This window comes from Emydura macquarii, unplaced genomic scaffold (genome assembly GCF_026122565.2).
Source record: "Emydura macquarii macquarii isolate MOO-44397 ecotype Brisbane River unplaced genomic scaffold, CSIRO-AGI_Emac_v2 contig_1768, whole genome shotgun sequence".
Classification (NCBI taxonomy): domain Eukaryota; kingdom Metazoa; phylum Chordata; order Testudines; family Chelidae; genus Emydura; species Emydura macquarii.
The window spans coordinates 1,171,473-1,243,561 of NW_027131905.1; the positions used below are offsets into that span (position 1 = coordinate 1,171,473).

A 72,089-nucleotide genomic window follows, 5' to 3' on the forward strand; every position below is an offset into this window, starting at 1 on the left:
CAATAGAGCACGAGAAGTTTGTGAACAAGGGTTTTCACTGGTTAGCCATGAATCTTTCATATTTTTCAAATAGCAAAAATGGAGTCTTTGGCAATGTAAGGTACATTTTGTTTATTCCCATCAATTTGGCCAAGTAAAAGCTCCAATGCTAGGGCCCCACAGGAAAACAATGCAACTGTCAATCTCAAGAGTCAACTATGGAAGTGTGAGGCAAAGTTTTCCAGAGGCCTAGCTCCACTTCTGGAGGAGCAGAGAATGACGACACACCTCACTGTCTTGAGAACTAAGTGCAAGACTGGTGGATTTTCAAAAGCTTCTATGGCTGAGATCCACAAAGGTATTTAGACTCGTAATTTCCATTGAAATCAATGGACTATGTGACTATCCACGTGTCACCTACACACAGTGCTATGGGCCTTTTGTCAATGCAACTTGATGCTGTCTGGGTACAATACAGTGGCACAAGTGGCTGAGTGTGAACGAGCACTAACTAAACTGTTTTGTTGGTGGCATGAGCCCGGCAGACCTTTTACCAGTACAAATTTCTAGCACAGATAAGGCCTAAGACGCACAAATCCTACTGAAAGCCAATGGGATTTAAGCTCCTATGTCACTTAAGCTCTTTTAACAACCCCCAACCTCGCTTTTTTAGCCTTAGCATCAGCAACACAAGCAACTAAGGAAAAAGAAATAGAAGTAGGGGCAAGGAGAAAGCTTCTTTCTTGCGCACATGGAAAAGGGGGAGGGCATTTCCATTAACCTCCCAAAGATGAAGAAGAGGACAGTCCATTTGTGGCATCCTGTCTTGCATTAGTTCATGTTTGTGATGTGCTCAGACACGCTGGTGATGGGCTTCTGATGAGAACACAGAGAGATGGTTCCCAATAGGCAATGCCCACTGGAAGATGGTTTAAATCAAGCTGGAGCGTTGCGTGCTGAGACTGGGCTGTCTCTGGTAGTTGCTGTCCCATATTAAAAATGTGTGGCAGCAATTTGCTCCACTCTATGCAGATCTTATACAGCCCTAGGGATGCAGGCAGATTGCCAATGTAGTTGTTAGCGGGCCAAAGACAAGGCAACTAGAACTGATAATATTAATCTTACCCCAGGCTCTATTAATCTTAGCTGGATTGTAACATGCAAGAACAGTATTCAAGCGTGTGCAGAAAGTTATACATTAACGATCTTTGTATTTCGAGGATGCAGTTTCTTTCAAATGATGTGGGCCCAGAAGAAAACACCCCCTGGTTAGCCGTGTAACACCTCCATTGTAAAAATTATATTGATGAGCAAAAGTATTGGAAGGCAGAGAAAGACAGTTAATGATCTTTTCATTTCCTTTATTTCACAAGCTTTGAATTCAGAAATAGAACCACAACTAGTAGATCTGATAACGGTATAATAAGTAAAAATGCATGTGATTACAAAGGAAAAACTTTGTACAAAAAACTTTAAAAATCCAACAGTAATTTGAATTATTCTTAGGTACCAAAACACTCATGCAAAAGGAGAGCCCAATTGCCCAGCTGGAGAAATCTCTGAATGGGATGGCAATGGCATTGCTGTATAGAAATTATGGCTCTGTCTACAGTGAAAACAATTAAGACACATACTTGGAATGTACTTAGTGGATAATGGGAGTTGTTACAGAGGCCATTTTGTCATTATGCATTTGGAAGTTGTTTCTTTGTATCTGAGAGAAGTGCTTCCTGGGTTTAGAATAAATTAAAGATATTAACAGAAGCCAGTTATGCTATTCTATTGCATACTTTAAAAATGTCCATATTCTTCCTCCGTACATGTTATAGGGGCATTGATCAAGGATGGGGCACTGATCTTGGCATTGTGTCAATGGTTGGCAATGTGTTCTAAACAGACTCACTCACAGACTGCAACTTGCATAAATAACTTAGTAACATGCATTTACTACTCTAGCACAGCTAAAGGGTGCAAAGGAACCATTGTTTAGTACAAGACAAAGCTAAAACCTGTAGTCACTAACGGGGCAATGGAAGCACCATGCTTTAAGGTGACTATGGCAAGAAAGCACAATTGTGAGGCAAGTAGTTCCAAGCAAACACACCACACTATTATCACCTCTTCCTATACAAAAAATGAAAAAGAAAAAAGAAAAAGAAAAAAAAAGACAATTCATTTTTTCTCCCATTAGTACCGAATAAAACTGTGGGTTCAATAACACAGACATCAAAGGGAACGGACATTATTCCCATGATCCTTCATTCTTGCTTTTCTGCCCATCATCTCAGTTCAGCCAAGACTTGTAATATTAGAACGACCACCAGGGGGCGCAACAATGCGGTGTCCAGTGCGTCGAGGGTTGTTGTCATCTACCTGAGCACCTGTAAAACAGCAATCCAGCCCGCAAGGCAGGAGAGTTAATAAAATGGGAACAGAGACTAGTGGTGTACCAAGGGTCTCCAGCGCCGGGGGGCCAATACTTACATTTGCACCCCTCCTCCTCCCCTGTAGGGGCGGCAGGGAGTGGGGAATGAGCCCGCAGACCTCCCCCCCACAGGGCGCTGCTGCTGACAGGGGGGCACAAATGTAAGTATGAGGGGTCGCCTGGTGGCGGGGGTGTGAGGGGCTTTGCCCTGGAGTCCTGTCTTTGGCTGCCTTGCCCCTGCATGGCCAGGATCCCCATGACTCCCTCCTTGCGCCCAGCAGGGGGCGGAGGGGCCGGGAGGACAGGAGGCGGAGGGGCTCGGTCAGCGTGACCGCCAGGGATGTCAGTGGGGGGTGGCTCCGAGGAGGAGGGCCCGGCCGGCGCCCTCCCCAGCCTGTCGTCTGGGGGCATGATACCCCCCACTCCTCCTGGGTATGCCACTGACAGAGACGTCTGAGGAAAAAAACAGTGAATTTTCACCTGACTGGCTCTGTCCAGCATTCAATATTTTTGCCACTTTGTTTTGACCATTCGTCTCTAGAACCTGTTTTTGCATCACTTCTAAATAAGGAACCAAGCAGGTGCTGACTAAGGCCCCATTCCTGCAAAGGGATCATCTTGACTAGAGTTCCACTGACTTCCACACGGGAGTGAACGCCTTGTGAGTGGATTCTTTCTGAGAGATCAGAACAGGTTGCTATTCTAGATAATAATTTGTCTCTGGTCATATGCATTGACCTGTTATACAAATGTGGGGAAGTATTTTCAAAAGTGCCTAAGGGCCAGACTTTTAAAGATATTTTGGCGCTTTACTCCCTTTGAACCAATGGGAGGTAGATGCCTAAATACCTTTAACAATCTGGTTCTTTGTGATTTAGAATCACAAGGCCTGCTGAGATGCTTTTGAAAATCCCACCCACAAAGTATCACTATTAGGGGCCAAATTTTGTAAGTGCGCAAGCAAAAGTGTTCTGTATATTTGTACATGCTCAGTCTCACAAGTACCCCAGTATATGTGTGCATCAAATTTTACAAACTACCAAAAACACATGAAAAATTTGATCATTTTCCTTGAGTTCTCGCTGATTCTTCTCTTTGAAAGGATTCCTAAAGGCAGGATTTTTCAGGGATAGAAGCATTGCTCTTATTTCTCAATGGAAAAGATTGCAATTGCCTGTCCATTATAATTTCTTAAAGACATAAGAACCACTGATGCACCAATTCTACTGCTGACTTTTGGATGGTACAGTTACATCACATCAGCAATTGACTTCTGAGGAGAATAACCCTAGAAATGGTATTTCCAGTCTGCTTATTATGTCAGTGGTGCTTTGGCCTGAATGGTGAGAGGCATAGGGTGTTTTAGAATTATGATTAGTACTCACGGTTTTTCTCATATTCATAATCAGTTGTGTGGGTTTACCTGATAAACTGAAATTAGACTGGTGGAGGTTTCTGATTGGTGGAGGCTGGTTTTTGGCAGGGGAGGACTTAGCTGAAGGTGCAGGAGTTGCATATTTTGGCGTAGCTGGAATTTCATACACTGGCCCATCATACATTCCTCTGGACACCCCTTGCAATCCTGTTACCTAAAATCAGAGAACAGAACAACTCAAACACTCAATGCACTGATATTGCCACCTGACAATGTTCTCAGTCACACATACAGTACATAGTGTGTATGGAGCTGTATCATACACAGTCCCCAGTTAAAAATGCATGTCAGTGTTTTTGTCTGAGGTTACAGGGCTATTTTATATTTCAAAGAAGATTATTATAAAAACCTATTATATATGTTAGTTTTATCCAAAGCCATGTTTCTAACATTGTTTCCAAAGAAATAAGAGAGTCTATTTCAAACGTCATATGGTGGAACAGCTGGATTTAATGCAGGAGATCTGGAATTTGTACTCTCCCCAACTACAGACTGGCACAAGTATGCCTAGCAAAGTGTATGGGTGCCACATGGTCAATGAACAGAAAGTGCGTTATCCTTTATTGGAACAAGAACACAGTATCACTAGAAAAATGGACAGTATTTTCTACAGCCTTAAAATTCACCTCTGCTGTGACACCTACAGAAAAATTGACAATGGCCAGGACAGCTGGTGGTGTGAGACCAGTGCATAATTTACTAATCATCATGATTATTTCATTGTTCTCTTTTCTTCCACACAATCCAGCTCTATTGTTTCACCCTCCTGTTGTCTTTCATCATTATAATGGGTTGAAAAACGGTGACAATGTTTTGTCGATATTTTTGGTAAAAAAAAAAATTTTAAAACTTTCAACCAGTTCTACACATGAGTAAATCATAAGGTAGATTGTCAGCTCTTTGGAACAGGCCCTGCCTTTTATTGCTTGTCTGTACAGCATCTAGCACAATGGGACCCTGGTCTCCGTTCATGGCCTTTAGCCACTAGCACTGTAATGCATGAAAGAGAAAGGCTGGAAAGTTTTGTGTGTTATATGCAAAAACAACTCAGCTAAATCTAATTCGCTCACAACCGTTATGAAAAGCTGATAAAATGCTAAATACAGTGAATGTTTCCAATTTACTAGGTACATTGGAAACAGAAATCCTTTATGTGCTTATCCAACATGCCAAGCTTTGTAACAATGTAAAATGACTGCCTGTCCTGATCCCAACCCCCCAAAAAAGTTGTGGTCCCTTGTTGTTAGCTAAAATTGCCTTGTATTATCTTTCTGTTTCCTTCAGAAGACTGTACATCATAGACATACAGCCACAGACCAGATTGCCTGCTGGTGTAAGTCAGTGTAGTTCTGCTGAAGTCAAAGCACTTACTGGGGTTTCCAAACTTTTTTTGCTGGGACCCGCTTAAAAAATATTTCAGGCTATGATGACCACTCTCTCCCCAGAAATGACGACCTCCCCCCATGCCATGCCACCCTTACTTCTGTGCTGCTGCTGGCGGCAGTGCTGCCTTCAGAGCTGGGCACCCATCCAGCAGCCACTGCTCTCCGGCCACCCAGCTCTGAAGGGCACAGGCTGACAGCCGGAGCCCCAGCATGCATGGGGGGCTGACAGCTCAGGAGCCCCCCATAATAACCTCACGACCCCCTGAGGGGTCCTCACCCCAGTTTGAGAACCCCTGAGCTACATCAATGTACACCAGCTGAGGATGTGGCCCATATTCTTTTGGCAGCATTTCCAGTCCCACGTGGATTCATTTCATGTAGGACAACAATGATGAAAAATCTTTGCTCATGCAGTTCTGAGAGAGCCCAGAATGAGAGCAGAAGATCAGTAGAGTATTAAATAACAGGCCAGGTCTGAATGAACCTACCTTATTCCTGATTTTGATGCGCTGGTAAAGGTATTCAGGGAAAGGTTTGCGAGGAATGAAGCGGCCCATTCCCTTATTTACATGCAGATTTCCATCTTCAAACACAATCTTTCCTTGGCTTATGACTACCAGGGGAGCACCATGGCATTCCATTCCTTCAAAGATATTGTATTCAACAGCCTGAGGATCAAACAACATACAATGAAAACTTCATCCAAGCTCAATCTCAAGTCTGTTTTTCTTTGATAAAGTACAATACACATTTATGGCCTGACTTTTATCCAGCTTCCACTAATGCACCTGCAAAATGTGCAAGCACACTTGTTCGTTTGCATGAAAAAAACTGCATTTCCACCCATAAAAGGTTTATCTGGATACTTTCCATTGTTGGAGGTTAGATGAAAATGTGGCCCTTGCGCATGATCAAAGGCTTCAAAATACACTTACTCCGCTGGGGCAGAAACCAAAACAAATCTTTGGAGTAAAAAAATAATATACAGGCCTGCTGGCTCCCAAACACAGCACAGTTAGGGTTGATCTACACTGCCGTCAGGAGGTGTGATTGCAACAGGTGTAGGCACCACCACGATATCTTTGATCCACATATTGCAACATGAGCCAGCTAGCTTGCTAAAATTAGCAGTGTAGCTTCACTGACATGAGTGGCAGCATGTCACCAGTGTATATAGCTAGAGTCCCAGGAGTGACTGTACTCAGCTAGCCTGTACTGCTATGGCTACACTGCTATGTATATATAGCAAGTTAGCTTAATCAAAACTAGCTCAGGTATTCCAACACGTGCTGTCCCAGTTGGAGTGCAGACATATCCTTAGAGGCACTGACCCAGGAAAAACACTGAAGAAAGTGCTTAACTACAAGCATGAGACATAAGCACATGCTTACAGATAAGCATGTGCTTGAGTGCTTTGCTGAATCAGAGCCTGAATGACTTAGATCTCTTCCCTGAACTACGCCATTCTTGCTAGAAATAATGCTGGAGCAAAAAGGTGTACATTTTCAAAAGTGCCCAGTGATTTCATGTGTCCACCTGAAATATCTTAAAGGGGCCTGATTTTCAGAGGGTGGGGTGCTTAGAACATCTGAAAAATCTGCCCCTTTTAAAGTCAGGCAAACACAAATTGAGGCACACACACTCACTAGTCATTTTTGAGCATTTTGTCCTTTTTTTAAATAAAACGTATTATTGGATATCCAGTAAACTCTCATAAACATTTAATGAAAATCAGACATTTATGGAACTGTGACCCAGGATGGTGATGAATGTGATGTAAAATACCTACTAGATAGATATGCAGTGTAGTTTTAGCTGTTTCGGTCCCAGGATATTAGAGAGACAAGGTGGGTGAGGTAAAAGATATTATTTCACCCTATGTCCTCTACTAGATAGATTATATTAGTTTAGATACAATAAATTAAACATGAACCTTATTCTCCATTATCCTGCCCTTTGTGAAGTCATTACACAAGGATCAAAGTGTTTGGAAGAATACACAGATAGTAATTTATGCAAATTGGGACACAGTATCAAAGAAATATACTATAAAGTTTCATAATTAAACAAAATCAAAAAACTCCAAACCCAGCCATAATCTAGAACCCAAACTATAGAAATACTGGATTAGGCAGAATATTTCAGAACATTTTTCGTTCTGCTCAGGCAGTAGGTGATAATTAATGCTTCAGAAGTAGGCAAAAAAAGAAAAGAAGAGTTGGTTAGGGGTCAGATTTGTAAAGGTATTTAATCACCTAAAGATGCAAGGAGGCACCTAGTGGGATTTTCTAAAGCAATAGGATTTAGGCATCTAACCTGCTTAGGTGCTATTGAAAATCCTACTACATGTCTACCTGCATCTTTAGGAATCAAAAATACCTTTAAAAATCTGATGCTGGCTCCAAGGTTGGTGTAAATTGGCATGGTTTCACTGACGTCAGTGGAGCAATGCTGATTAACAGCTGTTGGGGAACTGGCCCATTCATTTGGCCAATCACACAATATTATACATGCATGAAAAATTCCTTCCTGACCGTAGCAGTACATTTCTTATTCCCTGAAACAAAAGATGTTATGACTTTCATCTTAATATGAACAATCACACTTTTGAACGCAGAACATTAAATTATCCAGCTCTTATGTATTTGGCACATTGGGAGTTCATGTGAGTCAGAATATTGGTGGTTCCAAAGCAGTTGGGTTTATAATGACAAGATGCATTTTTTCTCTTACCGATTTATGGCTTTTGGCTGTAATAGTCTTCACTTTATCAGGATCCCAGATAACAACATCGGCATCTGAGCCCACAGCAATTCGGCCTTTCCTTGGATACAGATTAAAGATTTTGGCAGCATTGGTGCTGGTAACAGCAACAAACTGGTTCTCATCCATTTTGCCTGTGGCCTACAAGCAATTTGACATGAGAAAATTATGCTTCCAAAATGGAGATAGAATATTGATAACATCAGCATATAAGGGCATGTGTGTAGATAGACTGGACAGAGGAAATAAAGGATGGTGTTGCATGGTCCAAAGTTTTTATCAGCATGAGTTTGTGAGGGCTGTGTTATTCAGGAGCAGCAAACAGGTGAGTGAGTTATTCAGGTCATTCCCAAAGAAAAGCCACTAAACCCTTAATCCAGACCACACCATCATGTATGCTCTATATGCCACATGTTTGATAAAAGGCTCATCTCGGTTCTGCTAAGGCCCCTTTCCACCCCTCTCGCATGCCAAGGTACCGTAATATGGGTGTAAATGATTGGTATCTGCTTTAAGGCACTTTTATACTGCCAGAGAAGCATAAAGCAGCATCAATACACCTGAAAAATCAGGCCCTCTTATTCCTATCCCCTGTCTGTAAGTCCAGGTTGCTTTAGTAGCACAAGTCCAGCTGTACAGGCCTTAGAGGGAGACTAAAAATCATCTATGATCAAATTATAGAAATATCTAATAATGACATGCAGTAGCTTTGCTGTAAAGAACAATTGTGTGATTTTACAGTCCAATATCTTCTCAGGCTAGAAACGAGAGCAATGAAAACCAAACCATTCTCCCAGTTGGATGGTATAACAACACCCATTTCTAGCCCTAATATAACATGAGACACCAAGCCCATAACTGAACGTTGCCCCACCTGCATCTCAGCCAAATGTAGTTTTGCTGCTGACATTCCATGTTTTGTGGGAGAAAAGAAGGAAAAATGTCTCTGGTTGATTGGTTGGTTTTTGCTTTTAAACAGCAGCTATTTGAAGCTGCTTCAATGTTTGGAATCCTACCAGTAGTCCCTGGCAAATTGGATTAGTAAACAGAGTCCAGGTGAAGTGGTCAGAAGTTCATTATAAATTCAATCATACATCTTTACAGTTTGTAACACACTTATTAGCTTCACCTGTGTGTATGTGTGGGGGAATGCATTATATATTAGGATCCATGGAACATCCAACCAATTGCTAACTTATGCCAACATCGTGCAGTAAAATATTCCAGTATAAAAATCACACAAAAAGTCCTCATTTAAATGGCTTTCTAATAGAACCTCAAGCTTTGGTTCCCAGCCCTTTGTAATTTCTCAATAATGATGTGAAATTTTCCCAAATTAAAATAATCTATTTGCCAAGTTTATACAAATTCTATTTCAAAAACGTTAAACAGCTTTGACTATTATGTCAGCTCCAAACACTCAATCTGACACAATACCAAAACAATGATGAATAGTCAACTAAGCCTCGGGACTCATAAAACATGATGCTTTTCCATTGTAAAAGAGAAATAAAATACAAAGCTTGTAACTGCATTCCTACTGACTGAGTCTTTAAAAATAAATAATAATCTTGTGGTAGCTCATTCTGCAGGAGTTCTCAGAATACGGGGAAACCACCTGACATAGCTTTCTTTATCCAGCTAACAGCCAATTTTTCCGTCTATAAAAATAAGCAGTTACTCACGACAGACTTGTCCCAGACAACAGTCATTCTTTCCTCAATTCCATTCACTCCTTCAGGAATCATAGTGAAGTTATCTTTTCCGATGGCTTTCTGGGCTGTGCTGTAGGGACAGTGCCCACTTCCCGTCACCTGCAGGTCCCCGCTAGGAAGAGTTAACACATGGAATGTTTATGTTATAGGATACGCAGACTCACTTGGCATCAGGCTGGGTGTGAATTTGTTTTTTCCAAATCTAGACATGAAAGGTACATACTCTAAACCATGCAGGCTGCTAACAGCCCCAACGTGCCATTCTGGTGGCTAAGGGTCACTGAAGAGCGGGGGTGCACTGGCCAGACCTCTTCCTTAAGAACACCCCCTGCACTCAGCTTTACACCATCCAGGCATGATAAGGTAATCAATTATTGACCAGATCCGCTGGGATTTGCTCTGCTTTTCACCAGGAGACTGGCACAAAGCCCACTTAACAGGGCTGAGCAGATGATTTTATTATTAGCATTAGCGAAGGTTATCAAAACCCTGTATTAAATACTCTACTTCAAAGATAAATTCATAACCATGTCAAACAAAAGTAGTATGATGGACAGCACATGGCCTTATTTTTTTTTGGTCTACACATTTTTCATGGAATTCGTACAAGAAAAACTCTCTCCTTGTACCCTGTGACACAGAACAGGGAGTGAACAGGTAAGCCTGCACTCTGATCATGGCACCAATTAGTTCCCCCAGAGAAAACTGACTGAGAAGGAAGAAAGTGAGATAGATTCTTCATTGTCCACACAGAGCAGGCCTCAGCTTTGAAGGTCTCAGCCACACACAATAAAGTGCACTGCCGTTTCTCTGCCTCAGAAGGTTGAGCTGATCATGCTAGGATTTGCTAGTCCCTTCCCATTTTAGCGGTATAAATTGCAGGTTTGAAACATCTAGAGTCCTTGGATTCAGAGATTAAAATCCCAGAAGGCTTACAAATAACCAAGTTAATGGAGAAAAAGGTCCTTTATCTGTCACACTAGTACAGTTTGCTGAGGTGCCAACCCTATTCACCTGTGGGGAACTTTCTGCCTCCTCTTCTGATCATTCCCTATCCACAAGAAAATGAATGAAGCAACATCATGGGCCTTTGATTAGACGATAAACCTCTTGGATAATAGTGAAATAAGAGAGATTAGACTAAAAGTATTTTTTATATTAATGAGTTTCTTGCATTAACGCAAATTACTAAACACACCAGTGACATCACAGGATTTGCTTTCCATTTTATCTTGTCCTTGTTCTGTCTCTAAATTCATCATCTTACTATATGCAAGTTTAATTTGCCATAGTGGATTCTTGAATTTTCTACACGTTAATAAATACAACTGTAGGGACAAGAAACCCTCCTCCAGCCCATTCCGAGTTTACTTTACAATGCAGTCCTTTTTTTACAACACTATTAATTCATTGCACCAGAAATAGTCTGGGACTTTCTCTCTTTTCTAGGCTTGGTTTTAGTTGCCTTTCCCAGTGGTTTATTCCATGTCTCCATCTTTTGTGTGAAGTTGTTCTGCTGAGCATGACAATGCTTAGAGCGACACTTAGGCCCAATCCAACAAAAAATATACCCGTATGCCAGGGCTGGCCAAACTGTGGCTCGTGAGCTGCATGAGGCTCTTTTATAGTTAAAGTGCAGCTGGCAGAGCCCCTTATGCCCCTGCCCCATTCTCCACCTACCAAACTGGGGTGGGAAGCGTGGAGCTTCCGTCCTGCAGCAGGGTGGTAGGGCTAAAGGATTCTGCCCAGAGGGGTGGGAGGTGTTAGGGAGAGTCAGTAAATTTGGATACCCCTGGCATATGCTTAACTGTAAGCACATGAACAGTCCCACTGCCTGAGTTCTTTAAGCAGTAAAATGGGTTTAAACATTAGAACTGATCAGAAAAATTCAGGGTCTTGCCAAGGAAAATTTTGAGTTTTTGGTGAAAAATCAAAAATTAAAATATTTACATTCTGAAATGTAACTCTGGCGGCTCATAGACCTTATCATTCAGATGCCTTATGCTCCCTCCCATTCCTCTTCACAGACCAGATTGCCTGGTCATATTACCTCTCCCATAGAGCACCACCATCTCATTTTTTGGTGAGGGGATACAGTGTATCATGGGAGATGGAGGCTGGATAGGGAGCCTCGCCCATACATAAGGGTGGGAGCGTGAGGTATCTGAACTACGCCTCCCATGAGGCACCGCAGTGGCATTTTGGATTTCAAGCACTCAGTTTTTCAACAAAAAAATTAAATTTTCTGTGGAAAGCAGACATTTTTGGTTAAAAATCTTTTGTTTAGTCTAAAATCCAATTTTCTGTCAAAACAATTTCCACAGAAAATTTCCAACCAGCCATAATAAGCATGGTTACCTTATGTTGTGAGGCTTGTTTAATGCTTGTAAAGTGCTGTGAGATCTACTGATGAAAAGTGCTATAGAAGACATTATTATTAATCATCATCATATTCGTCCTTGGATAAAAAACCATATATAAATGCACTGCAAAGTATTAATGTACAGGATTTTTTTTTAAGCTTCAATGTACTGTTTTAAACTGTTACAACTGAAAGCAGGCTAAGCTGCTGTAATTTAAGATCTCTCTAAGCCGGGGTATGGGAGGGGGGAGAGGGAAGCATTTTTGCATGTTTGGAGCATAATGAAAATTTCCCTGATTTCCCAGTTTTCCTGTCTGATTTTGATATTAAAAGATGGCTTTATGTGGGTTACAATTCTAAAAATCCTATTATCATTTTAGATATGCCAGTTTGACCCACATATTATTAGTATGTTGGAAACCTCTTCTGGAGAACACACAGCTGTGTCTGCTGCAGTAAAAAGAATGATTTTTTATGGACTGCCGCATTATCAGGCTAAAAGTCTGATGCTGTTCTCACTGAACTCAACAGCAAAACTACTAATGATGTCAATGGGGCAAGATCAGGCCAGAAAATATCTTTTCTTATTTCATTTTAAGAAACAGAAAGATCAAATAAAGAAGGTAATCTGAGCTGCTCCCAAGACCAGCACTAGCCAGAAGTGAACCAATTTCTTTATAATTGTACCAAAAATGCATTTGACTTAGGGCCAAATTCTGCTTTCATTAACATCCGAGTAAGTCCAGCACCAACGGAGTGACTCTGGATTTACATAGGTGTCAATCAGCAGAAGTCATCCCCTAGTGTGCATACACAGATGCATGCACATAGTCTCTTGTGTGCATGTACCTACACACGTCTCCCTGTGCTTTTATATCACCCAGGTACCTAACCTGTCAACCTGCCACAGGGAAACCTCATTTCTGGAAGAAATACGATCTGCAAGCAAATGATCATAATTAATCCTAAAAATGTATTTCATCCAAGGTCTGGGTATTTCTGGAAGCAGGAATCTGCACAGTAAGGGATATAGTGCCCTCCCCTGGTGTAAACTAGTGGCTTGGACATCAAACTGAATTACTCACTCTACTGTGAGCACTCTGTCCCGCTCAGACTCAAACGGAGGTCCCTTCTCTCCCCAAAGCAGCAGCTCCACCGCTTAAGCCAAAGAAGAATCTCAATTAGCTAGAAGCAGTACACGCTTTCCAGAGGTGATACACAATTCCAGGTGGCCAGTAACCAAGTGGCTGGTAACTTGTTGAACATGTTCAGAGCTACCTGAACCTTTGTGGGCAGACGGATGACATATTACCCCTTCTTGCCCTTGGAATGACAAACCTCCTCTGGAAGGTGCTCAGCAAAACAACTCAGCTCTCACCCTCTCCTCCCCCAACCCCCTCAGGATACCCATCTCTTTGCTATTCCTACCCCCTCCCAACTCTCTGATGATAACCCTCCTCTCTCTCTAGCCTTCCTCTGGTCCTTTTGCAGACAGCCAACACACCCCCACCTCCCACCAGAGGGCTGAAACCTCCTATTATCAGTCTGTTTCTTCCTAAATGCAAACTGGAATCCCTAAATGAAGCTGTTCTGGCATCCATTCCAGTTCCTTCCTCCCCTCAGCTGCCCTCCCAACGTGCACCACTTACTTCTGCTGGTTTCCAGCCTGAGGAAACAGTCTGGGACCAGTGGATATGGGGGAGATGGGGTACAATAAGCAGCAAGCCAGAATGGGGCCTAAGGTATGTAGACACTGCATCTGAGAGGTGTGATTCCCAGCATCGTGGACTGACTCACACTAGCTTAGCTCAAAGTAGCGTGCTAAAAACAGCAGTGTGTACATGGCAGCACTGGTGGTGGCTCGGGCTAATCACCCGTTGTCAGGTGGGTGTTGGACCCAGGCAGCTAGCTCAAGCCACCGCCTGTGCCACAACCTCTACATCGCTATTCTTAGCCTGCCCGCTCAAGCTGAGTTAGCACAAGTCTGTCTCCCTGTGCAGAGAATTACACCTCCCATGTGCAGTGAAGGCATAGCTATCTTTCAAATGCAACGTTACATTAGAAATGGCTACACTCCCTCCTTGAAATGGCTACCCTCCCTACTTCTCCCTGCCAGGAGTCCTCTGGTGAAAGAAGCGGGTCAGCCAAGGGAAAGTCCATAAGTCTCCACTCTCTCAAGCACAGAAACACCATCTAGAGGCTGGGATGATGGGCACACAGGACACCAGGGTTACATTTACTTTGGTGGAAGTTGTCAGAACTATGGGGGTTGACTTTTCAAACCTGAAAGCTTTTTAATAACAAATAACTCTCACTGCTGAATAAATCCTGATACCCATTTCTTCAGTTAAAATTGCAAACAATATATCAGTCTTCACATCAAGTCCTTTTTGTTCTGTCACCTTCACAATACATCAGTGGACTCACAGCTATACAATATACATCCGTACAATACTAATTCTCCCATATGCCCATAGCATTAAACAGGCAGGCTCTTTTTAGTTATGCTTCTGTTGCTGTATGTGCATTATGCATAATCCTCCAGACTATAAAGCAGGGCAGAGAACTGTGCCTCAGCAAACTGATTTCAGGTCTTGTTCTCACTACCCTGATTATTTCAATCTTGGGTTGGCCTTTAATTTACATTGTCAGTTTACTATAGCTTTTTTTATTGATAATTCTGAATCTGACCCTGCTCCCACTGAAGTTAATGGGAATTTTACCATTAACATTAATGATAGCAAGATTGGATCCTTAAGGACTAATTCTATTGTAACCTAACATCTCTTGTCTATCACAGTTTTATGCAGTAGAAACTTGGTTCAAAGCCCTTTGAAATCAGAAGAAATACACCCATTGACTTCAGTGGGCTCTGGAACAGTCCCTAGATGTTGCATTTCAAATGGCTTTTGCACTCATTTGACTGGCTGTTTATAAACAATTAAAGGTTATACCATGCTAAGAGTGAGTTCAAGTGATCTGGTGTGGTGGGATCAGGGCTCAAAGGTGGTGAGGTCACAAAGGCTGCAGCCTTGGCCCAGTTTTTGCTCCAATAATGTGTCCCGTCTGTCCCCAAGCTGGCAGTGATCGGCTCTCCAAAAACTAGAGGACCTTGGGAGAAGTAAGAATAGACAGCAATTGGTTAAAATCCACTTTCTTGCCAACGCATTATGATGCTTTCTACACACAGCCATGCATAATTTACATGTTGCTACACAGACAGCATAACTCCTAAGAAATTAAACAGCCCTGGCTTTGTCCGTATTATAAAAATTTAATCAGGCAGCTTGCCAAACCCCACATGCTTTTGATCAGAATATTTACAAAATTCTCTAAACTGGGAGGAGAGGGGCTCAAAGTTGTCTTTAATTTGAATAATCTTATCACAGCCATCTTTTCTCTCCTTTTAAGTGAAGCCCTGGAGACTGAAGTTCTTTACGTAGGCACAGAACATGGGCAGTACATCAAGCGAAAAAGCAGGCTTTCACACCAGTGTACATCAAGCCTGATCGGAAAGGGACACATTAAAGATCAAGAGGAGACGTTGCTCTCGGTCCTTGGCCTCTTTGCATTGCCCATTGGCATAGGTGCCAGAGGTCCACAGTGCACAGTCAAGCTAATTGCTGCTCCTGCTGCCTGTCATTGGTGATTCCCAAGGTAACTCATACTCCATAGCACTATAGAGCAGCACAACTGCGCTTCCCGCGCACTTCTGTGTCTCTGCGGCCTGCCTCTCACCTGCCCAGCTGTAAGTGAGAGGTGCTGGAAGTGTGGGAGGCAGAGAGAGAAAAATGGACCCAGTAGATGAACCGGTGAAGAGAAAAAATGAGAGAAAAGAGAAAAGCAGAGACAATTGAAAAAAAGGAGTATGCATTAAGAGGAGAGACAGGGAGAGGAGTGAGCAATACAGTAGGGCTTGCCGCTGGTGGGTGTTAAAAATGCAAAGGTGCTGAGCATGGAAGAATCAGCTCAACACTGCAGGCGGCAAAACCTCTCCCTATAAGGTCCAGTGCATGCGTTCCATTTTCCCCCAGCCACTGCTAGGTCATGAAGCTTTGTAGCGCTGAGTCTATAGCAGTCACTGACAGCAAGTGCTACAGAGAGATACATTCTGGCAGCTTCCCCAAAAAAGGCTGAGTGTTTGTGCTCAGCCATGCAAGGGCCGAGATCTTGGTGAGAATGAATAGCTAGCAGCTTGAGCTAAGGGTAAGAGGTAGCATGTGAGAAGAGAGGATTAAGATGCACGTTTCAGTTAGGTGGAGGAAGGAGCAGGTTACAGAAAGTAGGCGGGAGAGTGTCAAGGTTGAATAGAGTAGTGTGGTCTCACTTCCATTTTCTCAAAAACAGATTGTTGGCATAACAGCAGTCATTTGAGTCAGTGGACGCTGTTCTCTGCATTCAGCAATTTGATTAGTTGCTACAGCTTCCATTGGGTAAACTGATACATGACGCAAGCCCCCTTTGGGGAGGAAGTACTGAGCTCCATACCTCTCTTCCTAGCCAGGGCAATGATATCAGCTGCACTCTTACTCATCACCTTGGTGATATACACCGGACAGTTGATTCGACTGGCGATGGTGATGGCACGGAAAACAGCTTCTGCTTCAAGCTGAAACGGACAAGAAACCAGGCAGAAAAATGTAAGTTGAAGAGTAGAAGGAAGTGAAAGTGCAATCTGGGACTGAGACAGATTTCTCTCTTTTTAACAATAGTTTTTTTTCTAGAGGGCTGGTTCTGGTTGGCTCGTATATGGCTGTGCAGTGTTGAATGAGAGGGAGAAAAAGGTCACAGACACCCTTGTACCCCCTGTATAAGGGCCAAGCACAATTCTAGCCTGTGCCCTCTCTACTCTTCCAGAGGCACATGGTGCCCATGGGGGCAGAGCAGTGGTGAGAAGACAGGAACACAGCTCTACGCCTACCCCCATGCATTAGCTATCCAGCACAGTTGGCCAGGGGAGGGGGTAAGCTGTTCACCCTAGGATGATGTAGTACCAAGTCTCCCTGTGCTATCCCAGGGCAATGCAACTCTGTACCACATTGCCTCTTGCTAACGGCACCATCAAGCCTTAAAATAATAACAAAGAAATGTTATAAAGGACTTTGCTACTAGAACCAAAGCTTCACTACCTCCCCTATTAACTCTTTCAAACCCACATTTCTACGTGAAGCCCCATGGCCTTCCCCCTACAAACACAAAGGAAAAAAAAGGAGGAAAACAGTGTCATAATTCATAGAAATTCTCAATGCCCTCAGACAATGCTAGTTTAGGCCCGATCTTTGCACAAGGGTAAGATGACAATGAATGTAAGTATTTCTAAGGAACAGCATCAGCAATTTAGGCTGAATTTAGCCCATAATCCATAGGCTTTCAAACATCCTCCAGTAAATCTCCTCTGTTCCTGAGCGTCAATGCAATTCCCCACAAGCAGGTATCTGGGACATGCATACAAATCATTTGTGTTCAGCTGGAGCTGCAGTGTCTTTCCAGTGCCACTAGAGGACTTTCTTCACTGCTATTAGTCCAATTATTGGCCCAAATCTTCTCTGTACAGCTATGTTCCCACTGTCAGAAGTGTTACTAAACTCCAGAAAACTGGAGTGACCAAAACATTAGCCACAAGACTACTGATAATTCTCTTCAAATTCTTTATCAGACAAGTCTGTAAAGAAAGCATGTCCAAAAACACGACCTAAATCTTTACAGTTTAAAGTATTCCTTTTAACAATCTTCTCCAAAAGTTAAAATGTTCACTCCAGAAATTATTGTTTTTCACTTTATGTTCTCCTAGGAGTCATTATTACAAACATATACACCTAATGACAAGCCAGAGTATAGGATTCATATACTAATATGGGAATGGTTCATCACCAGGCAAGCCGGAGGAAGAAGTGGAGAGGTTTTATACCTCAGTGAAATGCTAATACTTGTGTGGTAAGAAATACTTCAGCTTACTTTTTGGCAAATATCCAACTAGCATTTTCCCCAGGCCTTCACTCCCATTCACAGGAAAAGACTCATTAATTTTAAAAAATCCACACCCCTCAGGGACATAGCTATGCCAACCAGTGTAGACAGAGCTAGATCGACAAAAGAATGCTTCTGCTGACCTAGTTACCGTCGTGTAGGGTGGTGATGTTCCTAAACCCATGGAAAAAACCCTTCCATTACACAGGCTCTAGCTACACTGTGTGGTTATGCCAACATAGCTACAGCACCATCTTTATGCTGCTATAAACCCCATAGGGTAGACATTGCCTTAGAAAAATCCTTTTTCAGTGACCTATGCAGATCTGTGCATGGACTGATTTTATTATGGGAGAAAAGTACATAAATCAAGCTGCCCCACAGAAACCTTCCAGTCTCATGAATTCACAATGTTACCGCATGGAGATGTTAGTCATTATTTACCGGTAGTAGGAAAAAAAACATTATTTATTATGAATGCTTTTGGCTGAAATGTCTTGATCAGTTGATGTACAATATGTCCTATGAATATTATGCAGACTTTGTTACTAATTTTTAGCATGATGTCTCATGCTTAGAGAATGGCATTATCAGAATAGACTGTGAAATGCAGATGGTTTGCTGTGTCTCACCTCTCCCCGCATCATCCATCCATCATCTTATTTATTTATTTATTTATTTATTAATGTATAGGAAACCTACTTCCCATGGTATGGAGATACCAGAAGACATTTGCAAGAAATACAAACTGAGTTAAGCCTCTTACCTCCTCAGGTCTGCTTAGGGCATGTCCCTCAGGTCCTGTGATTCCCATCTCCAGGATACGTTTTTGTTCCTGCAATATAACAGACAAATGCTGACCACCTCTAGAACAAGATACATTTATATTAAGCATACTTTAGCGCATTGAGAGACACATTTTCATACAGCCTCCATTTTTTGTATATGCAACTGATAGTGCCTGCAAAAAGGGAAGCAAGGACTGAAAGACTAGCCATAAATATACTGGTTCAGATTCTACACTGTCAAATACCCCTGCAACCTGCCCCATTCAGTGGAAGATTTGTGGCTGCAAGTCAGTGTAGAATTTGGTCCATTGTGACTGCATCATGTGAAAAATGCTATTGTCGTTCTCTAAAAATGAGTCGTATCAGAGAAGAACACTCAATGTCCTGAAAAACAGTGTCTGAAAATATTGTACTTACTAAGGACAACCCTGTACTGTAATTCCTCCTTTGCTTATGTAATATTTTTCCTTCTCTTTCTCAATCATATGTAGCATCACTGTGTTCTCAACTTTTTTGACAATACCTATTTACTCTGCTGATTCTTCATCAGACCCTTTCAGGCCTCATTTACCTGATCTAAATTTTCTGCAATTCTTTTACAATTGGTCTTGAAGATGCATAACTAAATCCTCTCTAACCCCATTAAAAATGTACCCTTTTGTGTTCTATTACTACCTAATGTTTTGATGTGATCTTAAGAATGGGCATTCCAAGTATTCCTTGCTCAGTCAGCTGAATGTTGTCCCAAAGCTTCTTATCAAAGGACATGTAGGCAAATTCCTTATGATCTCATATAAAGATCATGAAAAGGTTGTTTTTTGGAATAAAAACTTCCTGATCAAAAAATGTGATGGATTAATACTTCTGGTCTGAGGCCTGGTATAGGATCTGCAGACACAACAGAAGCTTCCTCACACAGAGCTATTAATGCCCCACAAATCCTGACCCGTCTCACCCTTAGGTCTCTATTGACAGAGTAGGACAAATGTAATGATTCTGTGATATAGACAAATGTCCTCTAGAGACCAAGATGAAATTACCTAACACATTTTCATATGTAACCTAATGAATATTTGATCCCAGGTCTCTTGGGGGGAAGGGGAGGTGAAAAGCTAACGCACTACCAACCTACTCCAAAAAGAATAATTTAGATTACACACATAGATTTGTGTCTTCACTATACTGGTAACAAACAGACCATCTATCATGACCATGTAGATTAATCCACTTTACTAACCAGCCTGTATACATAAGACATTTGGATTAGAAAATCAAAATATTTTGCATATACATTTTAAATTAATTTTAATAAAATACACCTGTCACCTGTGCATGCAGACTGCTGCGGACAATTAAAATAGAATAATAAAATATTACCAATACATAATATGAAAGAAGCAGGATGACAAAGAATGGCATCACTTAAAAATAGGCTAGTCATATCCAGAAGATGGTAGAATAAAGCAGATAGAATGACAAAATTATCCAGTGTAAGGATTCAATAGTGTTAATAAACTAGGACATGTAGTTGATAAGATAACATCTGGGTTTAGATACTGGCTAGTCAGTCAGGCAGCCCCCACAATTCTTTCCATCACCCTCATCCAAACAGAGTCTGTCTTTTCTTCTGCACTGAAGTTTCAGGGACAGACAGTTTTTACAGGACAAAGCATGACTCAATAAGTATCTTGCTACAGAATATAACTCAGTATTTTTTTACTCTCAGTATTTACTCTCTTCTTTTCCTAATCTTTTGTCTATCTTCATGTTTTATGGTTGTGTATTAGAGATAATCAAAAAATTTAGTGGAACACTTTTCTGTCAGAACTCATTTTCATTGAAATGTTTCATGGAAATGTGTTGATTCTGACACATTGTTTTCAGAATGTTTTGTTTCAGTCGTGCCGTGCTGATTCACATTATTTTGACTTTGACATTATACTAAAATACTGAGTTTATTATACTTATATCTATTATAATTTAATATAATATAAAAGTCAAAACCAAATGTTTCCAGCATTTGAATAATTTTTTTCTGATTTTTCATTTTGCAGGTTCATTTAAGTCTTTTGTTCCAAATCGGAATGATTTTTTCCCCTGGAGATGTTGGAATTTCCCATAGAACAGCAATTCCAGTTCCCGACCAGCTCTATTATCTATTGTAAGCCCCATCCTGTAATTGAATCCATGCACGCAAATCCCTGAGCCCACGTGAAGCGACACTGAAGTCTATGGGACCCCACACAAGCACAGGGCTCCACTGATGCCTATCCCGTTGTAGGATCAGGGCCTTACATTGTTAATTCTTCAGGGATGGGCCATTATTTTTAATCACTGTAATGTGTCATGCAATGTTATGACCATATATACATTTTTTTAAAATAAAATAATAATCTCTCACCACAACCTCCTCATTTTGAGTCTATGGATGAACTCCTGGAAATCAATGGGAGTGCTGTCATTGACTTCACTGTGGCCAGGATTTCACCCTCCGTCTGCTGTCCTACAGGTACCCCGTGCTACGGGGGCAGCTGTACACCATTAGACCATGATTTCCTGGAGGGTCACCCTCTAGTGTCTCAGAGGAAATTTTAAAGGGAGACAGCATTTGAATTTTCTTAACTTGCCTAATTTCCAGCCTCGGAGAGAGCTTCCTTTAAAGAACCTGGCCTAATTTATTTTTAATCAGTTTTGAAAAAGTGTTATAGGGTTGGGTGTTTTGTTTTATTCCCTTTGTAGATGTTTATAAGGGTCTTTTCGGCAAAGACGAGTGGCCAGGCCTGAGAGCAACACCACCGAATGAGCTTGGGCCCACATCCCTACTCCGCTTGCACGCCCTGACTTCTTCAGCAGCAGCAATACTGGCGTAAAGCCTCCCAGCTCCTCAACCACTCCCCAGCATCTTTACAGAGGTCTTCTTGCTGCCTGTTCAGCCAACTGCCTCTGCTTGCAGCCTCACATCCCTTCCCCCCAACCCCCAGGTCCCATTCAGGGAGCTGTCAGGAGTATCACCTTACAGCCTGCATGCTGTATCATTACACACATGGAATTCTACACTGATATTCCTATAGCCCAATGGCTTATCGCTACAAGAAATCAGATTCAACAAGGAGGCTTTACTAGGTAGTCTCTGTTTTCCCAACAGTCCTTTATCTTATTGTTGTACTAGCAGACAAGTTTCCCTTCTCTCCTGTCACATGAAACATATTCACTCTCTAAGGGAAACAGAAGAAGAAATTTGACTTACTCACCTGAGCTATCAGATCTCCATTTTCAGCATGGACCATGATTACGGCTCCAAGCCCTTTCAGAAAGGTAAAGGCTTCATAAAGCTGGAAGCGGTACAAATAGGGTGATGTTACTGAATAAGAGTCATCATATTTTACTTAGTTCACAAACATTTCTGCTCATATTTTAAATCATATTTTTATGCTGGCCCTTGCACAAATGTTCAGCCCCAGCCAGCCCCAACTGCAGTCCCTGCTAGGGCCTCTGTGGCTTCCATGTCCCTGCTCTCCACACCAGCCAGTCACAGAGCACGTGCCCATGGAGTGGTGCAGCAGCTGCACTCCCGAGGACTTATGTACCTCCCCTAGACATAATGTCTCCCTGAAGCCCTTCTAAGGCAAGGCAGCTATGCACCACCTCCAACACAGACGTGTGCCTAGTGAGGATTCTTTGGTCCCTAGTTTGAGTACAGGCAGCAAACGGAATAAATAGATATAAAAAAAGCTTCCATAAATGAACAAGGAATAGTCAATTAAAGTGCATCCTTATGGAATAGCAGTACCTCTTTAAGATATGGATGCTTTTAGTATAACTACAGTACCCTATATTCCCTGAAGTATACACTTCATGCACCTTTTTGTAAGGATGGGCACAATTTCAATCTCATGAATGTCTTTTGTTTACAGCTAAAGAGCTCTCCTGTTTTCTCTCATGGCCTTCTACGTTAGTTGCTTTCCAGCATTCAAAAATAATCCCTACAAAAGGCAAATAATGGATTCTATTCCTTATACATGGGCTTTTCAAAAGTACCTAAGGGAGTTTAGGGATTGCCACTGAAAGTCAATGGGACTTGTGCGCCTAACTTCTTCAAGCACTTTTGAAAATCCCACCTTACAATTTCTGTATTTGGTCTCACGAAGTAATACTGGGAGCCCAGTTTTCAAATTTGGGCACCCAAAGTTAAGATATTCAGTCTTCAGCTGAGTCACTCAAACAACTACTAAATGGGCTTGGGGCATCTAAGCACTGATCTGAGCATCCAAATGTGGAAACAGGCACTCTGCTTTAGCCATTCAAGTTTGACTACTGGATCCCTTCCCCCCTTCTCCACCTTTTCTTAATGTATTTTGCTGTAATTAATTCCATCAAGAAGTGGGACTTGGCATACACTACTTCTCAAGAGGATGCTGTTACATTTAAAATTTCAGTGGAAACCACATATATTGGAGGTGTAACAACAGTCATTTAAGAGAACTAGAAACTTGGCTCTGAGAATAAGTGGGAATGAAGCATTTGCTCAACTAAATAAGCAAACATTATTATTACTAACAGATGCCATTGTCCAGTTACAATGATCTGATGTCTGTGAACTAGAAAGCCTAAGAGCTTGGGGTCTATAACAAGTGCTATACAAACAAGCTCATTGTAACCTCCAACTCCAACAACTGAACTCCACCTTTCCCAAATGCTTTAGCAGTCTGCAGTGAGTGAGAAACACATGGGATTTCAAAAGCTATGTCACTTTTAATACTGCCACTAATGCATCATCTCTTTTTTCCCCATGACTCAGATTGACTCTTCCAAAGCCAACAAGCGAGGATATCAATCCAGGGCAAAATCCTGAGGGAAGTCTGCTACTCCCACTGAGCCTGATACCATGAAACACTAGCAACTTCTTTGCAAGGTGCTGAGTGCCATCTGCTCTCAAGGGCCACAATGGAAGATACAAATGCTCAGCCCCCCTCAGGCTTTGGCCTCCAGAGAGAGAAATTTCATATGCATGCATTCCCTCAAGTTCAGTTCGAAAAGCAGTATGAATGTCTCAAGTAACTGTAAACTTTCCAGTGGGATTCAAACTTCTGAACTCATCAGCTAAAAGGAGTGTACATATCTCAACAACAATAAGCATGCTGAAGAATACCTGGCTGTCAGACATTTGGTAGAGATCTTTATAGGCCATGTAGACTTGGAAAGAATTAACACCTGTTCCAAGACAAAGCACAAGGGAGTTGCAATGTTAAGTAGATTCTTAAAATATTTTTGAACATCTGTTTTGGAGAGAAAGACTGCTCAGGAAAACTGACATGGGATGTTCTCCTTGATTAAGTGATGACCCCTTTTACTGGGACCCAGCGTACTGTTACTGCCCACCTCCCATTCCAGACTAGATCTGGAGCAAGCCAACCACCATTGCAATTGAGAGTGTACACAACTGAATGGTAAGCAAATGATGCTGGCTGGTACAACCAAGGTCTAAGTCTAGTAAACTTGTAAAATTGCCCCAAGATGTTGACAGCCACTGTGGGAACACTTTGGATTTCTTGCAAAACGATCTGCTGGTTCTTGATTCTGCTGCCCAAAGCGTCCTGCATATCTGCAGGATAGATGGTGTGTTGTGCTTGACATTTAGGTTTGAAGTTAGCTATGAAACACCAAGGCAATATCATTTTCTACACAGATGAAAGGAGAACTGGTCTCTGCCATGTTGATAACACAGCACTATGAAAGAGGTATCCTCTATCCTTTAGAAGTTAAGTAGGTACTGTCATAGTTGTGCATTATTGGCCAAATATTGGTCTCCTTCAAGTCAATGGGTGTTTTGCTGTTTATTTCGGTGCAGCATATATTTGCCCACAGAGATTAGACATATATTTTTCCTCAGTCCTACATTATATGGGAGATTTTCCCACCCATCTTTTGCATTTCATATGTTGAAATCTTATAAACACCAGCTCTCTTCTCCCTATTATTTAGCCTACTCTCAACATCCTCTTCATCATGATACTGATAGTGGTCATAAAGTATCAGATCACTAGGGTATGAAGATTTATTCTGTTTTAATCTAAGACAAGTACGCTATATCCAGAAATACTTGTAATGACAGCAACTGTGCTTCTAAAGGTAAAGTGAGAGAGGGGCTACCACAGCTGTCCATGTTCCTCATGTTGCCTACATTAAATGAATTAGGTTTCCTGATTAAGATATAAAGCCCTGCGGAGTCTAGACAGGCTCAGACATACTCTTCAGACAGAGAGTTTGGTTGTTCATGATCAGGGAAAGAATTTGCTTATTCATAACTTCAAACACTAAAATACTCCAGGATATACTTTACATGAAGAATGAAACCTTGAAATGATCAGCAGCATTATGTCATCATGCTCAGCCAAGGGAGCTTAGAAAGAACCTCCAAGAGAAAGTTTGTTTTCACTTGCTGTTTTCCATATTGAACAAGTTCCATGTGGACATTTGGGACCTGACTCTGTGAGGTGCTGAGCAGCAGTGAGCTCTCTCAGCTCTAACAGAAGTCAATGGTAGTTGAGGGCAATCAACCCCTGACAGAATTAGACTCTTGGTGCTCTGTTGGAAAGACAACGTGATTCTTCCTTCTCAGGCTCTGAAATACAAGTCTAGATATTGTTAATAATGACTCAACCCATTCCCTATTACACAGTTTCAACCTACTCAATATTTTTCTACTTTAGAAGCTTTAAGCTTAACTGTATCTTCATTGTGGCCAATAATTTCAGCCTCAGGACTACAGCTCTCTCTTACCCTGTCATCACTGTCATCACTTTGTAATTCAGCACACATGTTCCTGGTAAAGTCTTTGGCTAAAGTGCTGTTTTTTCTCAACAAACCTAGACAATTTCTCAAATGTCAGCAGGGCCCTTCATCCAGCTTTATGCACATTTGACCATTCTTACACAAAGCAATGAAAGAAACATGTCATTGCTGGCCGAAGTCGTGCCAAAACTAACTCTTGTGAAGGCAAGTGTCTGGATTTCCTCATATGCATTTCTTTATGCTCAAAAAGATACATTAAGCCTGCCAGGGCCAAACTAATAGCCATTTCTTATCCATGGGAACCCAGATACAGCTAATTAACTTAATTATAATCCTAAGTGAGCATTCTCTGGATAGACAGACTGAAAGATATACTTCCAACCAAGTAATGCAAATTCGCTGTTGCTACTTTCCTTTTTGTCTCTTAGGGCCATAGCCTGACTCCATTGATATCAGTATGTGTTTTTATCCCCTTGAAGTCAATATTCCCCCTGAAGTCAATACAATACTGTTTTCACAGCTGAAAAGGGATATGGTTGAAGTGCACTTTTCATTTAATGGATTTCCCATATACCGATGCTCAGATACCAAGGTGCAGATAGGTAATGTGGCACCCATTTGTCTATATAGCCATACAGGGCCAGAGATCCTCCCTCAACTGGTATACATTGACTTAGTCAATGGAACTACATAGATTTAGCTGAAGATATGGCCCATTACCATAAACATGACTATATAAACAAATACTTTTTTAAAATGTGCCTAATGCCTTCTCTCATGTCAGTGAGACCCAGTAAGGTCCCATCCCACATGTTATGAAAGTACCATTTAAGTCATGCCTATGAGATCCTGACGATGGCAAAATAAGATAGTTAAAGAAACAGGTAGAGCTATCTGTGGATCCTCTTGGCCAGTAGAGCACTTTCCTATGTGATTTATTTACATCATATGTGAGAGCCAAATAGACTCATGGGTTATGTAGATTGGCTGCTGAAATAGTTGCAAGTCAAAGGAAGTTGTCTATGCCTTTATGAACAGTTGCTCCTGCAAAATTTTCAACCTCTCTAAAGCCAATACCTCTTTGAATGAGCACTCTATTGATTTAGAACTGATTAACTGTCCAATTATGTTATAGGACAGGGCAATCTCATCAGCAGCTCTGAAAGCTCCCTGGTTGTTCCTACCAAGAGTATACTGGACAAACTCCAAGCTGAAATGTGGTAACTGAGCATTGCTTCTTAACTAACCTGGGATCACTTAAGTCAATCAGTGTAAGATAAATAATAGGGTCCAGATTCTCAGTTGATGCCAATGGAGCAATGAAGATTTACATCAAGACAATTTATACCAACTGAGAATCTAGCCTAGATGTTTCCAATTTTCAGCAGATATTATACATTAATTTTTAAAGCTTCTGCTGTGTTGAAAAAAGTATCCTGTTTTATTTGTGCTTTATTAGGCTCCCTTACCTCCATGTCTCCTACCACACTTGAGTAATTCACACTGACTGCTCTGAGACATACTACAGCAGCAATGAGAACAAAGGTGACCTCTCAATGCTATATACCTCGCAAACAATCCACTTGGGACCACATTATACATTCTGCTTTCTGGACCAATGAATAGATTCTCCCTTCTTCTGAACAGTGAATGCCAGGTCATATTTGTATTGAAAACTCAAATTTCTATACTGGGAGCAAACTATTAACCCAGTTGTTTGCACCAGGCTCTTAATGCAAACCCTCAGGCACATTCTGGAGTGCTAAGCCATCTGTGAGCCAGCTCTGGAAAATTACAGCTAACCTTTGATACAAGCTGCAGTACCCTTGCTTGATAGTAAATCCAGTTGAAACTAGATTCGAATCCACATTATCAAAGATGATTGCAGGGGCATAGGAGTGATTTGGCACTGTCAACAAGGGCAGATGCTGTCAGCCTGTAAAATCACCCTTATAAAAAAGCATTGTAGAATTAGCTACTATTTGCCCAAATTGTACATAATCCTGAAGATTAAAGACCTTAAAGGTCGATAGAACATTTTGTGGCCTAAAATCTGGTTCTTCAGGAGATGCACTGTTATAGTAGTGCTGCTCAGAATGAATGCTCCTATATTACTCCATCTGTGTGGTTTCTCATTAAATAACTGTCTACACAATAAGCAAGTTCTGCTTTGTTTGCATAGTTATACAGTACAGTTCTATTTAAATAGAGTTTCTCAGACATGGTCCATCACAACACTCTACAAAGGACACCGCATGTATGCATTTGGCTTTCTTACACACGAGTCATCATATGTAGTCCAGATTACAGTTTTAGAAATAAATGCTTAATTAGTACCCGTGAACTCTGAGTGCACACGATCATATGGGTAATAAACTACGTAAGTGTGTGTATTGTGGGCCAAACTTAGACCAAGAATTTGTTTTTAAAGCATCTAAAGTTAGGCTCCTAAATAAATGACCTGATTTTCCTACGTATTGAGCATCCACTACCTTCCATAACCTTCAGTGGAAGCTGCTGAGTGGTCAGCAGTTCTGAAAATCAGGCCACTACTTTAGATGCCTAAATGTGGATTTAGGATCTTAACTTTAGGCTCCACGTTTTGAAAATCTTGGCCTTCATTTTGAAAATGTAGCCCTATATTTTCAAATCTCATGTTAAAGCAGGTGAATTGCCACGTGACATTGTTGTTCAAGAATGTATAGCCTATGATGACTGCCCGAGCATTCAAGGTTGGTCTCCTAATTTTGTTATCTTAATATAAGGCCTGCCTTGGACTTTGCGTAGTTATTTCCATCTGTCACATGCTACCAATTTTATCAGATAACATTTTACCCATGATGATCTGAATTCTCCTCACCTATACTGGCATAACTCTACTGCCTCTAATGGACTTATTCCTGACTAATAGCACTGCACAGAGGGTCAGGTCCACTTTACACAGCAGTAGATGAAGACAAAGATTCACAGCAGTGGGGATTCCTGGCCAAGGTATCTAATACGTATTTGTCTCTTTTGTGGAAAATAACGGGACTATCTGGAGTACTTCAGAAGTGAGCATCTGCATATCACTCAGAGAAAATGAAAACATTTCATTTTCATAAACTAACCTTTATCTTGCACCAGAATATCCAGCTCTTCTCGGATCCCATCATACCAATTAGCGATATCCACATGGAGAGAGTAATCACAACAGGATTTGGTGTCAGCTGCCTCGTGCCACTTTTCAAATGAGGTCAATAAACTCGCCCCGGGTTCAGGGAGCACGTGATCAACTGAAATAAAGATGAAATACCTGCTACACAAAGTGCACATATTTCATGTTCTGCAGTTTCAGTGACTATCCATATTGTACCTACAACAAGACAGGATTCTTTATTGGCACTTTGTCTACACAGTGTAAATTCCAGGATGTTGGACAGATACAGAAATCAATGAAGAGCTCTTCAGACTAGAATAGAAGACTAGAACCCAGGACTCTAATAGGGCAGACTCAAGTCTTAACCACTCAGTCATACTGGCTTTCAGACAGAGTGCGCTAATGACTGGGACTAATCATGTGTGTAGAATTATTCATGTTTGCAGGATTGGGTTCTAGTTGAATAATGAAAACACATCAAGGTGTGCTTTATCTTGAAATATGCAAACCTCGTGGTGTATTACTGAATTTACAGAACTGAATCTTTTGCTAGGTATTTTTCAATTTTGAAAAGGGAAAAGCCCTTTAAGAAACTTCATATTATTAATATGGAATAGAAATCCTCAAATTAAACTGTCCTAGAAGCTACATTAAATAGCATCTATAAGTAAATAACTTCCAAAGGAAAAGTACAACTATTTAACTATCGTCCAGAAAGAAATCTGTTTTAAACTCCTCACTGATGCAAATGTACTGAATATAGCTGGGAGGTCCCGCCTCATGTTCTTGATGCATTTGAACTTTCCATTGAAAACATCTGCATAAATGTGTACAATTGAGAGAGACAGTTAGGAGAATGCTGTTCTGCCACCTTTACAGGAATATACTATACAGTATTATCCACTTGCTTAAAAGTGAATCTGCTTTTCCAATCCAGAGGGACTAGAAATAAAAGCCTATTTACAATCTCTAAACTATTTAACAACCAGGAACCCCCTACCAAGAACATCCTGTTTTGAAGACATAGCCATAATCAGGCTTCATATGTCCCTGATCCGATATCTGATTTCTTAAACCACTATTTTATTTTGCAAATTTTTACCAGTGTCTGATATTATACTGTAAGCACAATAACAGTTTATGAGAATTGTTGCCTTGCATTGTTACTGCACTGTAAAAATTGATCAAAAAACAACGTATAATAGTATAGTAAATATCATGCTTGTTATGTGAGAGAAATCCAGGACACACTTATAGACCTGGCTTGACATAAATAACTCACCAGTCATGCCACTAAGAAATAAGGCAAGATGAATGGAAGGCTAAATTGTAAATAGGGGCTTGACAAGAAGTATGCTAGAGTCAGGATACCTGTACTAACTAACACAAGCAGCAACATCCTGATGCCAGGGACAATGGGCAAGATAAATCTCCAAGGTAAATATCAGGTTCCACATGAACAGCACATGGACAGAGCATATTGTACAGGGATTGGTTCCTGCAAAATAACCAAGCCAGTCCAAAAATGTGTGATATAATGCATAGCAAATGTAATGTGTAAATCTATGTAAAGGAAGAGGTTTTCTGTGTAATATTGGATGTGCGGTATGCCCTATACTCACCTCCTATGCTTGCGCCTAATCCACTCAACATAGCTTTGCTGTTTGCCAAATAAAGGGACCTGAGTGACGAAATCTGGATTGAATTGAATGTTTTAGATCTCAGAGAACCGGATGAAGTGTTCTCTCATAACTGGACAAGGTGCTCTGGATAAGCCAAGTGGAAAAGATCTCAGAGGAAATCCCAACAACACTACCCTATGCGCTGCTCCTTTTTGGAAGAGTAACCTCATTCTCATGTTGATCCTAGTAAAGTTGTCTACAGTAATCAGTGGAGTTCCAACCCCCAAGACCCAGAAATTGATCTGATCTCAAATGAGTCCTGAGAACAGCTATATAGAATATTTACAGCTAAACTCAGTGAGCGTCATGTGAATTGAAAACAGCAGGTTCTGCAGAGTCCCAAAACAGTTAGATTTGAGGGGGTGAGAGTATTTTAGTACTTACTGATCATGGTGGTACCGCCTGCTAGAGCAGCTTTTGTGCCTTGATAGAAGTCATCAACAGCAGTCATTCCTTGGTAGGGCTTTTGTAGATAAGTGTTGACATCGATTCCCCCAGGGATAACCATACGTCCATTAGCCTCAATGGTCTTCACTCCACCAGGGACAATCAAATTCTCTCCTATTTGCCTAAACAGCAGAAAAAGCAGAAGGAAATTCCCAGACAAAAGCTAAATTAAGATGGAATTAAGGTAGAGAGTGCACATCAGTATTTTTATATTATTATTTGTTCATATTACCATTCAAGGTAATCTCTATTACAGGGATGTTGCAATTACCTCAAAACCAAGCATTAAATACCCAGGAAATTTAGGTTAAACGTAAAAGAAATTCAATTCATGTTAAGGTATGAAAATGTACTGCGTTGGCACTCAAACAATCTTACCTTTGCCTAGTCACAGTTTCTGCAAACTTCCCATATAGTTAAAACTCATTGAAATCTTGTGCATAGGCTACATTTGAATATATATGAATTAAAGGTCATTTCCACCACCCCTGTAATTCTTAATAATTGAAGGCTTCTGCTTCAGTAGAAGTCTCAACTCTGTCTTACAGTAACACAATGCAAAAACCATGCAGTCATGTTAGATTTCATAAATTATTATTCTCTCATGGGGTCACTACAGCACAAAGTTAAGGTTCTATGGGTACCATAACACTGTATTTCCACACCTCAGCTTGCTTGGATTTGTTTTTTGGTTAATATTAACTGTGAACTTCCTGGGTTTATAATGATTTGTTTTAGGATAATTATCACATACCTATAATGTAGTTTGCCCTAAATTACTGATATATACTGTCAGTTCTAAGTCCCTTTTAACACAGTTTTTCTGTAGGATAAGGTAATATTTAAATGCATATATATATGTACACACCCCAGACAATGTGAAGTTATTTTGCCCAATCTTGAAGTGCGATAGCCACCCACGAAGTGAAACATGGCAACTGTTTAACAGCCTGTAGCAACAATTCAGGATGGGAAATGAATATAACTATTAATTATATCCAGTGGAAACCACTAGTAATTATTCAAACTGGAATTTGGCCAAATAACCAGAGTTAAAAAAATAACCACAGGAGATCAAGAGCTCATTTTTACATCTCATTTAAAGGACCCCACATCCAATAGCACAGTGTCCCATACTACAGTGGGGCACAGGGCTCAGTTCTAGTCTAGAGGGAAGAGCACCAGTTTTGGAATTAGCCACACTGCTTCCTGCAATGCCTGCAATTTTGCTGGAGGTCTCCATTCCAAGTACTAACTAAGCTTAGCTAGTGAGATCTGATGCTAGCACAGCTTGAGCTTGAGATATAGCTGCATGTGTAATGCCCAACAGTCATCCCAATGTTGCATTACACTGGGAGGCATGTTGTAACATGTCTACAGCTATGATAAATATTAATATAGCTAATTATAGGGTGGCAAATGGGTAGGGAATAGTACTGGTGCTATTGGAATTAGTATATGAATGCAAGCAGACCAGCACAACAAGTTTACAAAAAAGATTTAAGATGCTTCAGTGTTCTTCAAATTCGAATTGCAAAGAACTATCACAAGATACCCAACAAATGAAAATAGAGGGTAGATCATCAGCTCGGTTAAATCAACATTTCCCCATTGTCTTCAGTGGAACTAAGTCATTTACACCAGATGATCATTTGTCCCTAACATTATAATCAGAGCTACATTGCTTTCCCTGTGCAGTATTTATTTGGCAAGGACATCTGAGAATGGGAAAAAAACTAAGATCCGTTTCCTTTAAATGCTCCAAGGTTCAGACAAACCAGTCTTTCAGAGACAAAAGACTCACTGGCACCCCAGCCTGTCATTAAAGAGTGATCACCAGCTTAAGCAGCGATTCTTCAGCACTGGGAAGGTGTAAACAAGAAATTTACACTTCATCTCAGAGATGGCTCGAACCTCCCATACACAAGAGACTGTTTGTTTGCACCCTCAAAGAGGGGAGAGAGGTAAAAGTGGCCCCCACCTCACCACTCCTCGTCCCATCTCTTTGCTCATGACATCAACGAATACCTGAAGGACTCTGACTTGGAGAAGGGTCATCCAGCCTGTGAACTATTACAACTTGTGGTGGGAGAAAGATACTTGCTTTAAATCCTATTAGTTTGCTAACGTTTAGGAATTTGCGTGCATTTTTGTCCCTTCATTTCTTTTATAACAAATTCTGACTTTATGCCTTATCACATGTAACCACCTAAAATCTATCTTTCTGTAGTTAATAAACTTATCCTATTGTTTTTGGATTAGAATGTGTGGGGAAACTCCACTTGAGTCAACAAGCCTGGTGCACAATCATTTTCCTTTGTTGAAATGATGGACTTACTATGAGCGTGTACTGTCCAGGAGGGTACTGTACAGTACAAGATGCACATTTCTGGGGTCAACACTGGGACTAAAAACACACGGGTGTCGCCCTGTATGTAACTCATGAGCGGCTGGGAAAGCATTCATGTATTCAGCTGGGGGTGATTTTACATGCTAGTGGCTGTGTATGAGCAGGACCAGGAGTGGTGGCAGTTTAAAACAAAGCAGTGTAAAAGGAACCCCAGGCTGTAGAACTGAGGGGACACAGCTGTTCACCAGTCCAGATTGTACCCTCAGGAATGTCACATCTGCCCATCTCTAAATAAGTGCACAGACTGTTTGTTTGCACCCTCAAAGAAGGGAGAGGGCACAGACTTTGGCAGCAGCAACTAAGAATGGACCCATTGTAAGTGCACAGAACTCCAGGAATCCTCTACCTCTGACACTAGCAAAGATGAAAAGCAGATTTTTATAATAAATAAAATATTCCTCTACAACAAACAACATTAATAGGCATCCACATGGGTGTGCAGGATGTAGGAGTCAAGCACACTATCATGATTAATATGCATGCAAAAATGTTCAGTATTTTAAAAACCAACTTTATAAGCCCATCTTCCAGGTATATGTCTGCATAGAAGGAGTGGTCATCATTGATAATTCTTCCACCTTTAATGAGCAGTCGATCACTCTGTGGAGAAAAAAGAACATTTATGAAGTAAATAAAAATGGAATCAAGTCAGATGCACAAGCCCAACCTTTATACAATGGACCCATTAACATCAGAAGTACCAGAAGCACTCAGTTTATACATTCCATCTATCATGATGTAATCATGCCACCTGACACACACATGTTTTCTGAGTTTTGTGTCTGAGTTTTAGCCTCATCACTCCCATCAAAGTAACATGGTCAAGATGAAAACCACGAAAGTTGTTTTTTTAAATCCTACCTATGTCACTAATAGCATCTCATATTATTAATAATGACAAATGGGATAACAGAGCCTTCCACCTTATCACAGAAATATAGGGCTGGAAGGGACCTCAAGAAGCCACCAAGTCCAGCCCCCTGTGCTGAAGCAGGACCAAGTGAACCTAGACCACACCTGACAGGTGTTTGTCCAACCTGATCTAAAAAACCTCCAGTGATGGGGATTCCACTACCCCAGGGGTGGCCAACCAGCGAAAGACAAAGAGCCGCAGTTACCTTGCCCTCAGGCAGCGCATCAATTTCACTTCCCCTCTCTCTACCCGCCACAGGTCGCACTGATCCCTCAATTTCCAAAGCAGCTCGTCAATTTCACTCCCCCTCTTCTCCCGAGCCCCGCACTTGTATGAGCAAAGAGCCGCATGCAACTCGCGAGCTGCAGGTTGGCCACCCCTGCACTACCCCTTATAAATAAAACTTTTTTCCTAAAATCTACCCTAAATCTCCCTTGCTACAGATTAAACCCATTACTTCTTGTCCTACCTTCAGTGGACATGGAGAACAATTGATCACAGTCCTTTTTATAACAACACCAAACATATTTGAAGACTGTTATCTGGTCTCCCCTCAGTCTTCTTTTCTCAAGACTAAACATATCCATTTTTTTAACCTTTAACCTCATAAGTCAGGTTTTCTAAAACATTTGATCATTTTTGTTGCTCTCCTCTGGACTCTCTCCAATTTGTCCACATCTTTTCTAAAGCGTAGCACCCAGAATTAAACAGAGTAGTCCAGCGCAGGCCTCTCCAGTGCCAAGCAAAGTGGGACAATTAGTTCCCGAGTCGTACATACAAGACTCCTGTTAATACTCCTCAGAATGATATTAGCCTTTTTTGCAACCGCATCAGATTGTTGACTTAATCTGTGATCCATTATAATCTTTAGCTCATTTCAGCCCTACTATCACCTAGCCAGTTATTTCCCATTTTGTAGTTGTGCATTTAATTTTTCCTTCCTAGATGAAGTACTTTGCACTTTCCTTTATTGAATTTCATCTTGTTGAATTCAGACCAATTTGTCAAGGTTGTTTTGAACTCTAATCCTGTCCTCTCAAGTGCTTTCAAGCCTTCCCAGTTTGGTGTCTTCTGCAAGTTTTATAAGTATATTCTCCACTCCACTACCCAAGTTATTAATGAAAATATTGAATTTTACTGGACCCAGGACTGACCCTAGTGGAACCTCACTAGATACACCCTCCCAGTCTGACAGTGAATCATAGAAAACTACTCTTTGAGTATGGTCTTTCAACCAGGTATTCATCCACTTTATAGTAATTTAATCTAGACCACATATCCCTGGTTTGCTTATGAGAATGTATTGTGGGACTGTGTCAAAAACCTTACTAAAATCAAGTCATATCACATCTACTGCTTTCCCCCATCCATAAGACCAGTAACCCTGTCAAAGAAGAAAATTAAACTGATTTGGCATGATCTGTTCTTGACAAATCCATGCTGACTATCCCTTATAATCCTATTATCCTCTAGGTGCTTAGAAATGGATTGTTTAATAATTCGATCCAGTACTGAAGTTAGGCTGACAGTCTATAATTCCTCCCAGTCCTTCTTGTTCTCCTTTTTAAAGTTAGGTACTATGTTTTCCCTTCTTCAGTCGTCTGGCACCTCACCCATCCTCCATGAATTCTAAAAGATCATTGCTAATGGTTCCGAGATTGCTTCAGCTAGTTCCTTAAATACCTTAGGATGAATTTCATCAGGGCCTGCGGACATGAATACATAGAACTATCTAAATAATCTTTAATCTGTTCTTTCCCTATTTTGGCTTACATTCCTTCCCCCTTGTTGTTAATACTAAATGTGTTGAGTATCTGGTCACCACTAACCTTTTTAGTGAACACTGAAGCAAAATAGGCCTTAAACGCTCAGCCTTCATGATGTCATCAGTTATTAGCTCTCCTTTCCTGCTAAGTAAAAGACCTAAACTTTCCTTCCTCTTTCTCTTGCTCCTAATGTATTTAAACAACTCTTCTGATTGTATTTTATGTCCCTTGTTAGGTATAATTCATTTTGCGCCTGATCTTGTCCCTATATGCTCGTGCTATTCTTTTGTTCTTATCTTTAGCAATTTGTCCATGTTTCCACATTTTGTAGGATTCCTCTTTGATTTTCAGATCATTAAAGAACTCCTGATGGCGCTATATGGGCCTCTTACTATTCTTCCTACCTTTCCTATGCATTGCTGTTGTCTCCTTGAAAATCTGCCAGCTCTCTTGAACTCCTTTTTCCTTTAAATTTTCTTCCAATGGGACCTTACCTATCAGTTCTCAGAGTTTGTTAAAGTCTGCTTTTTTGAAGTTCAATGTAATCATGCAAATTGTCTTCAATTTGCAGATTCACTACCAATTCTTCCCTGTAGGTCAGAATCAAGTCTAAAATGGCTGCCGCCCCTCCTCCCCTGCTTACTTCCTCCACTTTCTGAAAACAGAAGTTCAATACATTCCAAGAATGTATAGGAAATTTTGTTTTGTCACATTTCTTTACCAACAGATGTCTTCTCTAGCCTTGATGTCACTCATTGAAGTACACCCAGATGAACAGTGGACTGAAATTTGTTACCCTTTGATGGATATCAATGTGTAATGAGTTTGGTAATCAGAGTCTAGTTTCTAGAGGACAGATGTCCACAAATGCCAAAACCATCACATGTGGCAGTAATTTTCAGTCTTGGGCCAGATCACACTACAACCCCTTTATACCACTACCATACTGTATAGGAGCCATAAAGGGAAAAGAATCGCCCCCCGGACAATTCCCTCAACACAAGAGCAGCATAGGCCTAGCATATATGGCTCTACAATGCCCCTTTTCTATTCCCAAGGGCAGGGCTGGAGTTGGAAAGACAAGAGAGGTAATAGTCAGGGAGTCTATACTCCAGCAATTCTTGGTCCCAGAGCACCCTTTGGCTGCAGTGAGGAAGCTGCCTTGACTAACAGCAGCCCGGTAAGATTAACTGTGCTGGTTCTCCAGAGAACCCAAGAATCTGCACCTTTCCCCTGCCCCCTCCCAGATCTATAGCTTCTGTGCCGTTCTTCACAAGAAACAACATGGAATCCGGTCTCTGGTTGACTGTCTCAGCAGATAGGTCAAGGACTCAATGGGCATGGAGACTGAACTGCCTTCTGACCCCTGCAGTTGATCCCTCCAGATTCATTTCAGAGCACATTAGGCAGGCAGTCCAGGGAATTCTGCACTGCTGCTGCCTGCTTAGTATCCATGCACTGTCACATGGCATTGCAGCAAGGTGAGTGCTAGGAGAGCTTCAGCCAGCCCAAACACAGCTGTGTAGTGTTTGCGCTTGAGAACCAGCATGTGAAAGTGACTAGTTTACCAGTAAACAGATTGGTTGACTGACTTGGATTACCTTCACTGCCCAACCTGAGTGTCCTGCATAAAAGGGGAAAAGTGAATTAGATTCTGTCTACACTTACCTCCGAGATTTGGTGGCAGTCAACGGGAGTTACGCAAGCTACACAAAAAACTTGCGTAACTCCCGTTGACTTCTCTGCTTCTCTTCTGCACGCTGTCTTCACTGCACTGCGCTGACGGGAACCGCGTTCCCATCGACGCAGCACTACACCACTTGTGAACATGGTCTTAGTACGTCATTTTCTGGATCAACTGAGCAGGTCTTCACTGACCGCTCAGTCGATCCAGAGAAATCGATTTTGCCACCGTCAGTGTAGCCGTAGCCTTAGTTTTCTGAGGAAGTTAGTTCTTTGAAGCGTATGCATGTCTTCAGATGTGAATCCAGTGTTCAGTAAGGGCCCTAACAGGAATGTGCCAGGGAATTCATAGGGAGAGAGGATTCCCATGAAAAACCATGGGACAATCAGGGTCCTTGCTCCACAATCCCCTGCAGTCTAAAAGAGTCTCACAAAGGGCAGAGCCTCCTCACAATGTGGCCTACACAGCTGGTCAGTAGCAGGGAGGGGGAGCATGCTGAGTGTGTCCCAATGTACTCCACCATCCCCAATCCCACCCAGAATTTCAAGGCACACAGGGAAAGAGAGGGAGCAAGCATCACACGATCTCTCTTGGGATGTATTTCATGCTCCATTCTCTGCAGTCAGCCATCTCTGCAGATTGGTATGAACAGGGGTGCTGGAACAATTTGTATAGTGGAGATGCTGAGAGCCATGGAACCAACCTGTAAACCCCGTATACAATGGAAACCACTTCAAGCCAGGGGGTGCATCAGCACCCTCTACATCCCTCGTTCCAGCACTTATGGGTATGAGATGAGGAGAGGGAAGGGGTGAGTTCTGACCTTAATGAGCATTAGAGTTACACAACTGAACATTGCTTTTGTAAAAACTAATTCAACGTGTTTGCACTTCCCTTGGTCTCGGCTGCAAAAGTAAATAGGTTTTAGTCAGGTTTCTGGTTCTGATGAACTAGCATCACACATCAGTGTTTGAATTTTGAACACTGCAGGCGAGCATGTAAATATACAAAGCATTTACATAATCATTTAAAAAAATCATTAATAGGGTCAAACATAAACCTTATAAAAATCCTAAACTATTTGCTAGTGTCCATTTAAAGTTGATGAAAGCTGAATTGCTAAAAGCCCATGTCAGGCTTTGTGGGTAAATGCTTAGAAACAGTAATTTTCATCTGAGGGTGGAGGAATTCATATACATTTGTAGTAGCCTAAATCTTAAGTGGAGCAGTGTTTATTATAGGAATAATAAGAGTCAGTCAGCATTTTGCACTGCAAGTTTTCAGTGTTAGAACTGAACAAATAATGTCAAATAATATATATATTTTCTGTGAAGAATTGTGCAAATGTTCAAAGAATTTGCTTGGGCCCTGTTGACAGTGCTTATGCATTCTCATTTCTGTGAACATTCAATTAATCAATTTACGCTTGTGAAAATGTTTGCAGAAAGCAAATTTCAAAATTTGCACAGAGGAATATTCACAGAACCCAACGTTTAAATTCATGTACTCAAGAAGTCATGCTGGAAATCCTAGCACACCTCACTCAGCCAGGAAACGGAATATACTCATATGACTTGTCCAGTCAATCACAACTGAGCAACACTGCTCAGATTTCAACCACTCATGGATTAATACATATTGAATTTGGAAAGATAGTAGTCAAATAATTGTGGACAGTGAATAACTGTGAGGAAGTCATAACCTGTTTCTTCCTTAAACAGAAAAAGAGGCTACATTAATTGAATAAAGTATTCACTGTAAATTATGTGCTTGGTTCCATTTAGTAATAAGGGGCCTGGTGATTCTTCTGTTGCAGCTTTTCAAAAAGATAAATAAGGGTTCCCACTTTGCCCTGAATCACTCTCCTGGATCCTGAATTTGCAAAGATTAAGCACAAGATTATTCACAATCCTAAAGTTATTCCTATGCTTTAGTCCCCAATTTAGAAAATAGTTAAGCACATACTTGTGTTCCCATCTGTAAAAATAAGGATTATACTTACCTTGGTTGTAAAGTGCTTTTAGATCTCCTGAGCTAGTTGTTATTAGAGCATAACATAAGAGCTAGTTGTTATTATGTCAACCCCTATTCAGCAAAGCATTTAATTATGAGCTTAATTTTAAGCAAATACCTAAAATTCAGCATCGATATCAGTGGGGGTTATTTCAGTAGCAGGGCCCATATATTTTTCTGTATTACTTTCTAGGAAAGATGCCTCTGATAATCTAACCATTCTGAAGAAAGAAGTTTACAATACAATAGATGAGGACAGATCATGTACACAAAAGGTTGGAGACTTTCCATGTGATAAAGTATCCAGAGGACTCTGGGGTAAAATCAAGGGGTGGAACTACAATGAAATATGATCCCCATGAGACCAGTCTCAGATGCTAGTAACCTTTGGCAATGAAAATGTGGAGAGGAATGCAAGTCCCCATCCTAAAATTTGCCTTGCTGATCACAGCAATTTTTCAGACTCTCTTTTGTCAGTAGTATTTGCAGGATTTTTGAATCGGTGGCTTGAAAAGTAATGATTTATTTTGACGCATGCTGGTGGTTGTACCTCCTTCTCATGGTGATTTACTACTGTGCCTGCTGACCTGGACAGACCACCATCTTGTGAGCTCTTTCTCAGCTCATTCAATGTCCTTTTTAAACATTAATATTGTTCTACTACCAAGAGACAGCATCTCATTTATCTGTGGGGGGAATTTTACCAATATTTGAAAACACCCCGTCTGCTGCAGCTAATTGGTCAGCAAAGCTTTGCATGTGTCAAGATGTTTTATATTTGATATCTGTTTTAATTTTTACACATTTTTATTTAAAAACAGGCCAAGGTTAACAATACAAACAACAAATGCAATGAGCAGGGCTCTTATTAACAGACAGAAAAGAGGCAAAAGTAGAACTCAGAAGGAGCAGGCAAGGACAATAAGAATTATTTTGTTTAAGCAAATGCTATATAATATAGTAATTTGCAACAAAAAACTATACAAGCCCCAATTTTGCAAAACACGACCATTTGCGGTCACACTTTATATTAAGATTTCATCTATCGCTTATACAGGGTTAATAAATATGTAATAGATATTATAGGTATGTCCCAGAGTTGGTTATAAGTGACGCTTGGTAGAAAGAGGTCATTCCATTTTGCAGAGAATTTTGATACTTTGGAATGTGGTTTCATTCTAATTCAGAAAGAACCCCCCTCCCTGCCCTCCCCCCCCAAAAAAAAAGAAAAGAAAAAGTTGATATTCCTGTGAAAGGAAATGCTGCTCTGACTCCTGGGCAATCCACCAGTTGGACTGCCCTAGAACCACAGACCCTGGAAGTCCTGGGGTCCCTGACTCTGAGGCATTCTGCATTCTCTCTGGAAGCCCAGGGAGCTGGAGTCCAGGCTAGCAAGCAGGCAAGGTGGCAGGAGAGCAGGCAGGATTGATGGAACCCTGCCTGGTTTCCATTGGAATTTCGTCAGAATCGAACTGTCTCTGCAAACAAATCAGCCAATTCTGTCAAAACAGATTGCGGAATTTTTCCAGCTAGCCGTAGTCATAAGCACATCTGTAGAAGGTGTTATAAGATCGTTACAGAGTCCCACAGGTCAATGGGTTGCTTATAACCATGGATTATAACAATCTGTAATAATTTATCATTTATTAAAATGTCTATTAATTTTGTTAACCCTTTATAAACTATTTATGAATGGAACCCTCATGTAAACCAAGGGTTCTCAAACTGGGGGCCAGGACCACTCAAGGGGTCGTGAGGCTTTTATGGGGGGATTGTGAGCTGTCAGTCCCCACCATTGCTGTGGCGTCGGCTGTCAGCCCCGTGCATGGCTGACAGCCAAAGCTCTTCAGAGCTGGGTGGCCAGAGAGCAGCAGCTGCTGGCTGAGGGCTCTGAAGGCAGTGCCGCCCCCAGCAGCAGTGCAGAAGTAAGGGAGGCATGGCATGGAGGGGGGTATCACTTTTTTGGGGGGGTCATCACAGCCTGAAATATTTTCAGAGGGGGCCTCAGAAAAAAAAGTTTGAGATCCCCTAAACTGTGACCAATGTACAAAATTGCCATCCCTATTCAGCAAAGGCCTTAAGCACATGCTTAAAATGAAACACATGCTAAAACGATTTGCTGTACCAAGGCCAGAGAAAGCAATGAACAATTCATGTCCCTTTGATCATCCTGACTACTTCCCTTATATGTCATATCTTGCTCCCTCTCCTTTTCCTTCCATGCTGTATCCTGCTCTCCCCTCCCTTCATCTGCCTTTGTCCTTTCTACTGTAAACTGTTCCCAGCAGGGAAGAGTTGTACAACGCCTTTGTACAATGGGACCTCAATGACGGAGGATGTGGAGAAGGCTGAGGTACTCAATGCCTTTTTTGCCTCTGTCTTCACAGACAAGATCAGCTCCCAGACTGCTGTACTGGGTGGCACAGAATGGGAAGGAGGCAAACATCCCGCAGTGCTGAAGGAACAGGTTCAAGACTATTTAGAAGGATTGGACATTCACAAGTCCATGGGGCCGGATGCAATGCACCCGAGGGTGCTGAGGGAGTTGGCTGAGGTGATTTCAGAGCCATTGGCTATTATCTTTGAAAGCTCGTGGCAACGGGGAGGTCCCTGAGGACTGGAAAAAAGCAAATATAGTGCCCATCTTCAAAAAAGGGAGGAAAGAGGATCCGGGGAACTACAGACCGGTCAGCCTCACCTCAATCCCTGGAAAGATCATGGAGCAGGTCCTTAAGGAATCCATTTTAAGGCACTTGGAAGAGAGGAAGGTGATCAGGAACAGTCAACACGGATTCACCAAGGGAAAGTCATGCCTGACCAACCTGATTGCTTTCTATGATGAGGTGACTGGCTCTGTGGATGTGGGGAAGGCGGTGGATGTGATATACCTTGACTTTAGCAAAGCTTTTGATACGGTTTCTCACAGTATTCTTATCAGCAAGTTAAAGAAGTATGGGTTGGATGAATGGACTATAAAATGGATAGTGAACTGGCTAGAGCATAGGGCTCAACGAGTAGTGATCAATGGCTCCATGTCTAGCTGGCAACCGGTCACAAGCGGAGTTCCCCAGGGGTCGGTCCTGGGGCCGGTTTTGTTCAACATCTTTATTAATGATCTGGAGGATGGGGTAGATTGCACCCTCAGCAAGTTTGCGGACGACACTAAGCTGGGGGGAGTGGTAGATACCCTGCAAGGTAGGGATAGGATACAGAGTGACCTAAACAAACTGGAGGATTGGGCCAAAAGAAATCTAATGAGGTTCAACAAGGACAAGTGCAGAGTCCTCCACTTAGGAAGAAAGAATCCCATGCACAGCTATAGACTGGGGACCGACGAGCTGGGCAGCAGCTCTGCAGAAAAGGACCTGGGGGTAACAGTGGATAAAAAGCTGGATATGAGTCAGCAGTGTGCCCTGGTTGGCAAGAAGGCCAATGGCATATTGGGCTGCATTAGGAGGGGCATTGCTAGCAGGTCACGGGAAGTGATTATTCCCCTCTATTCGGCATTGGTGAGGCCGCATTTAGAATATTGTGTCCAGTTTTGGGCCCCCCAATACAAAAAGGATGTGGACAAGTTGGAGAGAGTCCAGCGGAGGGCAACAAAAATGATTAGGGGGCTGGAGCACAGGACTTATGAGAAGAGGCTGAGGGAACTGGGCTTGTTTAGTCTGCAAAAGAGAAGAGTGAGGGGGATTTGATAGCGGCCTTTAACTACCTGAAAGGGGGTTCTAGGGAGGATGGGGCTAGGCTGTTCTCGGTGGTGGCAGATGACAGAACAAGGAGCAACGGTCTCAAGTTGCAGGGAGGGAGGTCTAGGTTGGACATTAGGAAAAAGTTTTTTACTAGGAGGGTGGTGAAGCACTGGAATGGGTTACCTAGGGAGGTGGTGGAATCTCCATCCTTAGAGGTTTTTAAGCTGCGGCTTGACAAAGCCCTGGTTGGGATGATATAGCAGAGGTTAGTCCTGCTTTGAGCAGGGGGTTGGACTAGATGACCTCCTGAGGTCCCTTCCAACTCTAATATTCTATGATTCTATGATTCTATGATTCAATCTTGATTGGGGCCTGCAGGCGCTACCACAATAGAAATAATAAAGACATTCATTTCTAGGCTCAGGAGGAGACAACAATGTAAAATATTCAAAGACTGGGTTACCTGACCCCTGACTCATGAACCACAGGGAGCTCTTTAGAATCCAGGGTATGTCAGAGCCCTGCTCAGCCTCAATTTTAGGCAAACTAAGTCAAATGCCGCTCCACACACACGAGGCAGCCTGGAGAACATTAGTGGGAGGCTGGGTGGGAGCAGTTGAGAGCTACCTCGCACATGCTGGGATGGCAAAAGCAAGGTGCAGGCATCCACCCCTCCTTCCAAGCTGCCAGATATGAGGGGGAAGATCTGCCAGCATCTGGAAGGAGCAAGATGAAGAGGAGATATTACTGTCAAGGGAGAAGTCCAAAATGACAAACAAAGCAAAGTGCTGACCTGAGATTGTACCATCTAGAGCTAAATCCTCTCTCAGTTACGTCAGAGATGTGGAATAGCTCCACTGAAATCAGTGCTGAATTACTCTGCATTGACACTGGTGGAATCAAGGGAAGAATTTGGCCCTTAGTATTTCTACTTCACCCATCACAGCAATGTCAGTGATCGGACAGTCACAACAGTGCAACACTGTCATCCCCTGACACAATAGCATGGTGCAAACCTGACAATAGCACATCGTGCAGTGCTTATCCTGTGACTCCCTGCATCTCCATTTTATGAGTGCGTGACTCTCACACAGCACTTATATACTAGGAACAGCCATCTACTTTTATATGCTTTGCAGCATTTTCCTGGTGATATTTGCTAATCACAGCCTAGCTTCCCCTGCTTTAATCTGTCAGTAAAGCCACAGAGCTTAGTCTGTGACATCACAGCAATTATCATAGCAACAGCAGGAGATGTCACAAAGTCAGCCTCATTCGCTGCAGAATCATGCTGGAGGAGGGGCTGTCTGCTCAGAGAAAGCAGGCTGCTATCCAGATACTACTATTGTCTGCACGGTATCAGAAAGAACATAAGTATCTGTAAACTGGAGACTGATGCTTTTTGTACTAAGGTCCTTTTTTACAAGTGTGACACAATCTATACACAGATCTTTTTAAGTATGGAAATTTATTTCCATGTACTTACAAATGACAAAATGCCTGGTAGAGATAAGAGATAGGTCTGAACCCACCTCTGATGTTCAGAATATAAACCCAGCTCCAATCCTAAATTTTGGAAATGGCCCCCTATAGTTTTAATGGGATAATCCAAAAATCTCTGGATTATTACATCACCTAGGGTGACCAGATGTCCCGATTTTATAGAGACAGTCCCAATATTTGGGGCTTTTTCTTCTAGAGGTGTCTATTACCTTCTCCCCCCTCCTCCCCCCTCCGTCCCCATCCCAATTTTTCACACTTGCTATCTGGTCACCCTAACACCACCAAGCTTCCGGTTATTGGACAATCAGATTCAAATTTCATGGCATAGGTGTACACATGAAAATCAAAAGCCATCTGTCTTTGCATCCACCTTTTCTGCTCTAAGCTAGAGGTAAATTCCTTTTTTTAAAAAATACACACAACAAAATATGAACAAATATTTTACACCAAAGCTTCTTAGTCTGCTACTGAAATTACTGAGGAATTGAAGTACCATCCCCCACCATGAAATATTCTAATGGGTTATCATGGCTAATTAATGCCAATGAAAATAATGCAGCAATACGTCATAGTGAACTGACACACAATGTCTACTATACTCATTCCCATAATATCACAACTGCACATATTTTCTCTCAATATAAAACCCCACCCATATCCCTACAAAATGCAGAGAGTTTTAAAAAAGTGAAAATCTGCCTGAGTCATTCTATGCATAAGAGTCAGTGAGACAGTGAAATGTTTGCTTTAGTGTCTGCACAGAAAGTACCTAGTAAATCAGGTTGTACTTTTTGTACCTTTGTTCCATGTGTGGAAATCTCATTGAAGTGTTATGTCTCCAGAGCCAAGTAAACCAATCATCCCTTTTTAATTAACTACAATTACTTTAACTGGATGAGAACAATAACATTAAACCAAATCAAACTAGCATAGTAAATAGGTCCAGAACCACTTCATTCTTGGATTCAATCTCTAGCTCCTGCTCCAGCTGCAACCACTGTTAACTGATCAAGTCTTTTGAAATTTCCCAGGCCACAGTATTCCAGGCCCCAAAGGTGGCCATACCCAGAGCCAGATTAATCTCTTATGCAATTCTACTGACATTAGTGGAATTAGACCAAAAATGACCTTGAGTCCAAGTCATCACAATTCTTAAAGTTCCATGACTGATATTGTGGGTTTTACACCCAAATCTCAGGTAACGTATGGCCCTTAATATGACTATGTATCTTGTCCTGAACAGTAATCAGAAACTGTTTTTTCTGTGTTCCAAATCCACTTGTATTTCCAATTCACCATCTATCAATGTGTGTGATTTGAGAGAGGTGTAATAAAATTGAGAAGTATTACGAAGCAACATTCTTCAAACACATGCCTCTTTGCTCCTTCAACATTTCAGAAACTAAGCCTTTATCTTAATATTATTCAGCCAGATATCTCTGAGCATTACAGAAGACATGGCTGCTCCATTTTAGAGGGAAGATACGTAGGCTGATGTTTGTGATTTCCTTCACTAACAGAGTATGAAGAAAAAAAACTTCTTGGATTAATATTTGCTAGGGGGTAGATTTTCAAAGGCAAACTCCCATTGGTTTTCAATAGAGTTAGATGCCCCACACCTCTTTGTGTCTTTGAAAAATCTCCCCCTGGAAAGTTATTTCGCTAATAGACAATATACAGAAGAGCTTTTCTTTGTGTACATGATGAGTGTTAACATGGACATGTTATGTTATGATTAAGCATGTTATGTTATGATTATTGGTTTTAGCAAGGCACTTATGAAGATAATTTCAAAATAATTTAGCAGCAAAGGAAGAAAGGCATCCTTCTTCCCAAGCATATGTGTTGTGTCCTTCTCAAAAGGATCAAAGAAAGCCTGTAAATGGGATTCCACAAAGGATTCTCTATTTCTAATCTTCAAAATATCTCAGTTTTTAAACAGCTTTCTTCTCTCTTTGGAATTTTCATGTCCACGTTACACTGTAATATTAATCTCCATAGGAAGTAATATTTTAACTAGTGTGAACACTGAATTAGCTAAGGACCTAGCTTGTAACATTTATAATCTTGAAGCATCATTTCTGCTAGCACCCTAATGGACTCACCTGCCCACAAGCTTTTAAGCCTATTCTTTTAACAAATGTATTAATTTACTCAGGAGAGATTTCGTCAAATGTAGCAATGCCATAGCTTGGTGCGCAGCTAAGTTGTTCATTCATGTTTATTCACTTAAACAATCTGATATTCCTTTTGTTTCCCCTTTGGGCACCTAGCTTTTTATTCATCTAGCAAATCTCATTCCTTTATCATGCAGTCTGAAAGGGTTACAATGTAAATACAAAACCTGTGTAGATTTCTTCACAATAAATACCATCTTTCCATTGCTTTAACAATATCAGTAATGAAGGGACCTTGCATTTCTTACTCTGGCAAAACAATATGCATTAGAGTCAATGGAAGTGTCACCTGAATATGGACTGGATGATGCAGCACTAAATGTGTTCCATTGGGTGTCATTATATTTGCCTTCTGAGTTATAATTTCCATTATGGAAATAAGGCAAAGAGAATTGAAATTTCCAAATCTCAACAGGTTAGTCCCGGAAATGTCTAGGCCCAGAGGGAAAAAAATAACAGCAATCCAGCACAGCTAGTTCATGTAAGCCATGGAATCAAAGATCAGCTTTACTAATGCTCCTTTTTTAAAGTATGCATCAGGCCAGAAGGACAAATTTGGTCCTGGTGTGGAGCTGCACCAAGTCTGAATTTGACTCACAATATGATGGGTGTTCAATGGCCATTCTGGCAAAGAAGTTAGATGCAAAGGAAAACAAACTCCCCAAAACCTAAGATTAGAAAACGTCTGGCTATTATATTAGGAATGTCTTAATTACACTGCTTTTTCAGTAGTCTATTGTTTTAGGGCTCATCTGTGGCTTTGGGACAGCTTTGCATTCGGGACAACATGGAGCAATATTGCGCTGGGTGGAACATGCTCACTGCTACCCGCCCCACCACAACTGAGAAGAAGAATATTTTACTTATGTTTCGGGCCTGATCCAGCTCCCATCAAATTCAATGGAGAGGCCTCTGTTAACTGGCTGTAAATTCCACTATGAACTGGACATCTATTAACACTCTAGTTAACATTTTGTAACGGTAGTCAAAAGACCAGCCAAAAGAAAAACCCAAACATTTAATAAATGTCTCCATCTCAGTTGATAACATCCCCATCCTCACAACTAATACACCTTGATACCATAGGATCATTTTGTTATTCTTCTTGGCTGTCTCCTCCCAAATCCAAACTATCTAGGCATTTATACTAAACTAACCCACGTGGCATCTGGGTATCTTACAAAGTCATTTGCTAACATCCCCTCTCTCTAGTTTTACTCTGGGCATTTAGAGGGAGTGGGAAAGTTTCTACATGCCTGAAGAGTGCCAAGCACGACAGAAACACACAAAATAAAATAATAAACATCAAATAGTAATAGAGGTTTCAATGCTTCACAGCATTATGGCAGTGCCCCAGATTCCCCAACATTATTTGGGGCTTCATCCTGCACAGAAAAGGTGTAGACTGTGATGTGTACAAGCACCCGGTCAAAAGTGATGGGCTGGAGCATGTACGCAGGAGAACGCAATCCTATTTAATGAGAGTGCAGCTGCACAGCCAACAAATGATTCTGGCCTATTACACAAGAAAAATCTAAGACGGGAACATGTAGTTAATTTATTTGTATGCTGAGGATCATGGTTAAGCAAATTTCTACTTGGACTCCTGGCCTACTCCCTGCCCCTTCTTTACACTCAAGAACAAGGTGGTGAGAGCCCACTAAGGGCTTGGGTCTTATTTCCACTCAGTGCAGAGGAAGTGCTTATGCTTATTTGCACCAACTCATATCTTCAGCTTACACCTGCACAGAAACACAACCACACTGCACTTCAGTGGAATTTAGGAGCCTAAGAACAATTCTGGATTGGGGGTGGGGGAAGAGGGGTGTCAGAGTCCCTGCCCAAAAGTGCTTGCAGTTCAACAGCTGGATTATGCTACCCTTACACTGGGTAGCACCAGACCTCACCAGTAATTTCACTGATATGAAGCTACAAGTGGGGGAGATGAATAATAGGGAAGGGACAGAGAGAGGAAGGATAAAGGTGACACCAAGATGCTCAGGCAAGTGCACAACATTGTGATTCAGTTCAGAGTTTTAAAATATGTATAAAAAATTAGGAAGGAATAAAAAGAGATTTAAGACAATGAGTATTTTCACACATTAATTGTGGGCATCACAGAAGAGGTGAATTTTCAGGAGGGATTAAAATGAGAAGAGGGTGTTAGCTTGGCAGATTAGACTAGACTGTTGTTCCATACAAAGGGGGAAGCATGAAAGAAAAGCATGGAGAGGTTTCTGGGAGAAATGGATGAATAGGGCATCAAAGCTGGTATTGCTGGCAGTGCACAGGAGTCAGGGAGCGATGCAATAAGAGTCAAAGTCAAACAAGTAGGGAACAAAATTATTTCCCTTGTCAACTCACAATAAGTGTTCTATAGGTAGCAACAATTGTGCTATTTTCTCATCATCATTTTGAGTCACTGCCATGATTGGTGAGACTGAGAATATTGCTTGGTTCTTCCACAAGGATACATGTATGGGGTGGAACTAGACATGCTAGGGGTGCAACAGCACCCCCTGGCTTGAAGTGGTTTCCGTCATGTACAGGTTTTACAGTTTTGTTCAATGGCTTTCAGCACCCTCACTATATAAATTGTTCCAACGCCACTGTACGTGTAGAATACACATTTAGAGCCTGATGTTTAAGTTCTTACCCATGTAAGATTCCCTCTGACATCAATGGAAGTTTTGCCCAAGTAATGATTGTAATATGGCCTTTGGTGATGCACTTAAATTATGTACTGGGGACAACAAAGAAGCATTTCCCAAAGCCATTTTGGAATCTTTGACAGCTGACTAAACATGGCCCACTCAATCCCCCACCAGAAGTTGGCACAGTATAGGATGCTAAGGCCTGACTCTGCTTTGCTTGCACACCCAAAATTCCTCCTGACTTCTGTGGGAGTTTGGGACACAAGATTAGTACGTTGGACAGCAGTATTGAAAATCCACTGCAAAGCCTTCAGTATGCAAGATTAAGGACCAAACTGTACCCCTCCAATAGCAAAACTGTAATTGATTCAATGAGAACAGAGCTGGTGGCAGGTCCAAAAGATCAGAAAAAAAAAGTTAGAAATGCCATCAAGGGTGGTTTTGGTTAATTTTCTGTTTGATAATTTTTATAATTTGAGTTCATTCATTACATTTAATAAAAGCTCTGGATGCTTGAAGCTGCAAAGTGCTTCTTTACCAATGTTTCCCTTCTACTAATGCGCTAGGTAGAGTTTGTCTTATGGGCTGTGTTATTGTTATTGATTATTTTAAAGACACAGGCACAGACACCTCCTGTTAGATTGTAGACGCTTCTGGGGCAGGCAATGTGTACACAATATACAGGGTCAAGTCTATTGTCTAATTTGCTTTTTTTGAGGGGAGGAGCAAGGGACAGAAATTTTTTTAATGTGCATGTAGTTCAAGTTCTGGGCCTATCAACTTTGGCTATGTTCTTTGTTGCCTTTAATTTGCTCACAAAAACAGCACTGATACTAATGAATATGTATAAGGAGAGAATTAGGCACATTCCATTTCTGAATCTATCTTTCCTTGTTCTTAATTATGTTGTCCTAAGTTATAATACGCTGTAAATTTAGAAGCAAACTCTCATACAGTTTTCCTAGTTTCTTTCTTTACTCAAAATTGGACAGTGCACTATTGTTGCTGGGCTTCCGTTTACATGTCATTTGTATTACAGTAGCACCTTAAGGCCCCCAACCAAGATCAGCTCCCTGTTGTGCTAAGCAATGTACACACATAGCAGAGACACTCCCTGCCTGCAACAGTTTTCAGTGGAGGCAGAAAAAGGGTGGAGGGAAAACAGAGGCAAAGTCAGCTGCCTGAAGTTCCACAGGAGGTTTGTGCCAGCCAGAAACAGAAGCTAGGTCTCTGGACTTCCAGTCCAATGCCCTAGCCACTAGCTCATGCTGCTTCTCAGTAATTCTGACACACCAGTACCCAGCTGAGCATTGAAGGAGTGACACGTCCCTTTAAATGTTGAAACTTTCAATCATCTGTGGATATTTCATTGAATGGAATTTTTAAAAATAACTTTAAAAATACTAAGCCCTTGTAAGCAATGAAGCACTTGCAAGTGGCTGAAATAATGTGTAGCAAAGGTATTTCGTCTGCTCCTGAGGGTCCTGTTGTGAGCACTGTGAGATTTCTCAAACGTTCCTGCAGCCAGAGAGTTGCTTAACAAGTTTACACACCTACTTGTCAACCTCTTCTTTCTCAAGTAAGATCTTGCATTAGGAGTTGGGCAGTTTCCGAGATACCTGAACTCTGCTCAGCCCCCAAGAAAAGCCCCCAAAGAAGTGGAGCCTCGTCTGAGGGCACCTCGACTTCTGCCTTTTCTCTCTTCCCAGGGGATGCTGCAGCACGGAACCATCTCACACACACCACTGCATCCTACATGGCATCACCCCGCCTGTTTTGTGTCTGTACGTGACGTTTCCGATCTGACTCTGGCATTTGGAGGGCGTGGGTCTGGTAAAAAGAATCAAAATGGTCGAACACAACAAGGAGGTCACCCCCCCCCCCTACAGTTTATGTGGAGATCTGTCTATTCTTTATCCTCAGCCGCGGTTCATCACTGTGTCGCTGAGAGAAACGATCTGCACGATCAAAGCACCCCGGATCCCCTTTGCACCAAAACCATCCTGCACACGGATGCACACGGCCAGCTGAAGGTCCCCGAGAATTGCGATTAACTCTTTGACTCCTGATCTCTGCTAATGTTGTTCTGGGGGAGCTGTTAACAGCACGCTGAGGTGTTGGCTCTGGCATCATGGCGCTCTTTGATTTTCCACGGGTTTTTTTGTTGTTTTTTTTTTAATGCACTATTGGATTTTTGCCCTTTCGATCCCGCTTCCTCCATCGGGTTTTGTTTGTTTTTGCTGTGCAGGCAGTATGTGATTACCTATGGGCGTGCGCCGGGGGTGCGGGGGGGTTCAGAGACATTGTGCCTGCTGCCCGGGTCCCCTCCCTCTTTTGTTCTGCTTCACATCAGTGGCGGACTCCCCGCGAGTCTAGCACCTTAGCCGTGTCAGCGCCACGCCCGCGACCCCGTTAGACATCTTTGAATGCACTGCCATCCTCCCGCCACCGCCCGGCAGGGATCTGGGGGAAGAAAAGCAGCCACCGATCCGCTGATCTCAGCGAGACAGACCTGCCGCCGCCCCCAGACCCACTGCGATTCCTTCCAACCCAGCCATCACACAGACCGAGCGCAGGGCGGGGGGGGGGGAGGAAACTCCCCTTTCCCCATCCCCGCCGCTCAGTGCGGGGGCCGGGGGAGTCCCTCATTCGATTCGGATTCCCATCCGTGTGAACCCTGCTTGCAATGCTGTGATGTGCCCTCGCCCTGAAATCAACCAGCCGCCATAACCGAGCAGGTCTCTCCTCTCCCCCCCGATCCGGCAGAGCTCCGTGGGCCCCCCCGCCTCCGCCCAGGCTCTCTGTGCTCCCGGGCAAGCCCCTCACCCCACGCCCGGGCTGGCTCCGGGCTCCGCTTACCGTTATGTGGGGGATGCTCTTCTTGCCCTGGTAAGACATGCTGTCTCCGCTGAGCCCTGCGCGCACAACGCACCCCGGGAACAGCACAATACCCAGACCCGGGCGGGAGGGGCGCTAGTCAATGGAGGCACCGCTTCCTGCCCGGGAGGAGGGCGGCCTCGGCAGATGTAGCCCCCGTTTTTCGGCTGCACTAAGACAGGGGCGCGTCTCCCCGCGGGAGTTGGCCAGCGCTCGGCGCAGAGGCTGCAGAGCGGCGCAGGATTCGCTCAGCGCAACCCAGGAAGCGTTTCCTTTCCCTTCTGTCTCTTCCCCCTTCCCCCCCCCCCCCCCCCCAACCCATCAATCCATCCGTGGCCTCCAATACCGGGGCTGGGAAACGCCGTTTCTCCCCCCCCCCCTCCCCTTCTCCTCCCAGCAAACGAGAGAGCACCGGGCCGATTTCCTTGCTCTCCCCGAGACCTGAGCACCCTTCCTCCGGCTGGATTTCTACCAGGGCTGCCGGTGATAAAGCACGGACGCGCCGGCTGTCACAGCGTGTGAGTTTCCCCCTCCCTGTCTACACAGATATCAGGCGGTGCTTCTGTGAAGAGACCCCCACGGGAAGCCCACCGCGGCGCAGATGGGCCAGAACAGGTGGGATTCACACGTGGTTCTCCCTGGTTGCAGAGAATTCAGCAAATTGCTGGTTGAAGCCTCCCTCCTGTCGCCCTGTCTTACCTACACTGTTCCCCTAATGGCTGCTGGAGGCTCGGAAAGAGACCGCCTTAGGGGAAGTGGACAAATTCAGAGGCTGAGACACTGACCCAAAGTTGAATTCCTTCCGGAAGCCCTTGCAGAAAATGAGTTCTGCATCTAGGCCAGGATTAAATGGCAGAGTCATTTTTAAAGTCAGGACACATCCCTGACACTTTATCGCTTTTCCACTGAAATCTGTCTTCAGTGCTTAAAGTTCCAGCTCACCTGCTGGGGTGGAGGTGGGGGAAGAGGCCGGATGGGATGGATATAGTAGCTGCAAATTCTCCTCCCATTTTCCCACGCCAGTGTCTAAATGTAAACTATGGGACGATTTCAAACCTTTCCCCCAAATTCAGGAGAAGCCAAGCCAATGCTGATTTGGAATCACATATTCACTGGTAAATACATAGTTCCCGGGCAAGTTTTGAGTAAATCTTGTTGCATGAGATGTGCAGTTTTAAATAGGAGGCAGAACTCGGGAGAGAAGAGTGCAGAGCATATGCAATGAGGCACCGTCCCAGTGCAGGGAGGTATTATTTTGACATAAAGTTGAGGTAATTAATAGGAAATAGAGGGGGAAGGGAAAACTGCAATACAGCTGGCTACACCTAGGGCCTAATGGCAGCCTTCTGCAGTCAACCAGACCCCTGTACAGTATTTAGCCATTCCAGTTCCTCAAGTCACATATTTCATATGGCAGTCACAAAACAACACCTAATGACCATTCCCACCTTTATGTTCTGTCCTATGACTACGAACCAGAAAAGTGTACCAGATCCAGGCTTAAGACAAAAAGAGATTGCTGCTTCTACATTGTAAAAGAAAAGAAACCCTATTGACAAATATTCTGGCTGTGTGTGTTAAAAGCCAAATGAGATGAAAAGTGGAAGTGGTGTGTGTGATTTATGAGGGAGGGTAATTTATAATCTCCCAAGAAAGCCAGTCCCCTGCGTGTTGTGATGTAAAGGGGTTTTATTTATCACCTCTGCCTCAGGCTTGTATGCTACAGAAGTGGGACTGCCCAGACTGCAAGAAGCTACTGGTTAGAGAACTCAGCTGGATTTCTAATTTCCTAATTTATCTTGGTATAATCTTTGTCCTGCTCCAAGGACTGGGGGAGGAACTAGAAAATCACTTACCAGTAGGGAAATAGAGGTCAGCTAATTCAGGATTCAAGCCATTATCTAGTGTTTAGCTCAGCAGTACAGATATTAGACAATTATCGTTGCTTTAAAGAAAATGCTGGTGGGACCACATTCTGTTGGGTTACAGCTATAAACAATCTGCTAAGGATACAATGAAACCACAGGGGTATCTAGAGATCAGCTTTAACCAAACAAATCTCACATATAGACAGGACAGGGAGACAGGTGGAGTTGGGGGGCTTTTCAGGTGTTAGGAAAAGTGAAACTAATGGTTCACAGTCTAGGATAGGCCCCTCAACTCAGAGACTGCAGTTTAGGACAGAGAACCCTGCTTTGTTATGCTGGATGGCTCCATCCAACTACAGCCTGATGGAATCTGTGTCAGTGTGTCTGTAGATTCTGAATATGCTCCCGTTAAAAGAGCCATTGAAGTGTGTGTGGGTGTGTGTGGGTGGGTGTGTGTGGTGTGTGTGTTCCAAACTAGAATTTACAGGAGTCCTTGGTAAGAAACATTTCCCAGAAAAAAAACCTGCCACGATCTTTGATCTTTTTAAATTAAGTAGATTTTTTAAAAAAAAAAGAAGCTGAAGGAGTGCCATGCAATGCTCCTGGCAACAGCATCCTGATGTCATTATTCTGCACATGCTCGACCCGCAGTGCCAAGCCTAACCTGGGATCTATGGCAGTTATGCTCAGACGTCCCTATTCAGACGGGTGATCCCTGCAATAGCCACGGACCTACCGGCAAGCCGCAGTGATGCTCTCGGGCAGGGCTTGTGCTGCATGTGGTGGGAAGCCGACACTCTTTGCTGTTGCAGTCGTGACACTCCTGATGCCTGGGGCTCGTTGGAGCTGTAGCCATGACTGGTTCTCCCCCCCCCCCCCCCAGCCGCGCTCGGTACCCAGACCATTCCACCCCCTGCCCCCCCAATCCCCCCTCCTTACCTTCCCATTGTCCTGGCCCTGCAGCAGCTCTTTCCCCATCGGATATCTGATCTCGATGCCCGGGGTCTTGTCGTCCCGGTCCCCGGGGGAGCTGATCACGGAGCCGGAGATCTCGCTGACATCGCTGGCGGTCTCACTGTAATTGTCCCCCCCATCCAGCATCATGTCGTGCCGGCTGCCGCTGCGCGGGGTCCGGGAGCCCTTCTTCCCCACGCTGTAGGCATCGAAGTCGATGGTTTTGTTCTCGTAGGCCCCTTCCACCGAGGCGAACATGCCCCCGTATTTCTGCCGGGGGGTCTGAGCCGTGGTGCCCGGCCTGGCCAGATAGACGGGCAGGTCATCTTCCTTGTTCCAGTTCCTCTTTCTCTCGGCCATTCTCTCTCTCCCTCCGGGTCTCTCCCTCCCTGCCTCCCCCCCTCCGCCGCACCTTCCACTACCGGGACAGGCTGCCGGGGACCATACAAACGAGTGGACGGAGGCAGCAGCAGCAGCAGGGGCAGAGCTGGGTTGGCTGGCGGGATCGCTCCCTGGGGGAGAGGCAAGCCCCCAGCCCGCGCGAAAAGAAGGGGGCGGGGGAGGTTAAAAAGAGCTCGGTTAGCGGGCAGCAGGTGAAATAAAGTACAAAGAGAACCGGGCCGGGGGGGGGGCGGCAGCGTTCGGCGATTGCAAAGCCCGCAGCGAAGAGGGAAAGCAGCAGCGGCAGGAGCAGTCCCTGAGCCAGGACCTCCCTGCACGAGCCCTGCACTAGCCCTCCGGTACAGAGGGGAGGGGAACTCCCCCCCTGGTGCACACCCCCTTCCCGCGCAAAGCGGGCCCTTGACGCCCGCCGGGGAAGAGCGCTGGACGCGGATCACCTGCTGCTGGCGGGCGGCGGGCGGCAATGAATGGAGTTTCGCCCACCGCTGACCCGCCCACTCGCCCCTGCCCGCTGCTGCCGGAGGAAGACGCTGCGGTGCTCGCTGCTGCTGCTGCTGCTGCAGTCCTCGGGAGAGGCGAGGGCTTCCCCAGCGGGGATGGCGGCGCGGTGGGCAAAGCACCACAGCAAAGCCCCCGGCGCCTTCCTCTTTGGAAAGAGCGTTGACTTGGGCCCAGATCTCGCCGGGAAGCCGCAATCTAAGTCGCAAGTTTGGGTTGGCCGCCGCCGCTCCCCTCCCCCTCCTCCAGCAGAAGTTGGTCAATTGCAGCAGCCGCGAAGATTGGCCGTCCTTGGCAAAACGCGCGGGGAGCGGGGAGGGAAGCCCCACGCGCAGCTCCGGGGTCCTGAGCAGGGAGGGGAAAGATCTGCTCCTCCTGTGGGTCGTTTCCCCTGGTGCATGCAGCAGCGGCTGCAGACGGGGAGGTGGAGCGAAATCCGGGCGCCGCCGCTGGATCTCTCAATCCGGACTGGAGGCGGCTGGGAGACTGCAGCGTGCCGCGGAGGTAACAGCCACCGCGCCGCTGCTGCCTGGCCAGCCCCTGACACGGAAGTAATAGCGGGCGCCCGGCGCTGGCGCGAGCTGCACTGCTAATCCTCCCCGCCAGTAGCACTCTGCAGGGAGCGGCCGGGAGGGCCACGGCGCTAGGAGACTGCGCCTGCAAAACTGCCCCTGGGACGTGGGCGGGGAGGAGAGCTGACAAAAGACTGGAGTGTTGGGAGCAGAGTAATGCAGTGATTATCACTGCCCCAGGCTTCCAGCTTGTATTATTAGCCTCGTCTGCAGCCAGAGCCGGGAGCATGCCTGGCTGGGAGCTGTCCCTTCAGCACTTGACTGACCAGCCCTGCTGCTATGCCATTCCCCAGGCCTGTGCAAGGGAAGGGTTTACAGCCCCATGGCACAACTGTGGTTCTGCTGGCTGAGAAATAGACTTTGAATAATCTCGCACTGCACTAAGGTGGCCTTTGCCTAAATAAACGTCTGTTCTTAAGCCATACAGGGGTCTGAGTGAAAGAAAGCAACAGAAAATACAATAGGAGGCTTGCAAACAGGTAGATACACACAGGCCCCATTCCCAAATATTTTAATGGAGTTCTGCCTTTTTGTAGCAAGGATGAATTGGGTCCATTGTATTTAAATCATGACTAATCATTTATTCTGATAACTATTTTTACCTGTCATTGGAGTCAACAAAGAGTGCATTATGACTCCAAGTTCCTAAACAAATTAGGGGACATTTTTGCAAAGCAGGACAAGTTGAGAGACTGTCACTGCTTTATGCACACTAGCTTTTACATCTTTAAGTAGATTTCAATTCTAAGTGTGGTTTAAGGCAAGTAACTCAAAACAATTTTTTTTCTGACATAGTCAAAGCTGTTTTCATAAACCTTGGCAATGCCCTTTGTACAGCAGCAGTTCCCTAAGGGATATTCTCTACTGCTCTGTAATAATATACTTACACAAAATGCTGCTGAGGTTGATTAATTGGCTAAGTGAAGCTGAAGCATTTCATCAATCACAAAAGCTATTTATTGTTGGTATACAAGGAAACAATAGATATGTTTGCTATTATACAACAAACCACAACACACTTATCCTTTAATTGTCTAAAGCCCATAGAGCTTGTCTAAGGCCCATAGAGCCATTCCTGGTGGGCCACAAACTGAAAACAATTGAAGATCAAATGTTCTGCAGACCACAAGAGAAGTGGAAGAGTAGTGGTGAAACAGTGGCCCCCTTTGAAGTCAATGGTAGAAGGAAGGAAGTTAGTTCAGGATACTAGCCTTCTCATATATATAGTTCAACAGATTGAAAACATATATGAAAAAGTGATATAACATACCAAGTTCAGATATAACATTTCAAAGGAATTTATCTCCTGAGCCTTTTAAAGCACTGTGGTCTATGCTGTCTTGGATTTTTTCAGTAACACTGGAAAACTGGCTAGATTGTTTGTATAACTGGGGTTGGGATATTAACTACTGATAGTGAACTGATGATTAACTGACTCATTGTGATAATCACAGTGGCAAAGAAGTAAGATGGTTACACACATTCTCCTATATTTCAGAGCTGACTCCAATAAGAGTTGCATCATCTATTAATGCCACATGCAATAGAATATATTACCTGTAAGAGTTTCACAGGTTTGTGAGGAAATAATTAAAATTATTTCTAGGCTGTGACTTACTGAAATACTTTTCTTACATAATGGGCAGAAATTGGTTTTTGTTGAGCAAGGTGAAAAAATTAGTATATTATTCCCAGGGATAATAAATCTTTATATTCAGTGAAATATGAGGTCCGTATATGTAATATTACATACATTCTGAATGTCTTCTTCATAAATATTAGGAATGTTCTCCAATAAAGTGTAGAAGTGTAATTAATTTTCCTTTTCAATTAATATACTAGTTTGGAGAGGAAATTAGTCTTCCAGAAAAAAATTATTTACCTCTGATAGGACAATCAGGAAGCAGAGATGTGCATATTTTTCTAATTGACTCAAGAATGAGCATTATCTTTTGCAAAAATCTTCAAAAGCCATGAGGGACGTCCTCATCTGTATATTTGGTCTCATTGGTTAAGATCATTCAGGTTTTTAAAATGTAAACAATAGAGGTAAACAATACAAACTTTTTGACTAATCTCGTAACATTTTCAGGTGAACATGAACCATGAGTTCTCTCTGGTCCATAGTAATAAATAAATAAATAATGTCCTACTTCCCCATTATGAAATATGACACTAAACCAGTTGCTTCTTACCAGGCTGATAGCTTTAAAATCAGAAACAATGCTTATAATTCAGAGGGCGAGGGGAATCAAGGGCACATAATATTGTCAAAATCATTCATTGCTTTGAAATGAAAGTCCTTCATAAAGTAAGCCCCTTGAAATTTTATTTCATTAATAACTGGATTCTAAATGCACAGGTATTTACATGCATACCATCCTGTTCTCTACATTGCAGCATTGTCACAAAACTTGCAAAGGAACAGACTGTACTCTGAGTTACCAGCTGGTTCCCAGTTGCCCCCTTGGTCTGTGGAGTTCATCTAAAAAAGTGTGTGGTATGGTGTCAAGTTATTTAACTAAACCACTTGGGTAAAATTCTCTTATGAATGTTACTTCTAATCTTGTCTCAAGACAATTTGGAAAAAATGAGGCAGAATTTAAGGGAACATGCAAACTATGTTTCTACTAACGGATTTCCTTTCTCTAAGGGGAATCTACCATTAATACCAATGACATATGTTCTAGTCAGAGGAGGCTAGTTACCTGATTACAGACAATTGAAGTAACACATATAAGCAGGTTTGCTTAATTTAAAAACAATTTTTTATCATATAAAACACCTTGACTGTTGGCAAAGCATATGTCAGCAGCTCCTCAGTTTTCACCTTAATACTCTTCAGAAATCAAGGCATAATTCATGAGCTTAAATAGCACTTACAGGGTCTAACGGCCTGGTGTTGGTCTCCTCTCTCAGGGGCTTAGAAATCATGTTTAGAGTACAGACATTTAAATCTTATGGGGCTGTTCTTGCTCAGTGCTGGGCACCCTGCTTGCAGTGGTAATTGACCACAACCCAGAACTGGGTCCATGACCCCTAAGCCCTGAAAAGACTTACATATACGCTTTGCTTTTTGCCTACTCAGTAGTCTTACCCTGCAAAGACTTACACTTGTACTTAACTTTGTCCTTCATCACATATCAAATTAAGTATATGAATATGATGCACTGCAGGACTGGGATTTTAGTTCCCTAACGTGAAGCACCAGGCTTTTAACTTTTTATAGAGCCATATAATTCCCTACCAAAATCAACGGATTTTTTTAGTGTTGTATATATACTGTTACTCCAAAGGTCTATCACCACACTGGAATGAATAACTAATAATTAAACATTTTAAAGGAAGTTTTTAATTTAAAATATGCATACATTTGGATATACAAAATTATGCAAATTATACATATAACTAACATAGAAAAATACATCTGGTTACAAGATAAAATGTCAACATATTTTACATAATTTTAAGTGATAGTTACAAATCTGTAATAATCTTAAGGTAGACTTTGTGACCGCATTACAATTCTGTCTGTCTCCTCTCTAGTTACATTGAAATTAACATATATGTTATGTTAAACATATGCATTTAATTACATGAAGGAAATGTCCTAAAGTGAAATTCATTGCTGAAAAATGTAAGCAAGATGGTTTCAGTGTAACAGATCAAAATGATAGTAACATCTTTTATGTCACTGAAGTGAAATCAATTAGCTGTTCCATTTTAATCCCCACTCGTAGGGGTTTACAAATAAGAGCATCAAGCTTTCTGCATTTATTTACAATAATTTTTAAAAGGATCCAGATGTAACTTTTTGGTAATCAATATCAAACTATGAAGCCCAAGTTTTTGGTGCATTTTTTGGCACTTTTTCAAACTGGTTCTTATTTGTGTCCCTAAGAATCGACTTTTCATGACTCCTAGCTAACATCACACTGTTGTATGGATGAAAGCTGATACTTATATCAGCTCAAGGGCCTCATCCATATTTTGTGCATCCAAGGCTCTCAGTTTAACTTAGGTCCCAAGAGGTGAGAAAATATCCATCTTTTTCAATTAAAAGAAATACTTATAAGTCTTTAATATACACAGGCTTTATATGTTCAAAAGAAAAGCCAGAAGCCTTATGTATAAACAAGTTATAAAATGTGTGCCATACTGAATCTTGGCATTTACAGTGTAAGCCAAGGAGTGATACTATTTACACATTTTCCTACCCCCTTTTTTTAGTCACAGGAAGCGGTTCAGAAGATGACCACATGGGTGGGGGGCTTTATTTTTCCCATCATTGCCAAACACTACAAGTGAAATTCACCCCTGGGTGGAGGGCCCACGCAAGACCACTTAAGATCCACTTAAAATCTAAATTAGTGGTGTCTAGGGCCTTGTGTCTAGACTCTTTGCACAGGAGTGCATTTCACTTAATATAAACTAATCTCTCCCGCTCGACATAGAAAAACAAATGAAAATAGTTCAGATGCTGACATATTTATATTTGGAAATCAGCTGCTGCACATGTATAGTTAACCCTCTCATTGCCATTTACATTTATATATTCATATTAACAATGTAAGAATCCATGCGACACAGGAAAACAATACTGAGCACAGCTTTACACCACAGACAGTAACAACTCTAAATCAAGTCAAGCCTCTACACTCTCCTTAGCTTCCTTCCCCTCTGACCACACGCTGTCCCTAATGCGCATACGCAGTGATGATGAGTGGATGATATTTATATATCATATGTGCTGCAATAGCTATGCACAAGTAAAAGACAGGGTGAAATCTTGGCCCCAGTGAACTCAATGGGAGTTTTGCCATTGACTTCAATGGAACCAGGATTTTATGAAGCACATCAAAGCTAATCTGAACTTTCTTTCTTTGTTGGTTTGACTCCAACTTTAGCATTCCTAGTTGGTAATGACTTATACCATGGATTCCAATGGTAGAATTTGAATTAGATGTTTAGTTGTATGCTCCTTTGGAAACAACAGTAGATTTTGTAACCTAAGATATGTAAAGGGACAAAAATTCCTGCCCATAATACCTGATTTCTAATGCAAATATGTTTGGAGTCCAAGGCACAATATGTCTTAAGGAATTCTGCTGAAGCAGGAAAGAGGTCTGAACAAATATAATCCCAAGGTCTGTTCCCCCTCTGCCTCCTTAAGGCACTAAAGGATTTCCAAAGGATTAGCTGCAAAAGCCAACATGCACATGCTTTTCCCACAATGTAAATTCAAAATACTAAAATCTTTCATCTACCTGCTTGAAATACACGTAGATTTATGCAATATAATTGAGAATTTCCATTTTTAAAGGCCACAGACAAAAATAAATGATGTCTAAATAGGTTTGTTTTGAGAATTACATTGTGAGTATAAAATATTTCCTAGCCAATTGTATTAGCATACATTTAACATAATTATCATTCAGTGATTCAATCACTATACTTCCAGCATCTGTCAAATGGGTTGGTGCAAATACAGTATTCAATTTTCCAAGGTGATGTAAAGAGCATTGGTTGATTAGAAATATGTTGTGAGTTATATTTTTAACATCTTGCAATGCTCTACACAGTAGAGCGCATGGTAATAAGTGAATTAAGAAACAAACCATATTTTATATGTAAGAATGTCCATTTTGTCAATTCTGTGTATTTTGTTCAAAATCAGATCAAAGGGGTGTATTTGCATAGGAGGACTTTGTAGCAGCATCTTAACATTAATTGCAATTAATTTGGTCAGAAAAATATTGTGCATATAAATCAAGCCAACCAAAGTGCCCAGTTGTGCATTCTGAGAAGCAGTCTACCAGACCCTATGACACAAGAAAAGCAGCACCTTGACAAATAAAGATAATCAGTACCTGTTCCATTTTATCCTGATTGAATTTAACACATACCTAAACAGGTCAACCTGCTAGAGAGAGAGACAAAAACAGTTCCTTTGTCCTGCATTAAGTTTACTTAGTGAACAGAGTCTATAATAACTAGACACCATTTTTTTCTGCTCACCACAAGGCAATTAGAAATTAGTAGTTATGCTCCCTGCCTGGTCTACCACAATCCACAAACTCACATTAATAGCTTTACTGTTTTATTATAAGCATTTGAGTTAAAGATGAGATTTTAATTCTAAATCTTCTGACACACAGAATGAATCCACTAGTCTACTAGTTTAATGAGCTAGTAGGCTTTTATAATATTGGAAGACAATTTTTATATTAGGAGGTGTTGTGCAGCTTAAGAAAAGTGAATGTGGCATGTGCCACAAAAGAAATATAGCACAATATATATTCCTTATGCTAATCATTTTTTAAATGGAGTGAATGGCTGAAAGCCTGAGATACTAAAAAATGGACACGTTCATTATCAACATTTATATTTCATAGTGGGAGACTGTTCATAAATGTCAGGAAATTTGCGTGACGTCTTAGTTTAACACTTCATTTAAAAATAAGAACTAGGGTCTAATTGTATGAGTGTTTTGCAAATGATAAATGTGTTGCTTCTTTTCAGGTTTACCATATGCAAATGGCAAGAAACCCACACACGACACTGATTTATTTTAAGAGCGCTTACTAGTAGTTAAGCTGCAAATGTTGTCATGACAACTTGTCATCTATTGCTAATCATAAACTAAAAATGCACATGAAATTAATCTGACACGGGTTTCCTTATTTTATTAGCCTTGTACCTCCCTTCAAAAAAATTACTGAAATTACAGGGACACTAACCACCGTAGAGATCAGTATATTCTAAAGGTTAGCTCAATTTAAAAAAATAAAATAAAATAAATGCAAGCTTGCAAAATAGTTATCAAAACTGACCGTGCATTCCATTACACAAGGAAGAAGTCTGTAAATTAGTATCCAACTATGCTCCCATTCAAGTTAATGGGAGTTTTGCTATTGACTTCAATAAGACCATGAGTGAGCCATTAAAGTAGGACTGTAAAAACTCAAATACCCTTACACTACAGTCTCACGTGTGCAAGTATATCCAACATATCTGCACGTACAGACTGATACTTGTACTTGCAAGTAGGTACACAAGTAGTAATAATATGGGTGTGTGCTTACCCACTTTGGATGCATCAGTGTGTGTTCTAAATTACATTGTTACCAGTTTGTGGGCAAACACACAGAGCCTGATTCAGCAAGCACATAAGCATGTGAGAAATCCAACTGAAGTGCAGAGGGACTGCTCACATGATTGAAGTTAAGTATATGCTTAAGTGCTGTGTTGAATTAGGGCCATAGGACACAATCCTTCCAACTTCTGAGTGCCTATAGGTCTGGGATGAGCATGACATTTATTCTAGTGAATGCTGAAGGCACTCAGCACCTTGCAGAAATGAGTCCATCTATTGCCATATCCTGAGAGTTGCTAAGCTACTGGAACTCCTGGTAAAGCCAGTGAGATTTAGGTCCCATATGACCGTCATATATGCAAGCTCCCTATAACCACACATGTATGCACGCAAAGGTTGGGATTTGAGCAAAACAGGAGAATTTCCTAAAAACGTATTAACATATTAAGATTCTGTAAAAGATCTATATATGAATGGTTTGCATCACCAACTTCCAGTGAAAGATGAGGGTAAGTCAGTCATTGTGGCTTCTCAGCTTTTTTTCCTTAGCAAAGCAGCTGTGGTAGCTGCCCAACTAGACACACCCTTTGTGATTCCTTCAGCACGGCATTGATTTTTCTTTGTACGTCTGCTTCGTTCCTCTCTGTATTAAAAAAAAGGAAAAATACAAACAAGTAACTATACTGCTACGAAATAAATGTGCAGCTAGAGTTCCATGTTTTATCTATACTGGAATGTTATTCCCTTCCCCAAGTAAGGCCAAGACAAAACATTTGATAATAGACATTACATTATTTCTATTCCTGTACAGCATGTCTTGGCATTTGTATGACTTACAAACTCTAGGCATACTATGATCAATGGCAATATTGATTGGTTTGGAGACAACACAAATATACAGAAAATGGAGTTGTCCTGAGTACTTGCATTCTCTAGCTGATTCTAGAAGTTTTAGGGTAGGAGACTGCTTTTTAAACTTGCCCATATCAATACCCCCTTTTTCATACCAGGACCCACATAGCACTTCTGGAAGGACAGGATGGTCATGATCTCCTGACACCAGTTTGCAGTCCCCAAGTTGAGAACCGAAGGTAGGATTAACTATGCTGAAGCTTCTTAAGTGAAACTTACCCCTATTACAGAGGGCTAGCAAAAATCCAATGCAGCACATAAGTCTCGCTTTTAAAATCCTCAAAATAGGGAGTATGTAGGACTTAAGTGGTACATAGGTCTTGAGTTGCACCTCCATATTGGGGTTAATTTCATCCCTTGAATATCTCTTCAAATGGTTTACAAGTCATGGAAAGTTTCACAGCCTGAAGAACTTTGCCCTTGACTTTGCAATTTTCATGTGCTGCTGTGATGAATGTCATTATTATTTATTATCAGTGAAGTATTGACTATGCACTTAATTCTGTGGAAGAATTCTCTACCAGAGGAGAATTCTCTACCAGAGGAGGTGCACTCTAACTAGGTAGACAGCTCAACACTCACTAGGAGACCTGGAAGATGATGCTAGCCTATAGCAAGTGCACAATTATTTATCATAATTATAATGAGAGTGAAAAGCGGGGATAGTAATTTAGAGGCAGCTTTTCAATGGCAGGTCCCACTTGTAGGCTTGCTAAAAAAACAGTTTTAAGGAAGGACTTGAAATGTGAGTGACTGGCACACTAGCCTGGAGCATGAAGAATAGGCACGAAGAACAGAATGGAAAAACCTGAAAATAAGAGTGAGGTACAACGATGAAGGGTGTGTGACATTAGTGGAGCCAGGTGGAACATGATAAGAAACAAGAGTAGAGATGTTTGCAAGGGGCAGTAGTCAAGGCAGGCAATTAATAGTGATATGTTTGTGCATCCACAGTGATATCTCAGTTCTGAGCAGAGGGGGCAGTCCTGATTTTTCCAAGTAAAGGTACCCTGCCCCTACTGCCCTGACCTCACACATATGGTGCATGCGAGGCCACGCTGTATGGAGGACACCATTTTGTTCTACAAAATGGCATCCTCCATGAGGCTGTATGGAGGATGCCATTTTGTTTCTGTATAATTGCTGGAATTGGATTCCGGCCCCACTGCAGCACAGGTGTTGAGTGGTCACGTAGGCTCAGATTAGCACAGATATTTAGGAACTGTGACACTGAGAATTACAATGCTCAACTTCTAGACATCTAGAAAGTCACACTACAATCCACAAAGCTTAATTTGGCACCTAGGTTCCCTATGCCATGAAAGAGAGCTAGGTGCCTTAGACTGCAATTCACAAAAGCCAGCACAGTAGGCAGGAAGCTGCTTTAGCTAGCCAATGGGAGATGCCGATGAGGGGTGCTTAAGCCCAATGGCATACCAAGGGAAAGGGCGGGGGGGACGACCATGCGCCCGGTTGCCGGCCTGGGTGGGGGTGCTGGCCGGGCCCTTGGAGGAAGAACTGCCCCCACGATCACAATTGGCCAGGTCCTGGCAGCCCCGCTGACCCCAACTCAGGCCTGCCGACGGACAAGGGCTCCCGCTGCGGGGGGAGCAAACCTCCTCCCAGCCCCTCCGCCCCTGCGCTGGCTGCAATGAGGGAGCCTGGGCACCAAAACCTGTCACGCCGCCCGCCCCCACCCCCCACTGCCAGGTGGCTTGGGGGCATCTGCCTGTCACTCCCCCTCCCAGCCACACTCACCACCCCAATAGCAGAGAGGGGGAGAGTGGGGGAGAGCGGGAAACAGGCCTGTAGACACACCCCCTGTGGGGCTCTGCTGCCAAATGGGGGTCATAAATGTAAGTATTGGCCCCCAGCACCAGAGATCCATGGTATGCCACTGCTTAAGCCCCACTCCTCTCATGGAGATAGGCGTTTAAGTCCAGGCTGCAAGGAGGCACCTACCTCTGCTAGTAATTCGCAAATGGGAACCCCTCTCCTGGAATCACATGGCTTAGGCATTTAAGCCACTTCTTGTGAGAATGTGTTAGGCAGGCACCAAACTCCACACCAAACAGCTGGAGGAGGTGGTTGTGGTGCCCACCTTATAAGGTTTAAACCAGGGGTTAGACTGACTTGCCTGGGATGTGGGAGACCCAGTTCAATTCCCCCCTCCACCTGATGTGCAGAAAGGATTTGAACAGGCATCGTCAAACTCTCAGGAGTGTGTTCTAACCACAGAGCTATGAAATAGTACGATGTAAGTCACCTTTAGTCTCTCCTGTAGAAGCTGTTCCACTGTGGATAAATAATTAAAGAGTGATTGGAGTCATAGTGTTTAAGGCCAGAAGGGACCACCAGATTATCTACTCTGACCTCCTGTATATCAAAGGCCACTAATATCATCCACAGCACCTACACACTAAACCCAACAACCCAAAACATTACAGCCCATGGAAGACCAAACTATTATGTGCCACAAGCAGAGAATAGGCGGGACCAAGGTGCACTAATACCTGAGGTCCCTGGAAAGGCAGGGAAATGATTAAGTGAAATATACTGAGATAAACTGAGCAAGTGACCCACAATTCCATGCTGCAGAGGAAGGTGAAATCCCCACATTGTCACTGCCAATCTGACCTGAGGGAAAATTCCTTCTGGCCTCACATATGTTATCACTTAGACCCTAAGCACATGAACAAGAGCCAGCCAGCTAAGCACATGAGAGAGACAATGCTCGGTGCCACTTCAGAGCCCTGGCCGACCCCATCCAGTGACCCACCTTTAGCAGTGGCCATCCCTACTACTTCAGAGGAAGGAGAACACAAAAGCCCCCAGTATACATTGGGGGTGAGGGAAATCCCTTCCTGGCCCCTACAGATGACCAGCTGAAGCCCTGAAGTGTGAGCTTTAGGAACATAAGACAGCTCTGCCAAGTCCTGCCCCCAACCATCACAAGCAACCCTTCATACAATCCTACTCATAAATTTTCCAACTCCCTCTTAAAACTAAGTTATTTGCCCCATGACTCCTATTGCGAGGCTGTTCCAAAACCTCACTCCTCTGATGGTTAGAGACCTTCTAGTATTCACCTGAATTTGTTCATGGACTGTTTATATTCATTAATTCTTGTGAAAACATCATCCTTTAGTTTAAATAGCACTTCATCCTTCCTGATGACTGGAGCAAAGGAACTAAACTCTGGGCCTCTCACTTCCACCATGGGTACCTAATCACTGGACTATATAGTCATTCTCTCTTTCACTCACTCTCTGGCCCTGTGACCCATTCCACTGTGGATGAATACTTAAATAGTCATTGGGTCAGAGATGAAGAGAGAGAATTATAATTATTTAGCCACAGTAGAACTGCTTCAAGTAGCAGAGATGGAGGGAGTCTCGCCACATCACAATGTCCCATTGCCCAGTGATGAGGGCACTCACCTGAGAAGTAGGAGACTCCTGTTCAAATCTTTTCTCCCCCTCAGGTGGGGGGGAATTGAACTTGGGTCTCCAAAATCCCAGGTGAATACCCTAAGCCATCGGACAAAAAGTTATAAGGTGGCCAGCAACACCATCTTCTCCTCTGCCCAGATTTTAAATGGTACCCAATCCAGCATGCCTGGACTGGGATTTAAGCACCTAAGCACAGCTTCAGGGACCTAAATCTGGAGTTTAGGCACCTTAGTACCTTTGGGAATGTAGGCCTTAGTGCTGTGGAATCCCCACTTGCCTTACACCTTAGAACTCCATCTTGGGCCCCTAATAAGGCATCAGTTGGAGTTGCCTCCCCCACCGCAAACACCTTCTTATTGCCTTCCCAAGACATCTTCTCTCTCAGTGCAAAGTAAAGCAAAGGCTGAACCTAGGCTATAAGCAAACAAACAGACAGACTTTGGGACTGCTTTCTTTTTTAAGCATACACAGACTTTTGGAATTCCTTCTCATCTCTAAAACAAATAAACCGAGGCTGGTGAGCAAGCTGTTATGAAAACAGTCTTTTGGGGGTTTCCTTCTCTTCTTTGGATTAAAACTTTTCTGGGAAGGCTATAATCAAACCTAGAGCAAATAAAGCATACTTAAAGCACATTAGATATTACACTGTTTGCCATCTGCAATTACCAAAAGATGTTTGCATGTCACCATACACCCTAGTAAAGGGGTGCTGGAACAATTTGTATAGTGGGGGTGCTAAGAGCCATTGAACCGAACTGTAAACCTTGTATATAATGGAAATCACTTCAAGCACAGGGGTGCAGCAGCACCCCCAGCATCTCTCATTCCAGCACCTATGCCCTGGTATCATCTAATACATAGTTAGTAATTATTAACCCAGAGAAGTATCTGATATGTTAGTGTCAGAACCAGCCTAACATTCTGAAATCAATCTGGAAAAGTATTTTTCATTCATGTCCTTACACACATAACCGAAGCCTCTCCATTGTGATCTCATCATTATGCACAGTACCAACCTGAGGATTTGGGGAATGATCAGTGAGATGATTATTTGGGCCCTCCTAAAATTTAGTCTAATTTTAGAATATAAAGGGATTGCCTGCTTCAGTTGTCAACATTTACTGACCCTTTTAAAAGAAAAAATGTCCAGCCATGTGGGAGGTCTTGGAGCTTCCATGTCCAACATATTCTACTAATCACCATTCAATATCTCCATATCACTGTTTTCTCTTTTCTCTCTACTACTTCCTTTTTTATTTTTTTCTCTCCTCTTTCTTTTAATAGCATCTTCTCCTTTCCTCTATCATCTTCTCTTTCATAGACACTCCATCTTATGTTGCCTAGCCCCTTTGATCTCTCCCATGCAACATTGTCTATTTCTCCCTTGATTCTTTTATTTTATTCTTTTTGCCCCCTTTACTCTTTGAATTCTACTCTTTCTGGAATGTCTGCTGGTCACCTATGTTCATTCCATTTCCTACTGATCCTTTTCTCATTCTAAGCAACAATGGTAACATATGCCATTATTATAGTGCTTTGCAAATATTAACTAACTAGTCCTCACAGCTATCTTCTCAGGTAGGTACTGTATTTTTGTACATGGTTTGTGGAAAAGGAAAGATGTCTTTATGGTGCTATTTTATTACATGATAAAGCTGACTAAACATTTACAAAGTGGTTAGGCACATGGCTACAGCTTCCATCAGTGCAACACAGTGCTCAAGAACTGGTTGATTTCATATCATAGAACAAAATGGATCCTAATATTTGTGCTTCTGCTGTGCTGAAAGCTATTGGCTCCCTATCCTTTGTTTGTGCTAGTGCACATTCTTGGGTAATGATGCAAAGGCTAGACTCTTGCTCTTTCACATCTCAAGATAAGGGCAATCAATTCCAGTCACCAAAATACAGAACTGCTAGTGCAGAAGATCACTAAACAAGACCTGTTTCTTTATGACATTGGAATCTTCAAGGAGCCCTTACAAACTAAAAGATAAGATTGTGCAACCTGATCCCTACACCCTATCAACATCTTGGGACATTGCAAGAGGGACACGAGAAGATTTAATCACAAATGAGAAGTGGGATTACATCATTGCACTGGACAAAATAATAATGTCTTAACAAGAAATCATAGGATTGATAGAAAGATAAAAATGCCTAATGCTAAATGGAAGCCTGCCTCTGATTGGTGAATTGCAGGTATTTTTCAAGAGGAGTATATTTTTACATAAACTCCATAATACATTTGGGATTGGGATTTGGATTATTTCTCACATAATAAAAGATAGGGAGAGTTTACATCTGCTCATCTGACATTCTCCAAACCTTTAATGACCTCTGTGTTTGTGAACTGTGTGCACTTATTTCCTCCAGCTGTTCCTTGCCCCTCCTCCTTCAATGTACTATATCTGTGAAAAATTAATAAAAATGTTTTCAGGAAATTTGGTGTGAAAAGATGTCGACATTTCACGCCCCTGAAAGTTTCCTTTCTTGTGGAATTTCAGGTGAGTGACCTTTTTGGTTTTTTTCTTTATTCTGAAACATGCACAAAGGCCAACACTGCTCAAAGTGGTGTTATTAGGAAGGGGATGTGATATCAACCAATCTTCCAGCTTTGATTTTTTTTGGCCCGATGATATGGGAAAGGAAGTAGAGAGAAATACATGCTGCAGAACGGAGTTGATAAGGGTTGCATCTACACTGACAATTTTAGAGAACTCTCCCTACATTGTATTAGCAAGTGTGGAGGTGATAGTTGATATTGGCCAGCAGTGGTTTTAGTGCTGTAAAAATTTAACCCTGCTCAGAGCGGATGTAGACAACATGGTGATAAAAGAGATGCTGACTGATCTACACTAGCCTTTCCACTATTGCTAGCACTAATTGATCATGATCAGTGGTAGTGCACTAGCGGGAGAGTTCCCTAAAATTATCAGTGTAGATAGGGTCCTATTCCCCTGTGTCTGTATGCAATTTAACTCCCCAAAGATGAGCCAATCAGTCAACATGTCTGTTGTGAGGTCCCTCTTCTCCACCCCGCTCCTCAAGTCTACAAAGGAGAGGAGCAGTAAAATCAAGTGGTCTGTGCCTTTGCCAGCTTTCAAAAAGGTTGTAGAGCATGTATGATGGAATCAAGGCCAGGTAGATAGATCCCACACAGAGTTCAGCAAAACCCAGCAACAAACACTGCCAGAAGCAGGACTAAACGAAAAGGAAGAATGTGCACACCCGAAGCAGCATCTGCTGGAGGAGCAGCAAAGCTGTCTGTTCTCCACACCCTGCCAGAGTGTATTCAAAGCATTATTGATTCTTGAGATTGTGCATGCACACACACTCATGAGACTTAAGGTGAAGACTAAATAGCTCTTTGTAGATAACTATAAAGATATGGCTTATTTGGGATCCTAAATTCTGGAAAAATTCAGAGGCATGCTTTTTTTTCTTTTCCTGACTGTGTCAGAGAGGACAAAGGGCAGCCCCTCACTCTGAGAAGACACTCAAAATGACTGCTGCCGACCCTTCCTAGTATGTGAGGTAGGCGCAGCCAAGCAGTAAATGAGAAAAAAACCAGCATGTGATTCTAACCCTTTCACTGCTACTGTGTGATCAATCCCAGCTCAAAACTTCGATTACGGAATGCATTGAAATGTTGCCTCGCAACGTTCTCAGACACTTCATACATTTAAGGCCACATGCACTAGTATGCTCCAGGTGCTTTGAGCCACTTTGTCGATAAAAAGCACCCCTTAGCCCATCTTAACTGG

At 42.4% G+C, this 72,089-nt stretch overlaps 1 protein-coding gene across 2 annotated transcripts; it reads right to left on the minus strand.

Annotated features, from left to right (window-relative positions):
• Positions 1–1,325: 1,325 nt before the first annotated feature.
• CRMP1 (collapsin response mediator protein 1) lies at positions 1,326–55,847 on the minus strand. Of its 2 annotated transcripts, none has more exons than XM_067556412.1 (14): positions 55,376–55,847; positions 33,801–33,889; positions 30,817–31,001; positions 28,722–28,886; positions 23,969–24,030; positions 22,071–22,151; positions 18,798–18,866; positions 16,553–16,673; positions 15,019–15,175; positions 9,673–9,814; positions 7,958–8,128; positions 5,713–5,892; positions 3,828–3,993; positions 1,326–2,360 (listed from the first exon to the last, which is right to left on the minus strand). In XM_067556412.1, exons 1-14 carry the CDS (start codon positions 55,748–55,750, stop codon positions 2,269–2,271), a joined length of 2,055 nt encoding a protein of 684 aa, XP_067412513.1. In that variant the 5' UTR covers positions 55,751–55,847; the 3' UTR covers positions 1,326–2,268. The 2 variants fall into 2 exon arrangements, with proteins under 2 accessions (XP_067412513.1, XP_067412514.1); XM_067556413.1 differs by lacking the exon at positions 55,376–55,847 and adding an exon at positions 52,551–52,831.
• Positions 55,848–72,089: the final 16,242 nt, after the last annotated feature.

Excerpts from the sequence above, each read along its gene's own strand:
- CRMP1 (XM_067556412.1), bottom strand. The coding sequence starts at position 55,750 with ATGGCCGAGAGAAAGAGGAACTGGAACAAGGAAGATGACCTGCCCGTC. Across the intron at positions 33,890-55,375 it reads AGGGCCAGGACAATGGGAAG|AGTGATCGACTGCTCATTAA; the intron begins GTAAGGAGGGGG and ends TTTTCTCCACAG. Across the intron at positions 2,361-3,827 it reads GTCTAATTTCAGTTTATCAG|GTGCTCAGGTAGATGACAAC; the intron begins GTAAACCCACAC and ends GCTGTTTTACAG.